The following is a 72089-nucleotide window of genomic DNA, read 5'->3' on the forward strand; positions in this document are numbered from 1 at the left end:
CCAATTCCTCAGGAATCTGAAGCCCTCCCTCCTACACCATCTCTCCAGCCACGCATTCATCTGCTCTATCTTTACATTTCTGTACTCACTAGCACGTGTCTAGTCCAGAGATTATGACCTTTGAGGTCCTGCCTTTTAACCTCTTTCATAGCTCTCTAACTCCTGCCTGCAGGACCTCATCCCTCTTCCTACCTATGTCGTTGGTACCGATATTGAACAAGTCCTCTGGCTGTTCACGCTGCCCCCTCAGAATGCCCTGCAGCCATTCAGTGACATCCTTCACCCTGAAACCAGGGAGGCAACATAACATCCTGGAGTCACGTCTGCGGCCGCAGAAACGCCTGTCTGCTCCCTTAACTATTGATGTAACTAGCAGGGTAGATACAGGGGAACCAGTGGATGTAGTATATCTGGATTTCTGAAAGGCATTCGATAAGGTGCCCTGTAAATAGTTATTGCACAAGATAAGTTCTCATGGATTTGGGGTAATATAGCAGCATGGATAGAGAATTGGTTAACAGACAGAAAACAGAGAGTAGGGAATACAGGTCTTTTTCAGGTCGGCAGGCTGCGACTCGTGTTGTACCACAAGTTTCAGTGCTGGAGCCTCTGCTATTTGCAATCTATGCTATTGCCCTAGACGAAAGGACCGAGTGTAATGTATCCAAATTTACTGATGATACCAAGCTAGGTGGGACAGTAAGCTGTGAGGAGAATGTAACGAGTTTGCAAAAGGGATATAGTTAGACTGAGTGAGTGGGCAGTAACTTGGCAGATGGAGGATAATGTAGGATAACGTGATGTTATACACTTATGTAGGAAAAATAGAAAAACATAATGGCCCAGAAATTCGGGTCGCAATGCGTGATTACGCATGGGGTACTCATGCGTGGACCCGATCGAAATGACGGTTTCTTGCATGCATGCGCGGGAAACCAGCACTTCTGATCCTCTGAACGAAGGTGTTCAGAGGTCGAACGCGTGCACGTGGGAGCCTGCGCGTGCGCTTTGAACTTACGTTTTTTTACAAGTTTTCACACGAGGTTAAGCCTGTAGGCCTGCTTTTTAAGTGGTTAATTACTTAAAATTAAAACATTTTTTCCACAGGTTTATTATTTTTAAATACTTTAAAGCAAGGTAAGTTTATTTTTAGCCCCTTTTTAAAATAAAATTATTGTTTACAAAAAATTAAGTAATTGTTTAAAATAGTTATTTAATGTAATTTATAGGTTATTTAAAAAGTGTGAATTTCTGTCAAAAGTTATGAATGGAGCATTCCCTGCTCTGATTGGCTGCCCATGGCTCACGTGATCCCAGGGGATGCATCGCACTAACTACGCCCCTGGGACACGCAAACACAGCACACCGGCCTCTGGGGCAGGCCTCGGAGAGGAAATCCATGCAGGCCCAGAGTTCAACTGCCGGCGTGCAAGGTAAGTGTAGGTCGGGGGCTTGCACCCACGGGAAGCCCCCGGCCAGAATTTCTGGGCCAATATTTTTCAAATTCTGAGAATCTTTTAAATGGTGTTCAGAGAGATTTTGATGTCCTCACGGAATTAACACAGAATGCTAGCATACAGGTACAACAATCAATAAGGACGGCAAATGGCATGTTGGCTTTTATTGCAAGGGGTTTAGAATAAAGAATAAGGTCGTCTTTCTACAATTGTGCATTGCCTTGGTGAGACCACACCTGGAGTACTGTGCACAGCCTTGTACTCCATTTCTAAGGAAGGATATATTTGCCTTGGAGGCGGTGAAACGAGAGGGTCACTAGATTGATTCCTGGGATGAGAGGGCTGTCCTATGATGAGAGATTGTGTAGAATGGGCCTATATTCTCTGGAGTTTAGAAGAATGAGAGGTGATCTCATTGAAGCATACAAGATCCAGAAGGGGATTGACAGGGTAGTGCTGAGAGGTTGTTTCCCCGGCTGGGTTGCCTAGAACGAGGGGGCATAGTCTCAGGATAAGGAGTCGGCCATTTAAGGCTAAGATGAGGAGGAATTTCTTCACTCAGAGGGTTGTGAATCTTTGGAATCCTCTGCCCCAGAGGGCTGTGGATGCCGTGCCTTTGAGTATATGCAGGGCAGAGATAGATATATTTTTTGTTCTCTAGCGGAATCAACGACCTGGAAATGGTGTGGGAAAGTGGAGTTGAGGTTGATGATCAGCCATGATCATATTGAATGGTGGAGCAGGCTCGAGGGGCCATATGGCCTACTCCTGCTCTTATTTCTCATGTTCTTATGATCTTCTGGCATTCCCAGGGAATAGTCACCTTTGCCTCGGTATGCAGATTGTACGGGGCAACGTTTTCCTACAACTATTTTCTTGGTGCGGTTCCATTGTATTTCATCCCAATCAAATCCACATGCAGGTACTGCGTATTCTACCATGGCATGAGGGCAGATGAATGTATCCCGAGCTTGAGCGTACCCGGTAAGATCTGGGGCCACACATGTGGTCCCATCCACCCGGGTCACATACTGCGGGGGTTCGTCACAACGTATTAAGTCGTCTCCCTGGCGTACTGCTTTATTCTCCACGTGGAATAGAGGATAATACCGTCCCTAATAAGGTGATGTCGTTCTTTTGGTGCAAATGGCGCTCATATTTCATGGTACACCTGTATCAACCCATTGACTTTACACCCATTTTTATCATAAAATGAGAAATGGGGATTGCCCTCAGGTGTCAATCAGTCACCCACAATGGGAGTTCCCCTCAGCAATGTTCTGCAGCTAATCACGGGCTTGTTCCACTAACATCATTTCGTGCAGCCTCACTAGAGGCATTCAGATTCTCCTTTAAAATTTGGTTTATCTTTTTTGCTTTTACAAGGCCTTTCGTCTCATTGTGCCTGTGCCAGCTCTTTAAAAGAGCTATCCGATTTGTCCCACTCTCCTGCTCTTTCTCCATAGCGCTGTAAAATTTTCCCTTTCAAGTATTTATCCAATCCCATTTTGAAAGTTACCTTTGATTCTGTTTCCACCTCCCTTTCAGGCAGTGAATTCCATATCATAACAACTCACTGTGCACAAAATGTTCTCATCTCGCTGCTGGTTCATTTGCCAATCACCTTAATTCTGTGCCCTCTGGTTATTGACCCTCCTGCTACTAGTAACAGTTTCTCTTTATTTAGTCTAACAAAACTCTTCATAATTTTAAACACCTGTACTAAATCTTGAAACCTTCTCTGCTCGAAGGAGAGCAACCTCAATGTTTCTTGTCTGCACATGTAACTGAGTTCCCACATCCCTGGTAACATTCCAGTAAATCTCTTCAGCATCCTACATCCTTTCTAAAGTGTGGTGCCCAGATTAGGACACAATACTCCAGCTGGGGCCTAAGTAGTATTTTATAAAGGGCTAGCATTACCACAAGATGCCTCTGCTAAGAAAGACCTTGATCTCATATGCTCTTTTCCCTTTTTCTCACATAATTGTTTTTGAAGTTTTGTTTGCATTTTCCCCACACCTTCCGTGTTCGTTCTTGATCACCAGGTCCCAGTGAGTGCATTTGCAAAAATTTCCTAATGAGTCTGCAACGAACATGTTGTGCTCATCTTTGCCCTCATCTTAAATTATCAGTTACCTCATGATTATCTATTTTAACTTTCACTCACGCAGCTCCAGAAAATACAAAACGTTAAAGAGCGTGTAGATAGTGGTGGTGGTGGGGCAGGGTATTTGTGAAGTGTGGGTATGTGAGAGAAATGCGGTCTACAGACAGGATCAGTGCAGAAGGATGTGAACGATGTAATATTGAATGTCAGTCAGTCAGTGAAGGTTGCTGTGTTAGAGTGCAAACATGATCCTGGCTAGCTCAATCGTTAGAGCATTTGACCTTTAATCTGAAGGCCCAGGATTCAAGTCTTTGTTCAAGCGCTGCTTTATTCAGTGAAGGCAACACATACATTTACACTAGAAAGCAGTGACATTAGAAATTACGCCACCAAAAGAATCCTACGTTTACTTGCAACGGTTTAAAATAGATTAATAAATATTAGCAAATGCCATATATTCCAAAATGTTGTGACAAATGTCCAACACATATTAAGAAGCGTTATTGACACAAGAGGGAAGAGCAGCTTGAAATGCTCCTGTTTCTTGGGACTGCATGAATGGAAGAATTGATCATCTCGAAACTACCGCTCAATGTACCTTAAATCACCGCCAATGTGACAAATTTTTCAAACACGTTAATGAGATCAGCATGAACGGTTTGTGATTCAGGGGATTGCCTGAAAGATGGAATTGAGAATTTTGCTTTAAAAGCAGCGTTCGTACAGGAATATGAACCCTGAAACCTCAGATTTAAAGCTTAATGTTTCACCGACTGAGCTATCTGGGCTCGTGCCTTTTTTTTTATAACACAGCGACTTTCAGTGGGTTTCAACTACCTTGGCAGGGAGATAGGCACCAGCATTGAGGAGCAGCATAGAGGAGTAATGTGTGTAAAAGAGTGAGTGCGTTGGAGAAGAAAGTAGAACTAGAGCCGGAAGCACTAACATATTAGACAGGTGCAGACTAAGAAAGACTACAAAACATTCAAAAATGGGTTTAGAATGCATGTATATAAACGCACAAGGTGTGAGGAATACATTTGGTGAGCTACAAGCACAATTATTCATGTGGCAATATGATGTTGTGGTGCTAATGGAGATGTGGCTTAACAGCCGCAAGGACAGGTCACTTAACATTCAAGGGTACATGGTGTTCAGAAAAGGCAGGGAAGGAAAAAAGGGAGGCGGGGTGGCAGTGCTGATTAAGGAAGACATTGTATCGGTGGAAAGGGAGGATGTTCTTGAGGCGACAAGGACAGAATCCATTTGGTTAGAGTTGAGGAGTAAAAAGGGTATGATCACGCTATTGGGAATATTCTACAGTCTTCCAAATAGTGAGAGGGAGGTAGAGGAGCAAATCTGCAGGGAAATCGCAGAGATATGCAAGAGCTATAGAGTGGTGATATTGGGCGACTATAAATAATCAAATATCGATTGGGATAATGCTAAGGTAAAGGGAAAGGTGTGGTTAGAATTTCTGAAATGTGTTCAGGATATTTTCCTTGAACTTAATATTTTTGGCCCAACTAGGGCGGAGGTATTGCTGGATCTGGTACTGTGGAATAATGTGCGCCAGGTCGACCAAGTGTTTGTGGAAGAACACTTGGGTCCAAGTGATTATCATATCATAAAATTTAGATTGGCAATGGAAAGGAGCATGGAACAATCTAGATTCGAGCTTCTAAACTGGAATAGGGCTAACTTCAATGAGATGCGAGAAGTTTTAACCAGGGTAAGACTGACAGGCAAAACTATAAGAGAACAATGGGTTAACTTTAAGGAGAAGATGTTCGAAGTACAGACTAGGTACATTCCAACAAGAGGGAAGGGTAAGGAAACAAAGTAAGGACTCCTTGGATGGCGAGGGAGATAGAGAAGATGATGAAAGAAAAAAAGAGGGTTTATTTTGCATGTCAGGTGAATTCTTCCAGGGAGAACGAGAGCAAATGCAATAAGTTGAGAGGGGAAGTGAAGATGAAATTAAGATTGGCAAAGAGTGAATAGGAGTGTAGAATGGCGGTTAAAATAAAAGGGAACCCAAAAATCTTCTACTGGCATGTAAAGAGTAAGCGGGTAGTAAGAGGCGGCGTGGGACCTAGTAGAGACAAAGAAGGTGATATATAATTAGAGGCGCAGGGCAAGGCTGCAATATTGAATGAGTATTTTGTTTCGGTGTTTACTAAGGAGGTGGATGCTGACACAATATCGGTAGAAGTGGAAAAGTTATAAGCAATGGAAGGGGTGCGAATTGATAGACAGGATGTACTAGAAAGGCTGGGTATATTGAGAGTGGAAAAGTCGCCTGGTCCAAATGGCTTGCATCCCAGGATGCTAAGGGAATTTGGGGAGGAGATAGCGGAAGGGCTTACCATAAATTTCCAATCTTCCCTAGATGCGGGGGAGGTGCCTGAGGATTGGTAGGTGGCAAATGTGACACCTTTGTTCAAGAAAGTGTGTATGGACAATTCTAGTAATTACAGGCCGGTCAGTTTAAGATCAGTGGAGGGTAAAGTTTTAGAAACAATAATCAAGGTAAAAATTAACAGGCACTTGGAAAGGTTTAAGCTAATTAAGAACAGCCAGCATTGATTTGTGAAAGGCCGATCGTGTTTGACTAATCCAATTGAATTTTTTGACGAAGCAACAGAGAGGATTGATGAAGGGATTGCAATGGATGTTGTCCACATAGATTTTCAGAAGGCGTTTGACAAAGTACCAGAATTGTTCTGGGAATGGGGGATCTTATCTACAAGGACAGGCTGGAGAAGCTGGATTTGTTTTCATTAGTGCAAGCAAGGTGCAGGGCTAATTTGATAGAGGTGTATAAGCATATGACGGGTTTGGTTAGGATAGAAACGACTATGCTCACCCGAGGAAAGCAGCAAACATCAAACACGCGGCCTAAAATGGAGGTAATGTTTTCTGATACCTGTTAATTATCGCAGAAACAATCTCGTTTTGGTCCTAACTGTAAGAAGGCCATTCTAAAACGGAACACGTTTTGCAATTAAACACTAGTTAGGATAGGAAGCTCGGGTTTGATATTCATATTTTGTTAAACAAGTTCCGAATCAATGTCCAGGGAGATTTCACTAAACACACCAGCTCTTCCCTGAATTTGGTTTGGGTCGCTGCATAAATGCAGGTGTTTGTACAGGAGCTCAAATACATGAGCATAAATCCGGTTGCAGAGGCGATGTACGCAGGAGATGTATAATCGGGTCGGTCATGAATGACCAGGGAGTTAGTTAAATAAGTAACGACAGCTGTCATCCACAACACTATAAAACTGGACGAGACACTGAACAGTAAAATGATGGATTTCCTCCGACTCGCCATCTCTGGATCGCTCTGATTCTCACTGCTGTTACCCCGGAGTCTCCTGCGTGCTCTACTGGCCACTAAAATACGTCTGACCGTCAAAAAGTTAAACAGTAATATCAAAGCAAAAGGAAAAAATGCAGTTAAAATAGTTTCGAACCAGACAAATGCTGTAGCTGCAGGCGAGGTAAAAAAGTCAATTTTCAAGCGGCAACCCCAGTGAATATTGTTAATTATTCGGTCAGATTCATATGCAAACGAATAGGGGATATTGTCTAAACAGATCAGAACAGAGACCGTTGTTAAGACGGCGGCCGCAGTTCTCACTGTGCAATATTTCGTTTTAAACTTCTCACAACTTATCGCAACATAGCGGTCAAATGTGAAGAAGATGGTAAACCACACAGACATATCGAGGGCAGCAGCATTCAAATATATAAGCAACCTACAGACAGCGGTGAAGTTGAGGAAAGAATGTGGAAAGTGATATGTAAAAACGCGGTACAGCAGCACATTGATGATCATGACCAATAGATCTGATGTTGCCATGGCCACCATGTAGACCGAGATACCTTTGGAAAGACCGCATTTTCCTCCGGAGAGAATGACGATTGTCAGTAGGTTCGCTGTAAGAAAGAGGGACAAGCGTTCAGTAACGGGCACACTCTGATAAATCTCACACCATATTTTGGGGAAATGTGCAGATGTGTCCCTGTGCAGGTGGATTTTTAATTATATAGGCGAGCGTAAATGAAGAGTAAAAAAAAACACTCAATATAGTGGGACTGAAAATCCCCCGTCCTTCCCGCAGACCTCAGGCAGACATCGCCAAATATTAAATATACTTACACAGCAGTTACTGCAAATATATGAATTCAAACGGAACATTCAGTTGCGAGATCATCATTGAATTTAGTTCGAAACTCTGCGCTTTTTCTGTGTACAATCAACCTGGGAAGGTGGGAGAGCTGCTCGGTAACAGAGTGAGAACTGGTGGAGCCGCGATGGTTCTTTGCAGCCGAGGGGAGTGGAGCAGCTCCCTGAGCGGTAACTATTGCTCAAAGTATCTTTCAAAGCCCCCTGTTGGGTGAAGGTGGCTGCAGTCCGAGCAATTATCAACGTAAAATAAACAGGTTACAAGTGTACAATTGATGTGATTACCATCCACACGAAGCAACATATCCTTTACTGATCTCGATACTGTTGGAGGAGCCGGGGGCATCTGCCTCGCCCTCCCTCAGGACAGCGAGGACAGGTGAGCGCCCAGCACCCGTGATCTACCGACCAGCCTCACCAGCCGCACGGACTGGTTGGATTCCCACTGACATTAACCAACTTTTCCCGGTGGATAAGTGACTCTGCAGTGAGTAAATTCTGGGAATCATTAAATACTCATTAACACTGAGTTAGTCAACAGCCATTAGACAACAGGATACACGGACTTACCGGGAATACCAAAGGCTGCGAGAGCTGGGTAGTAAATGATGCTGACCAGTTGAATTGTTGACAGTAACATTTAAAAAAAATAATATGTGACATCTCTCCGGCAGTATGGTTAGTATCAGAGTGTACATGCGAGCCACAAACACTGTTCTTTTATAGAAAGCTCGGTGCCCCGCTGAGAATATTAGTCACACGACAATTGGCATTAGTTACAGCAACTTAACCAACAAGGCAAGTATTCCCGCTTCAGTGTGCCTGGGACAACAAAGGGGACAGTTTGCAATTCAGTTCATGAAACTCCATCAATTCAAATGAATAAACAGGGACTCATACCAGATGGTATGTATTGTGTGCATGCATCGTTATCACTGAATGGAACAAACCACTCCGGCACAGCATTAGGTTACTGGTGCCTCAGATAATTCGTGAAAACTTAACTCATCCATTAGATAGTTAAATTCAGCTTTGTACTATGATGATAAATGGAGGTAACCCTAATCTAATCTTACTGGTGGTGACCCTACTCTAATCTTACTGGTGGTGACTCTACTCCAACATTACTGGTGGTGACTCCAATCAAACATTACTGGGGGTGACTCTATTCTAACATTACTGGAGGAGACTCCACTCCAACATTACTGGTGGTGACTGTACTCCAAACTTACTGGTGGTGTCTATACTTTAACATTACAGGTGGTGACTTTACTGAAACCTTACTGGTGATGACTCTACTCTAACATTACTGTTGGTGACTCTACTGTAACATAACTGTTGACGATTCTACTCCAACATTACTGGTTGTGAATATACTCTAACATTACTGGTGGTGAATCTACGCTAACCTTATTGGTGGTGACTGTAATCTAACCTTACTGTTGGTGATCTTACTCTTACATTAATGTTGGTGACTCTACTCTAACCTTACTTGTGGTGACCTTCCTCGAAAATTACTGGTGGTGACACGACACCAACATTACTGGTTGTGACTGTACTCTAACATTACCGTTGGTGACCGGTCTGTAACATTTCTGTTGCTGACCCTACTGTAACTTTATTGGTGGAGACCATCCTTTAACATTATTGGTTGTAACTCTGCTCTAACATTACCGGTGATGAGTCTAGTCTGACTTAACTGGTGGAGACAACACGCTAACGATGCTGGTGATGACCCTACACTAACATAATTGTTTCTGACCCTAGTTTAACATTACTGGTGATGCTCCTACTCTAACGTTACTGCTGGTGAGTCCACTCGAACAATGCTGGTGGTGACTCTACTCTAACCTTACTGGTGGTGACTCTACGCTAACGTTAATTTTGATGACACTTTTCTAACATTACTGGTGGTGACTCTACTTTTACATTACTGGTGGTGACCCTACTCTAACATTACGGTTGTTGTCGCTACTCAAACATTACTGACGATGACCCCACTCAAGCATTATTGGTGACCAGCTGGGGGTAGCCCGGCTTTGCCAGGGCTATTTTGGGCCGGGCAGTTTAAATCGAGTGCCAGGCTTTGGGGCCTCTCTGTGTCCCTCTGTGAATCTGGTGCCGGGCAACTTTTTAAATCGAGTCCCAGGCTTTTGGGCCCTGTCTGTGTCCCTTTGTGAATCTGCTGCCGGGCAACATTTCTACCTTTTAATACCTTGAAAGATGAAAGTGAAAGTACTTGTAAAACGTTTTTGGTAAATCTTATGTTATTTTTAAAAGAGATACTAACTTTTTCAAAGCTGGATGATCAAAGTAGTTTGAGCTGGAAGTTGAAGTAATGGCGGTGAAACAATGGCTGCCAGATCCCTGAGATGAAAATGATTAGTCCCGCCCACACACACACACACCGATTGGCCAACCATCAGGGTACCGTACTGTAGGTTTGGTCAATCGTGATGGCACAGGATTGGTCGAACCTTGACGTCAGTCAATCAATGCTAAGTAGCAGATGATGAGTTTAATTTTGAAGTTTTTTTGCATAATGCGCGAACAATTTTCGTCCGACCGAAAAGTAAATATGCTTACAGGTGTCCCGGAAGCGTAAGCTTTCTTCGGAGGTAACGCGCGCGTAGGTACGCTCTATAGCTTTCGAGCACATAGCCGGACAGACGCACACGTGAAGACAGACAGAAGGACAGACAGATCGACTCATTTATATATATAGATGACACTACTCTGAGATTAGTGGGCGTGACACTACATTCAAAATACTGGTGGTACTTCTACTCTAACGTTAATAGTGATGACCCTAATCTAACATTACTGGTGGTGAAATTATGCCAACATTTTCTTATACTCCTTCATTAGATGTGGGCATCACTGGCGAGGCCAGCATTTATTGCCCATCCCTAATTGCCATTGAGAATGTGTTGAGCCACCTTCTTGAACTGCTGCAGTCCGTGAGGTGGATGTAGTCCCACAGTGCTGTTAGGGAGGAAGTTCCAGGAATTTGACCCCACGATGATGAAGGAATGGCGATATATTCATAAGCCAGGTTGGTTTGTGACTTGGAGGGGAACCTGAAGGTAATGGTGTTCCCATGCGCCTGCTGCCCTTGTCCACGTAGGTGGAAGAGGTCGTGGGTTTGGGAGGTTCTGCCGAAAAAGCCTTGGCGAGTTGCTGCAGTGTACCTTGTAGATCATACACACTGCAGCCACGGTGCATCGGTGGTGGAGGAAATGAATTAATGTGTTGGATGGGCTGCCGATGAAGCGTACTGCTTTGTCTTGGAAGGTGTCGAGCTTCTTGAGTATTTTTGGAGCTGCACTTATCCAGGCAAGTGGACAGTATTCCATCACACTCCTGACTTGTGCCTTGTAGATGGTGGAACTGTTTTGGGTATTCAGGAGGTGATAGGTTAGCCGTATAATACCCAGCCTCTGACATGCTCTTGTTGTGAAAGTATTGATTTGGCTGGTCACCACCAGTGATGTTAGAATAGTGACACTACCAGTAATGTGAGAGTAGGGTCCAAGCAAGTAAGGTAGAGCAGAGTCACCACCAGTAATGTTAGAGTGGATACACAACCAGTAACGTTAGAGTAGGGATTCCACCAGTAATGTTAGAGTAGAGTCAGCACCAGTAATGTTAGAGTAGGGTCACCTCCAGTAATGTTCGTGTACAGTCGGTACCAGTAATGTTATTGTAGAGTCAACGTCAGTAATGTTAGAGTACTGTCACCACCAGTAATGTTAGAGCAGAGTCCCCACCTTTAAGGTTAGAGTAGAATCACGACCATTAATGTTAGAGTAGCGTCACTACCATTTCTGTTAGAGTAGCGTCATCACCTGTAATGTTAGATTAGGGCACCACGTGTAATGTTATTTTAGAGTCAGCACCAGTAATGTTAGAGTAGAGTCAGCACCATTAATATTAGAGTAGGCTCATCACCAGTAATGTTCGAGTAGTTTCGCCACCAGTAATGTTCGAGTAGTGTCATCAACAGTAATGTTAGACTCGGGTCACCGGCAGTAATGTTAGAATAGGGTCATCACCAGTAATGGTGTCGCATGAGCACCCCCAATATTGATAGAGATGGGTCACCAGCAGTAATGTTACCTACGCTAATATAATTGGCTGTTCGCCAATAATGTTAATGTAGCTTCATCATAATAATGTTAGAGTAGGGTCACCACCAATTATATTAGCGTAGGGCCACTACCAGTAATGTTAGAGTAGGGACTCCACCAGTAATGTTAGAGTAGTGTCTCCAACGTTAACTTTAGAGCTGAGTCACTTTCAGTAATGTTTATGTAGAGATATCACCAGTAATTTTAGAGTAGGGTCTACATCAGTTATGTGAGAGTAGAGTCGCCACCAGTAAAGTTTGAGTAGGGTCACAATCAGTACTGTTAGAGTAGCGGCACCACCAGCAATGTTACAGTGGAGGCACCAGCAGTAATGTTAGGGTATGGTTACAACCAGTAATGCTAAAATGGGGACATTACCAGTAATTTATAATCTCTCTTGGGCAGGCCCTCGGAAAAAATAATGACTAGATTCCACCCTAAATGTGAGTTCTCAGGTGACTGATGAGTCCAATGCTGGACCTGAGGTCTCTGTCACAGGTGGGTCAGACGGTGGTTGAAGGGGCGGGTGGGTGGGTTGCTTGGTTTGACGTGCGCACCTCCGCTGTTTCCGCGTGGCTTCCACTTGTTCCCAGTGAAGAGACTCAAAGTGTTTAGCAGCTTCCCGGATGCTTCTCTCCACTTTGTGCAGTCATGGGCCAGGGATTCCCAGGTGTTGGCGGTGATGTTAACATTTTTCAAGGAGGCTTTGAGGGTGTCCTTGAAGCATTTCGTCTGCCAACCTGGGGCTCATTTTCCGGGTCGGAGCTCCGAGTTGAGCGCTTGTTTTGGGAGTCTCGCATTGGACATGCGGACGATGTGACCCGTTCATCAGAGCTGATCGAGATTGGTCAAAGCTTTCATACTAGTTATGTTGGCCTGAGCTAGAACACTGGCGTTGGTGCGCCTATCCTGCCAATGGGTTTGCAGGATATTGCAGAGGCAGCATTGGTGGCACCTCTCCATTACTTTGAGGTGCCTGCTGTAAATGGTCCATGTCTCTGAGTCATACAGGAGGGCGGGTATCACTAATGATCTGTAGACCATGTGCTTGGTGCTGGGTTTGAGGTCCTGGTCTTCAAACACTCTATTCATCAAGTGACAGAATGCTGCACTGGCATACTAAAGGCGGTGTTGGACTTCGTCATGTTAGATTGGAGTCATCACCAGTAACGTTAGAGTTGGGTCATCATCAGTAATGCTACAGTAGGGTCACGATCAATAATGATAGAGTAGGGTCACCACCAGTAATATTAGAGTAGGGTCAACACCAATAATGTTAGCTTCGGGTCACCACCAGTAATATTAGAGTAGGTTCATCATCAGTAATGTTAGAGTAGGGTCACCACCAGCAATGATAGATTAGGGTCACCACCAGTAATGTTAGAGTCGAGTCAACACCAGTAATGTTAGAGTAGGGTCACCACCAGTAATGTTAGAGGAGGGTCACCACCAGTAATATTAGAGTAGGCTCATCATCAGTAATGGTAGACTCGGGTCACCACCAGTAGTGTTATATTAGGGTCACCCCCAGTAATGTTAGACTAGGATCACCAACAGTAATGTTAGAGTAGGTTCCCAATCAGTACTGTTAGATGACGGTCACCACCAGTAATGTTAGAGTAGCGTCACCACCAGTAATGTTAGATGAGGGTCACCAACAGTAATGTTAGAGTAGGTTCACCACCAGTAATGTTAGAGTAGGGTCAACACCGGTAATCTTAGATTAGTGTCAGCAACAGTAATGTTAAAGAATTTTCACCAAACTTAATGTTAGAGTAGGGTCACCACCAGTAATGTTAGAGTAGGGTCAACACCAGTAATGTTAGATTAGTATCACCAACAGTAATGTTAGAGAATTGTCACCAAAAGTAATGTTAGAGTAGGGTCACCACCAGTAATGTTAAATGTAAGAAGTCACACAACACCAGGTTATAGTCCAACAGCTTTATTTGAAATCACAAGCTTTCGGAGCGCTGCTCCTTCTTCAGGTGAAGTGGAGAAATGCATAAAGACACAGCTTATATAGTCAGAGAATCATGTCAGATGTTCACAGGTAACCTTTCCAACTGCCATTTATCACACCTCGGCAGAGAGATAGTCACAGCAGTCAAAGATGTGAATGGTGTCCAAACAGGTCAGTCAGGGAAACATTACATCAAAGAACAATGAGGTGGGGTCACAAGGGGTTAAATATTGCAGATGCTGGGGTCTGTATGAAAAACAAAAAAACAGACAAAAAACATTTTTTTTGGCTGGAAATCACAGCAGGTCCGGCCGCATCTGTGTAGAGAGAACAAGCCAATGTCGACTCGAGTCTGGATGACCCTGCATCAGGTGGGGTTACATGTAGCGTGACATGAACCCAAGATCTCGGTTGAGGCCGTCCTCATGAGTGCGGAGCTTGGCTATCAGTCTCTGCTCGACGATTTTGCGTTGTCGTGTGTCTCGAAGGCCACCTTGGAGAATGCTTACCCGAAGAGCGGAGGCTGAATGTCCTTGACTGCTGAAGTGTTCCCCGACTGGGAGGGAACACTCCTGCCTGGTGATTGTTGCGCGGTGTCCGTTCATCCGTTGTCGCAGTGTCTGCATGGTCTCACCGATGTACCATGCTCCGGGGCATCCTTTCCTGCAACGTATGAGGTAGACGACGTTGGCCGAGTCACATGAGTATGTACCATGTACCTGGTGGGTGGTGTCCTCACCTGTGATGATGGTACCTGTGTTGATGATCTGGCATGTCTTGCAGAGTTTGCTGTGGCAGGGTTGTGTGGTGTCGTGGTCGCTGTTCTCCTGAAAGCTGGGTAATTTGCTGCGAACGATGGCCTGTTTGAGGTTAGGCGGCTGGTTGAAAGCGAGTAGTGGAGGCGTGGGGATGGCCTTAGCGAGGTGTTCGTCATCATCGATGACATGTTGAAGGCTGCGAAGAACATGGCGTAGTTTCTCCGCTCCGGGGAAGTACTGGACGGCGAAGGGTACTCTGTTGGTTGTGTCCCGTGTTTGTCTTCTGAGGAGGTCTATGCGATTTTTCGCTGTGGCCCGTCGGAACTGTCGATCGACGAGTCGAGCATCATATCCCGTTCTTACAAGGGCGTCTTTCAGTGTCTGTAGGTGTCCATCGCGTTCCTCCTCGTCTGAGGAGATCCTGTGTATTCGCAGGGCTTGTCCATAGGGGATGGCTTCTTTAACGTGGTTAGGGTGGAAGCTGGAGAAGTGAAGCATCGTGAGGTTGTCCGTGGGCTTGCGGTAGAGTGAAGTGCTGAGGTGTCCGTCTTTGATGGAGATTCGTGTGTCCAAGAATGAGACTGATTCTGAGGAGTAGTCCATGGTGAGTTTGATGGTGGGATGGAACTTGTTGATGTTATCGTGTAGTCTTTTCAGTGATTCTTCGCCGTGGGTCCATAGGAAGAAAATGTCGTCGATGTATCTGGTGTATAGCGTTGGTTGGAGATCCTGTGCAGCGAAGAAGTCTTGCTCGAACTTGTGCATGAAGATGTTTGCGTATTGGGGTGCGAATTTGGTCCCCATGGCTGTTCCATGTGTTTGGGTAAAGAACTGGTTGTCGAAGGTGAAGACATTGTGGTCAAGGATGAAGCGGATGAGTTGTAGGATGGCGTCTGGAGATTGGCTGTTGTTGGTGTTGAGTACTGAGGCTGTCGCAGCGATGCCGTCATCGTGGGGGATACTGGTGTAGAGTGCCGAGACGTCCATCGTGGCGAGGAGTGTTCCTGGTTCAACTGGTCCGTGGGTGCTGAGCTTCTGTAAGAAGTCTGTAGTGTCGCGACAGAAGCTGGGGGATCCCTGTACGATGGGTTTCAGGATACCCTCGACACATCCAGAGAGGTTCTCACAGGGTTCCGCTGCCTGATGCGGTAGGACGTCCAGGTGTGTTGGCTTTGTGTATCTTTGGGAGGCAGTAGAAGTCTCCCACGCGGGGAGTACGTGGGATGAGAGCATGTAGGATGCTTTGAAGGTCTGGATCGAAGGTTTTGATCAGTCTGTTGAGTTGGCGGGTGTGTTCTTTGGTCGGATCTGCGGGTAACTGTCTGTAGTGTTCCTGGTTGTCCAGTTGTCGGTATACTTCTTTGCAATAGTCAGTTCTGTTCTGTATGACAATGGCACCTCCTTTGTCTGCTGGTTTGATGACGATGTTGCGGTTGGTCTTGAGAGCGTGGATGGCGTTGCGTTGTGCTCGGGTGACATTCTGGACAGTCTTGTGAGTGCAGCTGATGAATCTGGCGTTGATGCATCTCCTGACAGTTTGAGCATACATGTCAAGCTTAGGGCAGCGACCCTCCGGAGGGGTCCAATTTGACTCTTTCTTCTTCGGATGCTGCACTGCGGATCCCTCTGTCTGCTGTTCCGGATCATTGATTGTCTCATTGGGTTCGCTGCTGACATCTTGGGATTTGTGGAAGAATTCCCGGAGCCTCATTCTCCTGATGAATTCCTCTCTGTCTGCCGCGAGACCGATGGGGTCCATTTTGGTGGTGGGGCAGAAATTGAGCCCTCGGCTGAGAACTTCAATTTCGTCTGGTTGAAGGGTGTGGCCGGACAGGCTGACGACTCCATCGTGTCTTTATGCATTTCTCCACTTCACCTGAAGAAGGAGCAGCGCTCCGAAAGCTTATGATTTCAAATAAAGCTGTTGGACTATAACCTGCTGTTGTGTGACTTCTTACATTTGTCCACCCCAGTCCAACTCCGGCATCTCCACACCACCAGTAATGTTAGATTACAGTCACCATCAGTAATGATAGATTGGAGTCACCATTATTAATGTTAGAGTAGAGTCATCACCAGTAATGTTATAATAGGGTCGCCAACACTACAGTTGGTGTAGAGTCACCAACAGTAATGTTAGAGTAGGATCACCACCATTTATGATAGAGTAGGATCTCGACTTTTAATATTATATTAAGGTCACCAGCAGTACTTTAAGAGTTGTGTCACCACCGATCTTGTTAGAGTTAAATCATTAGCTGTCATGATAGAGTAGAGTCACCACTAGTAATATTAAAATATCATCACCACCAATAATAATGTTAGAATACAGTCACCAGCAGTAATGTTAGAGGATGCTCCTCACCAGTAATGTTAGAGTTGCCTCAATACCAGTAATGTTAGAGGAGCGTCACTACCAGTAATATTAGCGTAGGGCCACCACTAGTCAAGTTAGAATAGGGTCACCAGCAGTAATGTTAGAGTAGGGTACCCACCAGACAATTTAGAGCACGGTCACCAACAGTAATGATAGAGTAGAGTCACCACCAGTAATGTTAGATTGGATACGCCATCAGTGAAGTTAGGGTAGAGTCATCGCCAGTAACGATAGAGTAGGATTACTACCATTGATATTAAGTTATGCCCTCCACAAGTAAAGTTAGACTAGGATCACAACCAGTCATGTTAGTGTATGAACACTACCAGTAATGTTGGAGAAGGATCTTCACCAATAATCTTAGAGTAGTCATCACCAACAATGTTAGACTAAAGCCATCACCATAAATTTCAGATTATGATCTCCACCAGTAATGTTAGAGTAAGAACTCTACGGGTAATGGTAGAGTAGGGTCACCAACAGAAATTTTAGAGTAGGGACATCACCAGTAATGTTGGAATAGAGTCAGAACCAGTAATGTAACGAGAGGAGGAGGCATCATGAATATCCCCATCGTTAATACTGGGGGAGCACAGCACGTGAGTGTAAAAGACAAAGCTGAAGCGTGTACAACCATCTTCAGCCAGAAGTGCTGACTGGACGATCCATATCGGCAACCTCCTGAGGTCCCCACCATCACAGGGTGCCAGTCTTCAGCTAATTCGAATCATTCCACTTGATTTCAAGAAACGGCTGAGCGCACTGGATACATCTAAGGCAGTGTGCCCCAACAACATCCCGGCTGTCATGCTGAAGACTTATGCATCAGAACAAGCCGCTCCTCTAGCCAAGCTGTTCCAGTACAGCTATTGAACTGGCATCTATCCGAAAATGTGGTAAACTGCCCAGGTATGTCCTGTTCACAAAAAGCAGGACAAAACCAATCCAGCCATTTACTGCCTCATCAGTAAATTCTCAATCAACAGCAAAGTGATGGAATTTTTCATCTATAGTGCTATCAAGCAGCACTTACTCGCCAATACCCTGCTCACTGTTGTTCAGTTTGGGTTCCGCCAGGACCACTCAGCTCTAGATCTCATTACAGCATTGGTCCAAAAGTGGACAAAAGAGCTGAATTCCAGAGGTGAAATGAAAGTGACTGCCCTTGATATCAATGCAGCATTTGAACGAGTGTGGCATCAAAGAGTCCTTGTAAAACTGAAGTCAATGGGAATGGGGTGGGCAGGGAATCTTTCCACTGGATGGAGTCATACATTACATGGGAAGATATAAACATAGAGCATACGAGCAGGATTAGGCCATTCAACCCCTCGAGCCTGCTCCACCATTCAGTTAGATCATGGCTGATCATCCAAATTCAGTACCCTGTCCCTGCCTTCTCTCCATACCCCTTGATCCCTTTAGCCTTCAGAAATATATCTAACTCCTTCATGAATGGCCCAGAAATTCGGGTCCGGGGCTTCCCGCGGGTGCAAGCCCCCGACCTGCACTTAGCTTGCATGCCAGCAGTTGAGATCTGGGCTCCCGGGTGATTCCAATCCTGGGTCTGCTCCAGCTGCCGGCGCGCAGTGCTTGCGTATCCCAGGGGCGCAGTTAGTTCGTAGCATCCCCTGGGATCACGTGGGCCATGGGCAGCCAGTCAGAGCAGGGAATGCTCCATTCCTAAGTCTTGACAGGAAGTGCTGTCAAGACTTATAAATACTACGGCCCCAAAATAGCACAAAACCTTCAAATAATTTTTTTTTTAAATCACATTTTTTAAATAAGCTATAAATTACTTGAAATAACTATTTTAAACAATAACTTAAATTTTAAAAAATAATAATTTTATGTCCTAACGGGGCTAAAAATAAACTTACCTTGCTTTAAAGTATTTAAAAATAATAAAACTGTGCAAAAAATGCTTGAATTTTAATTAATTCACCACTTACCTTGTAAAAAGCAGGCCTTACTCCTGCTTTTTACATTTCTAAATTCTGCAGGCTAACTTTCCCGGGAAAACCTGTAAATAAAATCGAAGTTCGAGGCGCACGCGCTGCCTCCCCCGTGCACGCTTTCGACCTCTGAACCCCTGCTTTCAGAGGTGTGGAAGTGCTGGGTTCCCGCGCATGCCCAGGGCATGCAGGAAACCGGCACTCCCATTGGGCTTACGGCTGAGTACCCCGTGCGTACTCACCCATGGTGACCCGAATTGCTGGTCCAATATATTTAATGAATTGGCCTCTACTCCCTTCTGTGGTAGAGAATTCCACAGGTTCACCTCCCTCTGAGTGAAGACATTTCTCCATATCACAGTCTAATTTTCCTACCCCGTATCCTGAAACTGTGAGGCATCGTTCTAGTGCCCCCAGTCAGGGGCAACATACTCTCTGCTTCCAGACCTACAAGCCCTGTTAGAATTTTATACGTTTCATTGAAATTCCCTCTCATTCTTCTAAATTCTAATGAATAGAGGCCTAGTCGCCCCAATCCCTCCTCATACGACAGTCCTACCATCCCAGATATCAGTCTGGTGAGCCTTCGCTGCACTCCCTCAATGGCAAGTATATCCTTTCTTAGGTGAGGAGACCAAAACTGCACACAATACTCCAGGTGTGTTGTCACCAAGGCCGTGTATAACTGTAGTAAGACATTCTTGCTCCTGTGCTCAAATCATCTTACAATGAAGCCCAACATACCGTTTGCCTTCCTAACTGCTTGCCGCAACTGCATGTTTGCTTTCAGTGACTGGTGTACAAGAGCACCCAGGTCCCTTTGTACATCAACAATTCCCAATCAATCACCATTTAAATAATATCCTGCCTTTCTGTTTTTCCTACCGAAGTGGATAACTTCACACTTATCCACGTTATACTGCATCTGCCATGTATTTGCCCACTCACTCAAATTTCTAAATCGTCTTAAAGCCTCTTTGCATCCTCCTCACAGCTCATGATCCCACCTCGTCCCGTGTCATCATCAAAGTTGGAAATATTACATTTGGTTCCCTCATCCAAATCATTGATATACATTGTGAATAGCTGGGGCCCAAGCTATGATCCCTGTGGTACCCCACTATTCACCACCTGCCACCGTGAAAAAGAGCCATTTATTTCTACTATCTGCTTCCTGACTGTAAACCGATTTTCAATGCATGCCAGTATATTACCCCCAATCTCATGTGCTTTAATTTTGCACACTAACCTCTTATGTGGTAATTTATCAAAGGAATGCTGAAAATCCAAATAAACAACATTCACTGGATCTCCCTTATCTATTCTACCATTCCACATCCTCAAAAATGCCTAGTAGGTTTGTTAAACACGAAATCCAATTCAGAAATCCATGCTGACTTTGTCTAATTCCGTTGATATTTTCTAACTGTCCTGTTATCACATCCTTTATCATAGACTCCAGCGTTTTCCCTGCTACTGAAGTTAGGACATGCCAGACAATATATAGAAGAGGAGTGATAATTGATAATACACGCTTGATAGTTGATAGCACCTGCTTGATATTCGATAGGACATGTTTGATAATTGATCATACACGCTTGATAATTGATAGGACAGTCTGGATAATTGATAATACACGCTAGATAATTGAAATGTCACGCTTGATAATTGATAGTTGACGACTGATAATTGAAAATACATGCTTGATAATTGATAAAACATGCTTGATTATTGATGTGACATGCTTGATAATTGTTCATCTATGCGTGATAATTGATACAAAGGTCTAAACACAGGGGCCTGTAAGTGCAGTCTTCACTGAGTGTAGTGAGCACAGAGTGAACAAATAGTAGTTTGGTAAGTGTGGGCGTTTTAAGGGTAATCTCTTTTAAAATCACTTTTAAAATCTAGTGCAAATTGCTAGTGTCTCTTCAGTAAGATGAACTGTTCAAATTAAAATTTAAACTTTTAATTTTTAAGTTTCTTGAGGCTTAAGCAGAGACAAACAAGTAAGCTCTCCTGCTGGGAAGCTGCTGTATTTAATTAGCTAACTAGATTAAACTGGTTCATGAAACAGTAGCAGAGAGCTGCATTCTCACCTGAGTTACAAAAAGTGTAATCATCGGGGCCTGTGAGTGCTGAGTGCAGTGAGCACAATGTGATAAACTGGGAGTTTGGTAAGTGTGGGAGTTTGGCGAACTGGGGGAATGAAGTGCTTGCTTTTCCTAACTTCACCCGCAGAGCAGCGGCGGACCTGAGCGGGAGCAGAACGAGGCCCGAGAGCGGGGTTAAAAGTAGCAGGTGACCTGCAACAACAAGAGATAATGGCACTGCGATGTCACAGTAAGGCAGGTAAGTAATTGTTAGTGACTGTGGGCTAAGTGTTAAGTTAACATATAGCATAATTTTTAAAAAAAAGCTGTACATAATTGAATTAATTTAATAAACTAAACGAGGTAAATAATTTGATTAAACTCAACAAATTAATTAAGTAAGTAAAATAATGGGAGAACAGGAGATGTGTTGTTGTTGCAATACGTGGAAACTTCTGGACATTTTTTCAAGGGCGACTACATCTGCGGAAAGTGTCTGCAGCTCGAGGGACTACGGCTCTGAATTGAGGAGCTGGAGTCCGAGCTGGTGACATTGTGAGACATCAGGGAGTGTGAAACTTAACTGGACCTTTTGCTCCAGGAAGCAGCCATTGCCCTTTGATTAAATACTTTAGAATTGGCACTTGGTCAGGGACAGGAGGTTGTGACTGCGAGTGAGGCAGGAAGGGGGATCAAGGAGGTAGTATTTTAGTAGCCTCAGTCCCTGCAATTGTCCAATAGATTCGAGGTTCTTGCAAACTTTGTGGACAAGTGTGACGACTGCGGGGAGGATGAGCATACTGACCATGGCACCATGGTATATGTAGCTTTTCAAGTGGGGGGAGTGAAAAGGAATGTTGTTGTAGCAGGTGACAGTAATGTTAGGGGGAGAGACACTGTTCTCTGCAGCCAGGAGCGTGACTCTCAAGGCTATGTTGCCTACCCAGAGCCAGGGTAAAGGACATCTCCTCTGGGCTGGAGAAGAACTTGGAGTGGGAGGGGGCGGATCCAGTTGTCCTGGTCCATGTAGGTACCGGCAACATAGGTAGGACAATGCAAGAGGTTCCACTGAGAGAATTTGAGCAGCTAGGGCCTAAATTAAAAAGCAGAGCCACAAGGATCATAAACTTTTGATTATTACTTGGAGCCACGAGCAAATTGGCATAGGATTAATAGCATCAGGGTGATGAATGCGTGGCTCAAAGATTTGTGTGGGAGAAGGGGGTTACGATTCGTGGGGCACTGGCAGCAGTACTGGGGAAAGAGAGAGCTGTTCCGCTGGGACCGACTACACCTGAAACAAAATGGGATGAGAGTTCTAGCGAATCGAATAACTAGGGAGTTAGATAGGACATTTTACTAAATATGGAGGGGAAGGGGCCGGGGAGATGATCCCGGTGGAGAAAAAACTAGAATGCTAAAGAGAAAAGGCAAGGAAGCAGTGCAGGAAAGTGATTGGGGTAAGGGCAACCAGGTTGTGTCAGGAAGGGACAAAGCCTACAAACAAAGTAGTGCACTAACAAATAGGGTCCAGGGAAGAAATAATGGTGAGACAAATAGGGCCTTAGTAGAAAAATAGTTAAGATGACTAAAAATGTTAAAAGGCCAAATCTCAATGCACTGCATCTGAATGCACGAAGCATTCACAATAAGGTACACGAATTAACAACGCTAATCTGGATAAGATATAATTGCAATTATGGAGACACGGTTGCAGGGAGACCAAGGCTGGGAGCTGAATGTCCAAGGATATTCGACATTTGGGAGGGACAGGCAAAAACTAAAAGGAGGTGGGTGGCGTTGTTAGTAAAGGGTGAATTCTGAACAATAGTGAGAAAGGGTATTGGAACAGAAAATCAAAATGTAGAATTAGTCTGGGTGGAACTAAATAACACCAAGAGGCAGACAAAATTGGTGGGAGTCAACTATACGCCTTCAAACAGAAGTGGAAATTAAGGGGATGGCATCAAACTGGAAATTATAGATGCGTGTAACAAGGGTACTATAGTAACCATGGGTGAGTTTAATATACAGACAGACTGGCTGAACCAAATTAGTTATAATACTGTGGAGGATGAGTTCCTGGAGTGTGTACGAGAAGGCTTTTTAGACCAGTACGTTGAGCAGCCAACTAGGGAACAGGCTATCCTAGATTTGCATTTGTGCAATGAGAAGGGGTTATTTAATAATCTTGTTGTGTGCGCTCCTTTAGGGACGATTGATCATAACATGATAGAATTCTTCATTACGATGGAAAGTGAAGAAGTCCAATCGGAAACTAGGGTCCTAAATCTAAACAATTGAAAGTACGAAGTTATGAGGAGTGAGTTGGCTATGATAGATTGGGAAACTGCATTAAAAGGCATGATGGTGGATAGGCAATGGTTAAATTTAAAGGAACGAATGCATGAATTGCAAGAGTTATACATTCCTTTCTGGTGCAAAAGCACAAAAGGAAAAGCAGCCCAACAATGACTAACAAAAGAAATTAAGGACAGTATTAGATCCAAAGAGGAGTCACATAAAGTTGCCAAAAAAGTAGCAGGCCTGAGGATTGGGAGCAGTTTAGAGTTCAGCAAAAAATGACCAAAAGAGTGATTAAGATGCAAAAAATAGAGTATGAGTAAACTTGCAAGGAACATACAAGCGGATTGTAAAAGCTTTTACATGTATGTAAAAAGAAAAAGATTAGTGAAGACAAATGTAAATCCCTTGCAGTCAGCAATGGGATAATTTATAAAGGGGAACAAGGAAATGGCCGAGCAAGTAAACACATACTTTGTACAATAGCAAAATACTGCGGATGCTGGAAATCCGGAACAACAACAGAAAATGCTGGAAAAACTCAGCAGGCCAGGCAACATCTGTGGAGAGAGAAATAGAGTCAAAGTTACAGGTCGGAACCTTTTGTCAAGACTGAAAAAGCACAGAAAATGAAACAGATTAAAAGGCCAGATTGAGGGCTGGGAAACGGGGAAGAGAGAACAAAAGAGAATTGAAGAGACATTAACAGGTGTTCAAAACGAGACGAGATGGTGATAGGACTAATGGAGAGATATAAGACAGGTCTAGATTAGGTGCGAAATGCACTGGCAGAAATGAGACAGCTGCCAAGTAGGGGAGAAAAAAGGGGCACGGCCAAAACAACGTTGTGGATAAAAAATATATGTAAAAATGTAATAGGGGCCGAAGTTATGATCAGAAATTTTTGAACTCGATATTGAGTCCGGAAGGCTGCAAAGTGCCTAATCGGAAGATGAGGTGCTGTTCCTCGAGGTTACACTGAGATTCTGTCGAACAATGCAAGAGCCCGAGTACGGTGAGGTCCGAGTGGGAATGGGGTGTTGAATTAAAATGACATGCGACAGGAAGCTCGGGGTCACCCCTACGGACTGAACGGAGGTGTTCCACAAAAGGGTCACCCAATCTGCGTTTGGTCTCTCCAATGTAGAGGAGACCACATCCTGAGCAGCGAATACAGTATACTAGATTGCAAGAAGTACAAGTAAATCGCTGTTTAACCTGGAAGGGGTGTTTGGGGCCCTGGACAGTGGGAAGGGAGGAAGCATAAGGGCAGGTGTTGCATCGCCTTTGCTTGCACGGGAAGGTGCCAGGCGAAGGGTAAGGGGTGCTGGGGGTGAGAGCGGAGTGGACTAGGGTGTCTCAGAGGGAACGGGCCCTATGGAATGCTGAAAGGGGAGGGGAGGGGAAGTTACATTTTTTGGAGGGATCACGTTGGCGGTGGCAGAAATGGCGGAGGATGATCCATTGAATGTGAAGGCTGGTGAGGTGAAAGGTGCGGACAAGGGGAAACCTATCGTGGTTCCAGAAGGGAGGGGCATTGGTGAGGGCAGATTTGTGGGAGATAGAATGGACACGGTCGAGGGCCATGTCAACCATGGCAGAGGGGAATTCTCGATTGAGGAAAAAGGAATACATATCGGAATGACTGGTGTGGAAGCTGGCATCGTCTGAGCAGCTGCAACGGAGACGGAGAAACTGGGAGAATGAAATAGAGTCCTTACAGGAGGCGAGGTTGGAGGAAGTTTAGTCCAGCCAGCTGTGGGATTCAGTGGGCTTGTAGTGAATGTTGGTCACTAACCTATACCCAGAGATGGAGACGGAGAAGTCGAGGAAGGGATGGGAACAGTTGGAGATGGACCATGTGAAGGTGAGGGAAGGGTGGAAATTGGAGGCAAAGTGAATTAAATTGTCTAGTTCAGGGTGAGAGCAGATAATGGCACCAATACAGTCATCAATGTACCAGAAAACGGGTGAAGGAGGGGACCCGAGTAGGGCTGGAACAAAGAGCGTTCCACCTATCCCATGAAAAGGCAGGCATAGCTAAGACCTATGCGGGTATCTATAGCAATACCTTTGATTTGGAGGAAATGAGTGGAGTCGAAGGGGAAGTTATTTAATGTGAGAACAAGTTCAGCCAGGTGGAGGAGGGTGGTGGTGGATGGGGACTGGTCGGCCCTCTGCTCAAGGAAGAAGTGGAACGTCCTCAGGCCATCCTGCTGGGGGATTGAGGTGTAGAGGGATTGTACGTCCATGGTGAAAAGGAGGGGGTTGGGGCCAGGAATAGTTTGGTTCTATCTTCACAGAAGAGGACACAAATAACTTTCCAGAAATGCTAGGGAACCAAGGGTCTAGTGAAAATGACGAATTAAAGGAAATAAGTGTGAGTAAAAAAATAGTGCTCGGGAAATTAATAGGACTGAAAGCCGAAAACTCCCCAGAGCCTGATAATTTGCATCCCAGAATTCATAATATGATCGAATTCTTCATTAAGATGGAGAATGAAGTAGTTGACTCGGAGACAAGGGTCCTCAATTTAAATAAAGGAAACTACGATGGTCTGAGGAGCGAGTTGGGTAGAATTGATTGGGGAATGGCGCTCAAAGGGTTGACAGTGGATAGGCAATGGCAAACATTCAAAGACCGAATGGATGAGCTATAGAATTTGTTCATCCCAGTTTGGCATATAAATAAAACAAAAAAGGTGACTCAACCGTGGCTAACAAGGGAAATTAGGGATAGCATAAGATCCAAGGAGAGGACATATAAATTGGCTAGAAAAAGCAATAAACCTGAGGATTGGGAGCAGTTTAGGAGTCAACAAAGGAGGACAAAGGGATTAATTAAGAAAGGGAAAATAGAATATGAGATAAGATTTCGGGGAACATAAAAACTGACTGTAAAAGCTTTTATAGATATGTGAAGAGAAAAAGATTGGTGAAGTCAAGCATAGGTCACTTACAGTCAGAATCAGGGGAATTTATAATGGGAAACAAGGAAATGGCAGACCAACTAAATACATACTTTGCTTCTGTCTTCAAAAAGGAGGACACAAATAACCTCCCAGAGATGTCGGGGAACATAGGGTCTGATGAAAGGGAGGAACTGAAAGAAATCAGTATTTGTAGGGAAATGGTGTTCGGAAAATTGATGGGACTGAAGGCTGATAAATCCCCAGGGCCTGATGGTCTACATCCCAGGGTACTTAAGGAAGTGCCCCAAGAGATAGTAGATGCATTGCTGGTCATCATCCAGAACTCGATAGACTCTGGAACGGTAACCATGGATTGGAGGGTAGCTAATGTTACCCCACTATTCAAAAAAGGTGGTAGAGAAAAAGCGGGGAATTATAGACCGGTAAGCCTGACATCGGTGGTGGGGAAAATGCTGGAGTCTATTATAAAAGATGTAATAGCAGAGCACTTGGAAAGCAGTGACATGATCGGACAAAGTCAACATGGATTTACAAAATGTAAATCATGCTTGACTAATCTACTGGAATTTTTTGAGGATGTAACTGGTAAAATAGATAAGGGAGAACCAGTGGATGTGGTGAATTTAGACTTTCAGAAGGCTTTCGATAAGGGATTAGCGTGCAAAATTAAGGCACATGGGATTGGGGGCAAGGTATTGACTTGGATAGAGAACTGGTTGGCGGACAGAAAGCAAAGATTTGGAATAAACGGGTCGTTTTCTGAGTGGCAGGCAGTGACTAGTGGGGTACTGCAAGGATCGGTCCTAGGACGCCAGCTGTTCACAATATATATTAATGATCTGGACGAGGGAATTGGATGTAATATCTCCAAATTTGCAGACGACACAAAGCTGGTTGGGAGGGTAAACTGTGAGGGGGATGTTGTGAAACTCCAGTACGATTTGGACAGGTTGGGTGTTTGGGCAGAAACATGGCAAATTCACTATAATGTGGATAAATGTGAGGTTATCCACTTTGGTGGCAAAAAAGGAAGGCAGATTATTATTTGAATGGCAATAGATTGGGAGAAGGGGACGTGCAAAGAGACCTGGGTGTTATTGTGCACCAGTCGCTGAAGGTAAGCATGCAGGTGCACCAGGCGGTTAAGAAGGCACATGGTATGCTGGCCTTCGTAGCAAGAGGGTTCGAGTACAGGAACAAGGATGTCTGGCTACAGTTGTACAGTGCCTTGGTGAGACCGCACCTTGAGTATTGTCTGCAGTTTAGGTCACCTTACCTGAGGAAGGACGTTCTTGCCATGGAGGGAGTGCAGCAAAGATTCACCAGGCTGATACCTGGGATGGCAGGAATGACGTATGAGGAGAGATTGTGTCGATTGGGTTTATACCCACTGGAGTTTAGAAGATTGAGTGGGAATCTCATCGAAACCTATAAAATTCTGTCAGGCCTGGACAGGCTACATGCAGGAAGGATGTTTCGGATGGCCGGGGAGTCCAGAACGGGGGTTCATCGTCTAAGGATAAGGGGTAAGCCATTTAGGACTGAAATAAGGAGGAACTTCTTCCCCCAGAGAGTGGTGAACCTGTGGAATTCTCTGCCACAGAGGGCGGTGGGGGCCAGTTCATTAAATATATTCAAGAAAGATTTGGATATATTTCTTGAGGCTAAAGGGATCAAGGGATATGGGGAGAAGGCAGGGACAGGGTACTGAATTTGGATGATCAGCCATGATCTCATTGAATGGCGGAGCAGGCTCGAAGGGCCGAATGGCCTACTCCTGCTCCTATCTTCTATGTTTCTATGTAAAAGCGTTAACCATGGAAATAGTGGATGCATTGCTTGTCATCGTCCAAAATTCTATAGATTATGGAGCAGTTCCAGGAGATTGGTGGGAGGCAAATCTAATCCCACCATTTAAAAAAGCAGTGCGATTAAACAGGGAACAACAGACCGGTTAGCCTAATAGCAGTAGTAGGGAGAATGCTAGAGTCTATTATAAAGAATAAGATAACAGGACACTTATCAACGGGATTAGACAAAGTCAACATGGCTTTATGAAAGGTAAATCGTGTTTGACAATGCTACTGGTGTTTCTTGAGGAGGCATCTCTTAGACTAGGTAAGGGAGAACAGTGGATGTGGTGTATTTGGATTTACACAAGACCTTTGATAAAGTCCCACACAAGAATGAAGGGATAATTATTAGTCCTTGAACTTTTAGGGCTACCCCTCATCCGACGTATTTCTGATTGCTAACTGCCGCCGTGACATCGGCCATCTCCATTTCTCTGCTCCCCTCACTCACTCCAACCTACCTCCCTCTGAATTTGCAGCACTCCGATCTCACAGATCCAACCCCGACATTGTCTTTAAATCTGCTGACGAGGGCGGTGCTGTTGTTGTTTGGCGTTCCGACCTCTACCTAGTGGAAGCTGAACGCCAACACTCCAGCACCTCCTCCTACGTCCACCTGGACCATGACCCCACTACCAAACATCAAGCCACCATTTCCAAGACTGTCACTGACCTCATCACCTCTGGAGATCATCCCCCCACAGCCGCCAAACTCCTAGTCCCCCAACACTGCAAGCCCACTTCTACTTCCTTCTCAAGATCCAAAAACAGGACTGCACTGGTAGACACTTCGTTTCAGCCTGTTCTTGCCCACGGAGCTTATATCTTCATGTCTCAACTCTATTTTTTTCTCCCCTTGACCAGTCTCTTCCCACCAAAATCCGCGAATCTACTGACGCCCTCCGCCACATTAACAGTTTCCAGTTTCCTGGCCCCAACCACCTCCTTTTCACTATGGCCATACAATCCCTCTACACCTCCATCCCCCACCAGGATGGCCTGAGGGCACTCCGCTTCTTTCTTGAACAGAGGCACAAACAGTCCCCATCGAACACCACCCTCCTCCGCCTGGCTGAACTTGTTCTCACATTGAACAACTTCTCCTCTGATTCCACTCATTTCCTCCAAATCAAAGGTGTCGCTATGGGAACCCGCATGGGTCCTAGCTACGCCTGCCTATTCATGGGATAGGTGGAAAACTCTTTGTTCCAGTCCTACTCAGGCCCCCTCCCTCACCTCTTTTTCCGGTACATTATTGACTGTATCAGTTCCGTTTCCTGCTCTCGCCATGAACTAGTCCATTTCCTTCACTTTGCCTCCAATTTCTACCCATCCCTCACGTTCACATGGTCCATCTCCGAATCTTCACTTCCCTTCCTCGACATCTCCATCTCTGGGGATATGTTATTGACCAACATTCACACAAGCCCACTGACACCCACAGCTACCTGGACTACACTTCCACCCACCCTGCCTCCTGTAAGGACTCTATTCCATACTTCCAGTTTCTCCATCTCCACTGCATCTGCTCTGATGATGCCACCTTCCATACCAGTGCTTCCGACATCTCTTTCTTTTTCCTCAACTGAGGGTTCCTCTCTACCATGGTTGACACGGCCCTCTACTACATCTGTTCTATCTCCCGCACTTCTGCCCTCACCACTGCCCCTCCCTCCCGGAACCATGGTAGTGTTCCCCTTGTCCTCACCTTTTACTGCACCAGCCTCAACATTCAACACATCATCCTCCAACATTTCTGCCACCTTCAATGTGATCCCACCACCAAAGGCACCTTCGCCTCACCTCCCCTTTCAGCATTCCGTAGGGACCGCTCCCTCCAAGACACCCTAGTCCACCACTTTATCACCCCCAACACCCCTTCCCCTTCGTCCGGCAAATTCGCATGCAAGCACAGGTGATGCAACACCTGCCCTTATACCACCCCGCTTCTCACTGTCCAGGGCCCCAAACACCACTTTCAGGTGAAACAGCGATTTACTTGTACTTCTTGCAATCTAGTATACTGTATTCGCTGCTCACAACGACGTCTCCTCTACACTGGGGAGACCAAACGCAGATTGGGTGACCCTTTTACGGAACACCTCCATACAGACCATAAGGGTGAACCTGAGCTTCCGGTCGCCTGTCATTTTAATTCACCACCCCATTCCCACTCAGACCTCACCGTCTTCTGCCTCTTGCATTGTTCCATGGAAGCTCAACATAAGCTCGAGGAACACCAGCTCATCTTCCGTTTAGGCACTTTACAGCCTTCTGGACTCAATATCGCGTTCAACAATTTCATTTCATAACCTCGGTCCCTATCATATTTATATATATTTATCCACACTTTTGTTTTTGCCTTTTCTTTTATTCTCTCCCAAGTGGCAGCTGTTATTCATTCTGCTCGTGCATTTCACACTTCATCGAGAGCCATCTTTTGTCTCTTAATTTGTCCTATTACCATCTCATCTCGCCTTGAATATCTATTAATGTCTCTTTACTTCTCACAAACCTTCCCTTTTGTTCTTTCATCCCCTCCCCCATTTCCCAGCTCCAAACTTGCTTTTGCAGCTGTTTCATTTCCTAATTTTTTCTCTGTTCTGAAGAAGGGTTTTGACCTGAAACGTTAACACTGTTTCTCTCTCGACGGATGTTGCCTGGCCTGCTGAGTTTTTCCAGCTTTTTCTGCTGTTATTTCAGATTTCAAGCATCAGCAGTACTTTGCTATTGCATTTCTCAGATGTTCACTTTCAACTAAAGATTGTGGTGGCCAAAGCCTAAAGATGCGTAATTGGGTCCAAATATCCAGGCTGTCTCTCGCAAAAGGAAAGGAACCACCCAAGAATGGTACCATCATCCTGATAGTGCTTTTAATAAGTTTATCCAGACTGTAACGTTCTGGATATTGTGAGGGTCAAGAAAACTCCCTCAGAATTCCGCAACTCTTCATCAAAGAGCGTACAGAGATTGGCCCAGAAATTAGTGTCAGGGGCTTCCCGCGGGTGCAAGCCCCCGACCTGCACTTACCTTGTGTGCCGGCTGTTGAGCTGTGGGCCCCTGTGGAATTCCAATCCAGGGCTTGCTCCAGTTGCCGGCGTGCAGTGCTTGCATATCCCAGGGGTGCAGTTAGTTTGATTCGTCCCCTGGGATCACGTGGGCCATGGGGAGCCAATCGGAGCAGGGAATGCTCCATTCGTAAGTCTAACCGGAAGACCTGTCAAAACTTAGAAATACTACGGGCCCCATAAAATCATTAATCTTCAAATAAATTTAGAAAAAAAATCAATATTTTTAAATAAAATATAAATTACATTAAATAACTATTTTAAACAATAATTAAAATTTTTGAAAAAATTAATTTTATTTTCTAACGGGGCTAAAAATAAACTTACCTTTCTTTAAAGTATTTAAAAATAATAAACCTGTGGAAAAAGTGTTTTAATTTTAATTAAATCACCACTTACCTTGTCTAACCTCTGGAGACTTACCTTCCCGGGAAAACCTGTAAAAAAAAAAGGAAGTTCGATGCGCACGCGCAGCCTTCTCCATGCAAGCGTTCGACCTCTGAACTCCTGCTTTCAGGGGAATGGAAGTGCCGGTTTCCCGCGCATGCGCAGTACATGCAGGAAACCGGCACTTCCATTGGGTTTACTGGTGTGTACCCTGTGCGTACTCACCCGTGGAGACCCGAATTTCTGGGCCATTGAGTTTGTGAGTTGTTGATACAGAAGTTTTAGGTGACACAATTCTTAAAATATATTGATTTATTAAAGGACCGACCTGCAATTGACAGTTGGTGAGTCAATCAATCACAATATTAACCATTGTAAAAGGAGAAAACATACGATCTTTTTAACAGAGAATCTTACTTTGAAATATTAACTTCGCTACATGGTTACAGTTCTTCAAGTTCTTATACAGGATATCAACCAATATCAAATACCTTTGTTCCCTGATGTACAAAGAGTTGGAGACGACCGAGCTGCCTCTGAAGCTAAGATTCGCTTTTCCCAATTAAAGCGATTCTGCTCTCCCATTTGAGAGTTCAATATTTATCCCCTTTTCCAGCAGTATTTCCTTTAAGGCTTTATGCTGATGCAAGATAATTATATCTTGTCATTTTTCTGCCGACCTCTGCAATACTTACTGCCACCTCAACTTGTAGCATTACAGAATCTTGTCCCATCTCCAGGTGTTCTAAGCTTACCATATAAAAACGGTATGATGGCAGGTGTTCCTTAATTTATGTCTTCATTACGAGGGCAGGTGTTCCTTATCTTATGTGCTTCTTTACAAATGTAAATTAGAACACCTTATCCAGGGTGAACCATTGTTTCATTCCAAAAAGTTACGCTTGTTGGAGCCCTTCACCTTCTGTTTCAACAAGGTTCTTAACCCATGGTCAACAATTGTCTTATTTGAATAGCCAGAATGTTTTCATAGCTATTCCATAGTTCGGTTTCTAAATTTACAAACTCAATTTGTCATGTTTTAATAAGGTCAGAATTCTTTCAGAAGATATTTTATTTTTCTGAATAGTTTATATGGATTATTCTTTCACACCCACCACTTCACCAAAAATAAGCTCGAGCATCAGGGCATATTTGATCAATGTTACAAATAAGGTTAAAATAGTACATTGATTTCACGAGATTCACAAGAGCTCAGTCAAGTGCTGCAAGAAAATTCCTTTAAGTCTTTCCAGGACAAGTTTTGCCTTATTTGAAATAGAACACAAATTAAACGAATGATATGGACATTGTCATGCAATTAGCGAAACAGCATGTAATTAAAATGTCTAATTGACAGATGAACGTTCCGTAGAGATGAGTTATTCATACGAGTCAAGGAGACGTCATCTGGAACTGGCAGAAGCTTGACACGCTGTTCCATTGATCCAGCGTGAGGACAGATTCTTGGTTTCGTAAAGGCCTTGCCAGAAGCTCAGTTGATTCCTTCTCCATTCGCAGTGTTTTCCTCCTTCTTCGAAGTAACTTGTTGGACTTTTCTTGTTTTGGTTGTGGCTTTCTGCGAGTCCAATTATTGAGGCATTGCCAAGCATCGTGTGGAGGAGTCGGGGACACCGTCTGGATGACCATCATAATTATTTCGATGGCATCCATTTCCTGTATCGTGCTACAAGCTGGGTCTTGGAAGAATTGTATGACTGCACCTTGTATTGTTCCTCCATTTTGGTATCCCGCAGGACATCTTTTGAAATAGTCTATGGAGACAGTTTTAAGAATATGCTTGCCATTCGGCTGATTAATATATATTATAACATAAGAACATAATAAGATAAGAACTAGGAGCAGCAATAGGCCAACCTGGCCCCTCGAGCCTGCTCCACCATGCAATAAGCTCATGGCTGATCTAGGGCTCAAAGCCACTTCGACAACCACGTCCCATAACCCTTCAATCCCTTATCTTGCAAAAATTTCTCTATCTCCACTTTAAATGTATTTAATGACCCAGCCTCCACAGCTCTCTGGGGCTGATAATTCCACAAATTTATGACCCTCTGAGAGAAGAAGTTCCTCCTAATCTCTGTTCTAAAAGGGCGACCCTTTATTATGAGACTGTGTCCCCGAGTTCTAGATTTCCCCAAGAGGGGAAATATCCTCTCTCCTTCTACCCCGTCGAGCCCGCTCAGTATGTTCTATGTTTCGATCAGATCACCTCTCATTCTTCTAAATTCCAATGAGTATAATCCCAGCCTGCTCTACCTTTCCTCATATGTCAAACTCCTCGGCCTAGAAATTGAGTGGGGTTCCGCCCAATTAGCGGCGCTGGAGGGCATTGCGCTGGAATTATAGCCGTTTCTGAAATTGACTTGGGCCTTACCATCGGTGTTAGCCGGTAGCGCTGCGCCGGCACCGATGACGTCATCGGTGTGCGCAGCGTCCCGGTTGCCGTGGTAGCCCGGCCCCAAGCCCAAATTCAGTTGCGCCCGCCTCGCCCGTGGCAGGCGCAACCAAAGATTGTGGAAAGGGTTCTTACACGCCTTTGCGCCGGCGCATAAAGATGGAGCGGCGGCCGGCCACGTTCCCGGCGGCCGCCTGCCCGCACCTCCCTTCCCGGACTTCTGCATCACCCCCCCCGTGGCCCTGATGTGTGTGCTGCGAGCCCGGCATTTCCCCGAGATGCCGGGCTCAGATGTCGGGGGAATCCGCCGGTCAGTTGTCGGCTGCAGGCAGCTCCTCCTTAACAGAAGGAGGAGGCCTGCAGTTCCCCAGCCTGCCGCACCGCATCAGGTGCCGCAGCGGGGGATTAGCGCCGGAAAACCCAATTGAACGCCCGTTTTGAGGCGCTGAAACCCTCCTTTAGCGCCCGCCGCCGTCTGGGCCCGGCGCAACCGAATTGTTGTCGGGCGCTGCCGCATTAACGCTGGCGCAAAATTTCTGGCGCTGCAGCCCTGGCAAACCCACAACCCAATTTTTAGGCCCTCATCTCTGGAAGTAACCTGGTGAATCGTCTCAAACTGCCTCCAATTCAAGCATATCCTTCCTTAAATAAGGAGACCAAAACTGTACGCAGTACTCAAGCTGTGGTCTCACCAATACCTTGTACAGTTGTAGCAGTATTGCCCTGCTTTTTTACTGCAACCCCCTTGAAATAAAGGCCAAAATTGCATTTGTCCTTTTGCTTGCTGTACCTGCATGCTATCGTTTTGTGTTTCATGCACAAGGACCCCCTGGTCCCTCTGAACTCTCGCATTTTGTAATCTCTCTCCGCTTTATGATTTTTCCTGCCAAAGTGGATAACCTCTCACTTTCCCATTATACTCCATCTGCCAAATGTTTGCCCACTCACCTAACCTGTCTATATCCCTTTGCAGATTCTTTGTGTCCTCTGCACAACTTGAATTCCCACCCATCTTTGTATCATCCGCAAACGTGGCTACATTACACGCGATTCCTTCATCCATGTTATTAATGTAGATTGTAAAAATTTGGGGCCCCATCACCGACCCTGGTGGCAGCCTACTAGTTCTCGTTTGCCAACCAGAAAATGACACACTTATCCTGACTCTCTGCTTTCTGTTAATTAGCCTATTCTCTATCCATGCTAATATATTCCCCCCAACTCCACGAGCTCTTATCTTGTGCAGTAACCTTTTATGTGGCACCTTACCGAATGCCTTCTGGAAATCCAAAAAAAAACACATCCTCTGGCTCGCCCTTGTCCACCCTACTTGTTACATCCTCATAGAGCTCCAGCAATTTTGCTAAACATGAATTCCATTTCCAAAAACCATGCTGACTCTGTTTGACGACAGTATGTTTTTCTAAACGCCCTGCTATTGCTTCCTTAAGGAAGGACTCCTGCATTTTCCCCACGACAGATGTTAGGCTAACTGGTATATAATTTCCTGCTTTCTGTCTCCCTCCTTCCTTAAATAGGTGTGTTACATTAGCGGTTTTCCAATCCACTGGGACCTCTCCAGAGTCCAGCGAATTTTGATATATTGCAACCAATGCATCCACTATCTCTGCAGTCACTTCTTCTAAGACCCCGGGATGTAGGCCACCTGGTCCAGGGGACTTGTTGTCTTTTAGTCCCATTATTTTACCGAGTACTATTTCCTTAGTGATAGTGATTGTCTTTAGTTCCCTGTGGCCCCTTGATTATCCATTATTGGTATATTGTTACTGCCTTCTACAGTGAAGACAGATGCAACATATTTGTTCAGAGTCACTGCCATTTCCCCATTCCCCATTATTAATTGCCCAGTCTCATCCTCTAACGGACCGACATTTACTTTAGCTACCATCTTCCTTTTTATATACATGTAGAAGCTCTTACTATCTGTTTTAATGTTTCTTGCTAGCTTACTCTCATAATTCATCTTCTCTCTCTTTATTATTTTTTTATTCATCCTTTGCCGGTTTTTATATCTTTCCCAATCCTCTGCTCTCCCACCAATCTTGGCAAAATTGTATGCCTTCGTTTTCAATTTGATGCCATCCTTTACTTCCATGGCTGGTGCTCCCTTCTCTTAAAATCTTTCTTCTCACTGGAATATATTTTTGTTGAGAGTTATGAAATATCTCATTAAATGTCCACCACTGCATTTCAACTTTCTTAGTCTTGAATTTGATTTTCCAGTCCACCTTAGCCAGCTCTGCCCTCATGCCATTATAATTGCCTTTGTTTACGATCAGGACACTGGTTTGGGATACAACTTTCTCACCCTCCAACTGAATTTGAAATTCAACCATGCTTTCATCACTCTTTCCAAGGGGATCCTTTACTATGAGATCATTAATTAATTCTGTCTCATTACATAGCACCAGTTCCAAAATAGCCTGCTCCCTCATTGGTTCAGAAAACATCCCGGATGCACTCTATGAACTCTTCCTCCAGGCTAACATGGCTAATTTGATTTGTCCAATCAAGATCGAGATTAAAATCACCCATGATTATTACTGTACCCTTTTTACAGGCCTTCATTATTTGTTGATTTATACGCTGTCCAACAGCATTGCTACTGTTCGGGGGCAAGTGGACTAAGCCCACCAGAGACTTTTTCCCCTTATTTTTTTTATCTCCTACCAAACCAATTCTACATCTTGAACTTTTGAGCCAAAATCACTTCTTACCACTGCACTGATCTCATATTTTACCAAACAAAGCCGCCCCACCTCCCTTTCCTTCTAAACTTTCGAATGAGCATATACCCTGGAATATTCAGTTCTCAGCCCTGGTCGCCTTGCAACCACGTCTCTGTAATGGTGATCATATCATACACTTTTGTCTCTATTTGTGCCGCCAACTCATTTATCTTTTTACGAATGCTGCGTGCATTCAGGTATAGGGCATTTAACTTTGTCTTTTTACCATTTTTCCTTGTTTTGGCCTTTTTTTCTGTTACACTCTTATTTTTAAACATCCTGTCCCTTCCTGTCACACTCTGGTTATTATTTCTGCCATCTCTAGCCTGCTTTATTGCTTCCTCATTTCTCATTGACTTGTTAATTTCCCGCTCAACTGGATCCTCACCAACCACCCCCCCAACTATTTAGTTTAAAGCCCTTTCTATAGCCCTAATTATTCGATCTAGCCCGAGAATGTTTCCAGTGAAGCCTGTCCAAACGGAACAGCTCCCTCTTATCCCCGTACTGGTGCCAGTGCCCCACAAATCGAAACCCATTTCTCCCACACTCGTCGTTGAGCCACTCATTCATTTCTCTGATCTTATTTACCCTATCGAAATTCCCTCGTGGCTCAGGTAGTATTCTAGACATTATTATCTTTGTGGTTCTGCTTATAACTTTAGCCCCTAGCTGCTCATACTCTCTCAGCAGAACCTCTTTCTTTGTCCTATCTATGTCATTGGTACTTACGTGGTCTATGACAACTGGATCTTCCCCCTCCCACTCTAAGTTTCTCTCCAGCCCAGAGGAGATGTCCTTAACCCTGGCACCAGGCAGGCAACACAGCCTTCGGGACTCATGCTCTCTGCTGCAGAGAACAGTATTTATCCCCCTCATTATAATGTCCCCAATCTCTAAAAAAATTATTTTTGCTCCCTCCACTTGAATGGCTCCCTGTACCACCGTGCTGTTGTCAGTTTGCTCATCCTCCCTGCAGTCCCTGTCCTCATCCAAACAGGGAGCAAAATCTCGTACTTGTTGGACAATGCCAAGGGCTGAGGCTCCACCAGCACTACCTCCTGTGTCCCAATACATGCCTCGCTTCTAGTCACACCATCCTGTCCCTGACCATGGGCCAAATTGGAAGTAATTATTCTAGTGGATGTGACTGCCCCCTGATAGAACAGGTAACGCTCCCCCTCCCTAATGTGCCACAGTGGCTGAAGATCGGACTCCAGCTCATCAACTCTGAGCCGAAGTTCCTCGAGCAGCCAACATTTGCTGCAGATGTGGTCGCCCTGGACCTCAATGCTATCCACGAGCTCCCGCATGCAACAACAACAACACATTGCTTGGTCTCTCATATCTATTAATTAATTAATTAGTTTTAAAATTTGGAACACTTATATCTTTTAATCTACACCAGAGCACTTAAATTTAGGCGCTCAAGTTTGGAAAAAAAGCGTGTAATAGAGAAATACTCATCAACCAATCACTTACCTGCTTCTGGGCGACGTCACACTTCGATTACTTTTTACATCTTTACATTTACTGGTCCTTTGTATCTCAGCCACTCCCGCTGCTTTTGAACTCTCCCGGGTTTTGGCGCTCTCGCCCTGCTCCCGCTGCTTTAGAATCTCCCGGGTTTTGCCACTCTTGCTCTGTACCCGCTGCGTTTGAACTCTTCCCAGTTTTGGTGCTCTCACTCTGCTCCTGCTGCTTTTGAACTCTCCCGGGTTTTCTGAACTCTCCCGGGTTTTTTCCCTGTTCTGTCGTTAATCACGGAACATATTTGAACAGTTTGTTTCCCCTTAGGTCTTAAACCAGGTTTTTGCTCGATATTCTTTTCCTGTACCCATTCTCCTGCCACGCTTTGTTTGTCAATTTTTTCTGCCTATTTGTTTCCCTTAACCTCTGATCATTTCCTCTGATATATCTCCTCTGTTACTCCTTTATTAAAATCTAACTGTTACTGTTGCGTCAAGGAATCACAGAGTACATAGGCAATAAAATAAACATGGGTAAGCGGCGTATGCATCTCAGCCCCATACATTAGTTAATATGGAATTTTAGGGGACACTGTCCCTTATGAAGATGCGGGATCATTATTAAGTGATAGTTGCACCTTCGGAATGACGGTGGCTCACTTATTTCCCATGATTCTCAACAGTTTTTGCAAATAGCCATTTTAATTCCTGGTTTTTACATTCCACCAGCCCCGCTGATTGTGGATGACGTGGCATGCTGTGCTCTAACCCAATCCCCCTTTGTTCACAGAAGTCTTTGAAGACCTTGGAGATAAAGGCACCGCCTTTAATGGAGTGCAAAATTTTGGGTGCACCAGCTACAGTAATTATGTCAGTAAAAGCATTGGCGTGTGCTTTTTCTGAAACAGTTTTTGTGGTGATCAGCCAGCAGAAGGAAGTGCATCCACCTTCACAAATGAGGACATGTCTGTATCCGAAGGATAGGGGAAGTGGTCCAATAAATTCAATAAAACATTTTCCCAATGATGGTGGCTTAATTAGTGATGACTTATTAGTTAATTTGCATGGCTCACAATTTGCCACTTATGTTTTACAGGCCTTAAACATGCCTGGCCATCAATATAAGGGAGTCAATATGCAGAATGTTGTTCTGGCACCACACTGTGCTTTACCTATGCTCTCGTGAGCGTCTTTTACAATCTGTTCTGTTTGTGTCTCGGGGTTAACTCTCGGTTTCCTTTGGGCAACTTAACCAGCACAATACCATTTGCGGTTTGTGAGTAAAAGTATTTGATGGATATCCTGCTGGATTCTCCTTTGTTGTGTCTAATAGCTGAATCATTTCCTCAGCCTGATTAGCTGCCCCTTCTGCCCTAGTAATAACCCTAATATTGGCAGGCCCCTCTCGAGGGGGTGTCATGCAGACAGAGCGTTTCCTTTTGAGTGTACTGTCCCAGTGGTATGCCCATTTACATGAATCACCTGTCAATTCTGTTGCTCTATCTTCGACCGGAGAATGTCTTCCCACAATGACTTATGTTTCATGGGTTTACCCTTATGATTGGTAAAGTTTGTTTGTTCCCAGAAAATATCCTCTTTTAGGAAAGTCAAAATGTGTACAGATTAATAGGGTCTGCATTTTCGAATGCATACCTTAGTGCTGCGGCTTTAGCATTTTATGCTGTCTTATGGTCAAGGGTTATGTACAGTAACTCTATTGGGTAAAAAGAATAGGAATCTCGAAAAGTCCCCACTACTATCCCCATCCCTGCTGAGGATTGTTGGGATGTCCATTTTTTAATCGTCATTGAAGACCCATCAGTGTAAATGACTTGATCTTAGCAATCGTTTGAATTTCCTAAAAGACTTGGCCAATTCCGACAGGATTTTTCATTTCGTCAGGACGAAACCTCGATTAGGATTTAATATGAACTTTCTAAGAAATATCGATATATCAATGGGATATTGAGCGAGTTCTGATTAAGTTCTACAAGGCCTCATCAGGGACTTGTCGTCTCAAGAGACTTAAATCTGTGTCTTAGTACCACTGTTAGTAAAACACTCCTTCTAAACTTAACAATCTACGAGATCGATATAGATATAAATTTATGTATAGGGTTGTGTATCAACTCGTTAGCACACACGTTGGGCGCCAACTGAAGGGATAATTACTCGTCCTAGCACCTTTAGGGCTACCCCGGATCAGGTGTATTTTTCAGACGTTCACTTTCAACTAATGTTTGAGGTAGCCGAATACTAAAGATGCTTAATTGTGTCTAAAGGTCTGGGCTTTCTCTCCCTAAAGGAAAGGAACAACCTGAAGATGTTACCGTCTTCCAGATAGCGCTGTTAATAAGTTTAGCTGCATTGCAACGTTCTGGATATTATGAAGGTCCGGAAAACTCTCTCAGAATTCTGAATCTCCTCACCAAAGAGTGTACAGAGACTGAGTTCGCGAGTTTTGGATACAGAAGTCTTACATGAGACAATTCTAAAAATATATAGATTTATTGAAGAACCGACATGCAATTGATATTTGATGTGTCAATCGATCGCAATATTAACCGTTCTGAAAAGAGAAAACCTACAATATTTTTTAACAGAGAATCTTACCTTCAAATCTTAACTTCGCTACAGTATTACAGTTATTAAAGTTCTTATACAGAATATCCACCAATATCAAATACCTTTGATCCCGGAGGTAGAAATAGTTGGATACTACATAGCTTGCTATACTTGCTGTAGATGGAGCACAGCGAAAGTTCACCAGTCTGATTCCTGCGTTGGCAGGGCTGTCGTATGAGGAGAGATTGGGTCGACTAGAGTTTAGAAGAATGAAAGGGGATCTCATTGAAATGTATAAAATTCTGAAAAGGCCGAACAGACTGGATGCAAGGAGGATGTTTCCTCTGGCTGGGGGGTCTGCAATGAGGGATCACAGACTCAGGGTATGGGGAAGAACATTTAGGATGTAGATGAGGAGAAATTTCTTGAGTCAGAGATTGGTGAAGCTGTGGAATTCTCTTCCACAGAAGGCTGTGGAAGCCAAGTCACTGAACATATTTACGTAGGGGATAGATATATTTGTAGACACAAAAGGCATCGAGTGGTATGGGGAGAGTCTGGGAATATGGTATTGAGATAGATGTTCAGCCGTGATCAGATTGAATGGAGGAGCAGGTTCGAAGGGCCGAATGGCCTATTCCTGCTCCTATTTTTCTATGTTTCAATGTTGCTATGATAGAACATGCATAATAATTGATAATACTCGCTTAATAATTGATAGGAGCTGCATGATAACTGAAAATACACGCTTGATAATGGATGAAACATGCTGGATAATTGATAGGACACTCTTGACAATGGACAATACACGCTTGATCATTGATATTACATGCTTGATAATTGATAATACACGCTCGATAATTGATAGGACACTCTTGAGAATTGAAAATATACCCTTGAAAATGAATAATACATGATTGATAATTGGTAATACACGATTAATAATTGATAATACATGCTGGGTAATTGATAATATAGGCTTAATAATTGGTAGGACACGATTGATAATTGATAATACACGCTTGGTAATTGATAATTCACGATTGATAATTCATAGTACACACTTGACAATTGACAATATACGCTTGATAATTGATAATTCACATTTGATAATTGATAACATATGCTTGATAATTGATAGGACACGCTTGATAATTGATAATATACGCTTGGTAATTGATAATACACGATTGATAATTGGTAATAAACGATTGATAATTGATTATATATGCTTGATAGGGCACGCTTGATAATTTATAAAGCATGCTTGATAAATGATAATACATGCTTGATAATTGGTAGGACACGATTGATAATCGATAATACAAGCTCGGTAATTGATTATACACGCTTGGTAATTGATAATACATGATTGATACCTGATAATACATGCTTGATAATTCATAGGGGGGAGACAGCAGTAGCCAACTTCCTGGCAACATGGGTTGTTCTGCTGCACAGGACGGGAGGAGAAAGAGCGGGAGAGCGAAAGGAATAGGGGATTCTATTGTAAGGGGAATAGGTAGGCGTTTCTGTGGCCGTAACCGAGACTCAAAGTTGGTATTTTGCCTCCCTGGTGCAAGGGTCAAGGATATCTCGAAGCAGCTGCAGGGCATTCTGGAGGGGGAGGGTGAACAGCCAGCTGTCGTGGTGCATAAAGGTATCAACAATATAGGAGGAGTTCCTAAAAGCTGAATATAGGGAGTTAGGAGGTAAATTAAAAAATAGGACCTCAAAGGTAGTAATCTCAGCACAGTGCCACGTGCTAGTCAGAGTAGAAATAGAAGGATATTTTAGATGAATACGTGTCTCGAGGAATGATGCAAGGCGGAGGAATTCAAATTCCTGGGACATTGGAACCGGTTCTGGGGGAGAAGTGACCAGTACAAACTGGATGGTTTGCACCTGGGCAGGACCAGGACCGATGTCCTAGGGGAAGTATTTGCTAGTGATTTTCCAGAGGGTTTAAACTAAAATGGGAAGGGTTTGGGAACCTGAACCGGGAGACAGAGGAAAGGGAAGCAAGGATGGAAGCAAAAGACAGCAAGGAAAAAAGCAAAAGTGGAAGGCAGAGAAATCAAGTGTGTAAATCAAACAGGGACACAGTAAATAATAATTCTAAAAGGGCTAAGAGTTTTAAAAAAACAAGCCTGAAGGCTTTCTGTGTTAATGGGAGGAGCATTCGTAATAAGGTAGATGAATTAGCTGTGCAATTAGATGAAAACGGATATGATATTATTGGGATTACGGAGCCATGGCTCCAGGGTGACCAAGGCTGTGAATTCAACATCCAGGGGTATTCAATATTCAGGAAGGACAGGCAAAAAGGAAAATTAGATGGGGTAGCATTTCTGCTTAAAGAGGAGATTAACACAATAGTTAGGAAGGATATTAGCACTCATGATGTGGATTCTGTATTGGTAGAGCGGAGAATTACCAAGCAGCAGAAAACGTTAGTGGGAGTTGTATACAGGCACCCAAACAGTAATTCTGAGTTTGGGGATGGCATTACAATGGAAATTAGAGATGCACACGGGAAATTAGAGATGCATCCAATAAGGGCACAGCAGTTATCATGGGTGAATTTAATCTACATATAAATTGGGCTAACCAAATTTGTAGCAATACTGTGGAGGAGGAATTCCAAGAGTATATAAGGGATGATTTCCTGGACCAATATGTTGAGCAACGAACTAGAGATCAGGCCATTTTAGACTGGATATTATGCAATGAGAAAGGATTGATTAGCAATCTTGTTGTGCGAGGTCCCTTGGGGAGGAGCGAACATAATATGACATAATTCTTCATTAAAATGGAGAGTGAAGTATTTGACTCAGAGACTAGGGTCCTGAATTTAAATAAAGGAAACTACGATGGTATGAGGCGTGAGTTGCCTAGGATGGATTGCAGAACGTTAATTAAAGGCAAGACGGTGGATAGGTGATGCCAAACTTCTAAAGATCGCATGGATGAACTACAGAACTTGCTCATCCCTATCTGGCATAAAAATAAAGCAAAAAAGGTGGTGAACCGTGGATAACAAGGGAAAATAGGGATAGCATAATATCCAGGGAGAGTACATATAAATTGGCCAGAAAAAGCAGCAAAGCTGAGGATTAGGAGCAGTTTAGGATTCAGCAAAAGAAGACAAAAGGATGAATTAAGAGGGGGAAAATAGAGTATGAGAGTAAGTTTTCAGGGAACATAAAAACTGATTGTAATAGCTTCTATTGATAGATGACATCGGTAGTGGGGAAATTACTAGAGTTCAATATAAAGCATGTAATAGCAGAGCACTTGGAAAACAGAGACAGGATTGGTAAAAGTCAACATGGATTTACAAAAGGTAGTTCGTGCTTTACTAATCTACTGGAATTTTTTGAGGATGTAACTGTTAGAATACAAATGGGAGAACCAGTCGATGTGGTGTATTTGGACTTTCAAGAGGCTTTCAATAAGTTCCTGCTTAAGAGATTGGCGTGCAAAGTTAAAACTCATAGGATTGGGGGTAAGGTACTGACTTGGATAGAGAACTGCTTGGCAAAGAAGGAGCAAAGAGTTGGAATAAACAGGTCTTTTTCTGAGTGGCAGGCAATGACTAGTGGGATATCGCAGGAATCGGTGCTAGAACCTCAGCTATTCACAATATATATAAATGATCTAGAGGAGTGAACTAGCTGTAATATCTCCAAGTTTACAGAAGACACAAAGCTGGGTCGGCGTGTGTGCTGTGAGGAGGATGCCGAGAAACTCCAGTATGATTAGGACAGGTTGCGTGATTGGGTAGATGCATGGCAGATGTAGTATTCTGTGGATAAATGCGAGGTTATCCACTTTGTGGAAAAAACAGGAAGGCAGATTATTATCTGAATGGCAACAGGTTAGGAGAAAGGGAAGCACAACGAGAGCTGGGTGTCCTTGTGCACCAGTCGCTGAAGGTAAGCATGCAGGTGCAGAATGTGATTAAGACGCCAAATTGTATGTTGGACTTCATAGCGATAGCATTCGTGTACAGGAGCAAGGGTGTATTGCTGCAGTTGTACACGGCCTTGGCCAGACCACACCTTGAGTATTGTGTGCAGTTTTGTTTCCCTTATCTGAGGAAGGATGTTCTTGCCATGGAGGATGTGTAGCGAAGATTCACCTGACTGATACCTGGGATGGCAGGAATTATGTATGAGGAAAGATTGGGTCGATTGGGCTTATATTCGCTGGAGTTTAGAAGAATGAGTGGGTACCTCATTGAAAATAATAAAATTCTAACAGGACTAGACAGACTGAATGCAGGAAGGATCTTCCCAATGGCAGGAGAGTCCAGAACCAGGGGTCACAGTCTAAAGATAAGTGGTAAGCCTTTTAGGACAGGGATGTGGAGGATTTTGTTCACCCAGAGAGTGGTGAACATGTGGAATTCTCTACCACAAATGTCAGTGGAGGCCAATTCATTAAATATATTCAAGAAGGAGTTAGATATACTTCTTAAGGCTAAAGGAATCGAGGGATATGGGGAGAAATCAGGGGCAGAGTACTGAATTTCGATGATCAGCCATGATCTCATTAAATGGTGGAGCGGGCTCGAGGGGCCGAATGATCTACTCCTGCTCTTAACTTCTCTGTTACCATGTTTCTAAGTTTCTGTAGTACACACTTGATAATTGACAATACACACTTGATGATTGATAATACATGCTTGATAATTCGTAATACACACTTGATAATTATTAACATGCGCTTGGTAATTGATAATACATGATTGATAATTGGTAATACACGATTGATAATTTATAATACAATATTGATAATCGAATGTACATGATTGATAATCTATATATATAAAAGGGTACATCTGCCTGTCTGTCATTCCGTCTGTCTGTATTGAATAAACTCGAAAGTTATAGAGCGTACCTACACGTGCGTTACGTCGAAAGAAAGCTTACGATTCCAGAACCGGCATAAGCATATTTACTTTTCGGTCGGACGAAAATTGTTCGCGCGTTATGCAAAAAACCTTCAAAATTAAACTCATTATCTGCTAATTAGCATTGATTGACTGACGTCAAGGTCGACCAATCCTCTGCCATCACGATTGACCAATCCTACAGTTCAGTCGCCTGATGGTTTGCCAATCGCTGCGTCTATGGGTGGGACTAATGCTTTTCAACTCAGGCATTTGGCAGCCATTATTTCACTACTTCCAGCTCAAAATCTGCTGATCCAGCTTTGAAAAACTTAGTATCTCTTTTAAAAATAACATCACATTTACCAAAAACCTTTTATAAGTACTTTCACTTTCATCTTTGAAGCTTTTAAAAGGTAGAAATGTTGCTCGGCAGCAGATTCACACAGGCACGGACAGACAGGCCCCAAAGCCTGGGACTATGATTTAAAATGTTGCCCGGCAGCAGATTCACACAGGGACAGACAGACAGGCCCCAAAGCCTGGGACTCGATTTAAACCGCCCGGCCCAAAACAGCCCTGGCAAAGCCGGGCTCCCCCAGCTAGTTGATAATAAATGCTTGATAATTGATAATTCAAGCTTGATATTTGATAGGGCTCGCTTGATAATTGATAATATACGCTTGGTGTTTGATAATACACGATTGATAATTGGTAATACACGATTGCAAATAGAAACATAGAAACATAGAAGATAGGAGCAGGAGTAGGCCATTCGGCCCCTCGAGCCTGCTCCGTCATTCAATGCGATCATGGCTGATCATCCAAATTCAGTACCCGGTCCCTGCTTTCTCCCCATACCCCTTGATCCCTTTCGCCTTAAGAAATATATCCAACACCTTCTTGAATATATTTAACGAATTGGCCTCTACTGCCTTCTGTGGTAGAGAATTACACAGGTTCACCACTCTCTGGGTGAATAAATTCCTCCTCATTTCTGGCCTAAATGGCATTCCCCTTATCCTTAGACTGTGACCCCTGGTTCTAGACTCCCCGGCCATCGGGAACATCCTTCCTGGATCTAGTCTGTCCAGTCCTGTCACAATTTTATAAGTTTCAATGAGATCCCCTCTCATTCTTCTAAACTCCAGCGAGTACAAGCCCAATCGACCCAATCTCTCCTCATACGTCATTCCTGCCATCCCAGGTATCAGACTGGTGAATCTTCGCTGAACTCATTCCATGGAAAAAACATACTTCCTCAGATAAGGCTACCAAAACTGCACACAATACTCAATATGTTGTCTCCCCAAGGCCCTGTACAACTGCAGCAAGACATCCTTGTTCCTCTACTCAAACCCTCTCGCTACGAAGGCCAACATACCATTTGCCTTCTTAAGCGCCTGCTGCACCTGCATGCTTACCTTCAGCAACTGGTGCACAAGGTCACCCAGGCCTCGTTGCACTGCCCCATCCCCCAATCTATTGCCATTCAGATAATAATCTGCCTTACTGTTTTTGCCAGCACAGTTGATAACCTCACATTTATCCACATTATATTGCATCTGCCATGCTTCTGCCCAATCACCCAGCCTCTCCAAATCATCCTGGAGTTTCTCCGCATCCTCCTCACAGCACACACGCCGACCTAGCTTTGTGTCATCTGCAAATTTGGAGATATTACATCTGGTTCCCTTATCTAGATCATTACTATATATCTTGTGAATAGCTGGGGTCCAAGGACTGATCCCTGCAGTACCCCATTAATCACTGCCTACCACTCAGAAAAAGAGCCATTTATTCCAACTCTTTGGCTTTCTGTCTGCCAAACAGTATTTTATCCAAGTCAATACCTTGTCCCCAAGCCATGTGCCTTAACTTTACACGGTAATCTCTTATGCGGGGCCTTATCGAAAGCCTTCTGAAATTCCAAATACACCACATCCACTGGTTCTCCCTGATCTATTTTACCAGTTACATCCTCAAAAATTTCCAGTAGATTAGTCAAGCACGATTTAGCTTTTGTAGATCCATGTTGACTTTGTCCGATCCTGTCACTGTTTTCCAAGTGCTCTGCTATTACATCTTTTATAATGGACTCTAGCATTTTCCCCACTACCGATGTCAAGCTTATCAGTCTGTAATTCCCCGTTTTCTCCCTACCACCATTTTTGAATAGTGGGGTAACATTAGCTACCCTCCAATCCATGGGTACTGTTCCAGATTCCATCGAATGTTGGAAGATGATCAGCAATGCATCTACTATTTCTAGGGCCACCTCCTTAAGTACCCTAGGATATAGATTATCAGGCCCTGGGGATTTATCAGCCTTCAATCCCATCAATTTCCTTACAACATTTCCTTACAAATACTGATTTCTTTCATTTCCTCCCGTTCATCAGACCCTATGTACCCCGACATCTCTGGGAGGTTATTTGTGTCCTGCTTTGAGAAGACAGAACCAAAATATGTATTTAATTGGATGCCACTTCTTTGTTCACCAAAATAAATTCCCCTGATTCTGACTGCAAGGGTCCTACGCTTGACTTCACCAATCTTTTTCTCTTCACATATCTATAAAAGCTTTTAAAGTCAGTTTTTATGTTACCTGAAGCTTACTCTCATATTCTATTTCCCCCTTTTTAATTTATCCCTTTTTCCTCCTTTTTTGAATCCTAAACTGCTCCCAATCTTCAGGTTTACTGCTTGTTCTGGCCAATTCATATGTCCTCTCCTTGGATCTTATGCTATCCCTAATTTCCCTTGTTAGCCACGGTTGAGTCACCTTTTTCGTTTTATTTTTATGCCAAACTGGGATGAATAAATTCTGTAGTTCATCCATGCGGTCTTTAAATGCTTGCCATTGCCTATCCACCATCAACCCTTTGAGTGACATTTCCCAATCAATCCTACCCAACTCGCGCCTCAGACCATCATAGTTTCCTTTATTTAAATTCAGTCTCTGAGTCAACTACTTCATTCTCCATCTTAATGAAGAATTCTATCATATTATGCTCGCTCCGACCCAAGGGGCCTAATTTTAATTCACCATTGATAATTGATAATACACGATTGATAATTGATTATACACGCTTGATATTTGACAATACACTCTTGATAATTGATAGGATACGATTGATAATTGATTATATACGCTTGGTAATTGATAATACTCGATTGATAATTGATAATGCCCCCTTGATAATTGCTAATACACGCTTGATAATTGATAATACACGCTTGATAGTTGATAATACACGTTTTCTAATTGATAGGACAAGCCTGATAATTAATACTTCATGCTTAATAATTGATGAGACATGCTTGGCAATTAATAATTCACGCTTGATAATTGATGAATCACCCTTGATAATTGATAGGATAAACTTGATAATTGAGAGGACATTGTTGATAATTGATAAAACACCCTTGATAATTGATAATACATGCTTGATAGTTGAGAATACACGCTTTCTAACTGATAGGACCCCCTTGATAATTGATAGGCCACGATTGTAAATTAAAAGTACATGCTTGATAATTGATTGGACATGCTTGATTATTGATAATACACGCTTGATATTTGATAATACATGCTTGCTAATTGATAGGACATGCTTGATTATTGGTAATACATGCTTGATAATTGATAGGCCATGCTTGATAATTGGTAATACATACTTGCTAATTGATAGGACATGCCTGATAATTGATAAGACATGCAGGATAATTAATAATACATGCTTGACTAGTGATAGTAGATGCATGAGGGAAGAATATAGTGAGGAATGTCCAGTGTTTGAAGAATTCACATCCTCGGTCCACAGATGGAGCATTTATTTATTCGTGTAGGTTGTTTGGGCGTCGCTGCTAAGGCCAGCATTTATTGCACATCCCTATTTGACCTTGAGATGGTGGTGGTGAGCTGCCTTCTTGAACTGTTGCAGTCCGTGTCATGAAGGTACTCCAACAGTGCTGTTAGGGAGGGAGTTCGTTATTTGACCCAACGACGACGAAGGTTCTACAATATATTTTTAAGTCAGTATGGTGTGTGACTTGGAGGGGAACTTGAAGGTTGTGGTGTTCCCATGTGCCTGCAGCCCTTGTCCTTCTAGATTAAACAGGTCACGGCTTTGAGAACTGCTGGCGAAGAAGCTTTGGCGAGTTGCTGCAGTGCACCTTGTAGATGATGCATACTGCAGCCATGGTATGCCGATGGTGGATGGAGTGAATGTTTAAGGTGGTAGCTGGGGTGCCAATCAAGCGAGCTGCGTTATCCTGCTTTGTCGAGCTTCTTGAGTGTTGTTGGAACTGCACACATCCAGGCAAGTGGAGAGTATTCTATCACAATCTCTAATTGTGCCTTGTATCTGTGGAAAGGCTTTGGGGGGTCACTGGTAAGACACTCGCCGCAGAATGTCTCGCATCCGATCTGCTCTTGTTGCCACAGTATTTATGTGGCTGGTCCAGTTAAGCTTCTGGTCAATGGTGAGCCCCAGGATATTGATGGTCGGGCATTCAGTGATGGTAATACCGTTGAATGTCAAGGGAAGGTGATTTGACTCTCGTTTGTTTGAGATACTCATTGCCTGACACTTCCATGGCAAGAATGTTTCCTGCCACTTACCAGCCCAAGCCTGATTGTCGTCCAGGTCTTGTTACATGCGGGCATGGACTGCTTCATTATTTGAGGAAAGTAAAAGTAAAATACTGCAGATGCTGGTAATCTAAAATAAAAACAGAAAATGCTGGAAATACTCAGCAGGTCAGATAGCATCTGTGGAGCACACTCTTCTATCACCCCCAAAACCCCTTCCACTTCACCTGGCACTTTCACGTGGAAGCGCAGGAGATGCAAGACATGCCCTTTTACCTCCTCCTTTCCCACTCTCCAGGGACCCAAACACTCCTTGCAAGGGAAACAGCAAATTACATGTACTTCTTGCAATTCATTGTACTTTACCACTGCTCACGATGCAATCTCCTCTACATTGGGGAGACGAAATACAGAATATGTGACCGCTTTGCAGAACACCTCCATTCAGTCCGTAAGGGTGACCCCGAGCTTCGGGTCGCCTGTCACCTTAATTCACCGGTCCACTCCCTCTCTGATCTCTCCGTCTTTGGCCTCTTACACTTTTCCAATGAAGTTCAACGTGAGCTCGAGGAACAGCACGTCTTCTTTCGATTATGCACTTTAAAGCTTTCTGGACTCATCTTTGAGATCAACAACTTCAGCCCAAAAAATCTGCCCCTATCTTTTTTTCTTTTTTTTCTCTCTCTCACATGGGAGCTGTCGAACATTCAGCCATTGCCACTTGCACTTCATGTAGAGCCATCTGTTGTTTCTTAACTTGTCCTATTACCATCTCCTTTTGCCTTGCACCATCTAGCCTTTTGTCTCTTAATCTGTCCTGCCTTCCATCCTATCAGAGACCTTCCCTTTTGTTCTTTCCTCCCACTTTCCCTGGCCCTACACTGACTTAAAAACCTGTTTAGCTCTAGCTTTCTCCATTTCTGATGAAGCGTCATCGACCTGAAACGTTAACTCTGTTTTTCTCTCCACATTTGCTGCCTGATCCGGCATTTTCTGTTTATATTTTACAATATTTGTGGAGTTGTGAATGGTGTTGAGCACTGTGTGGTCATCAGCGAGCATCCCCTTTTCTAACCTAATATTGAAGAGAAGGTCATTGATGAAGCTGTTGAAGATGGTTGGGGCTGGAATATTGCCCTGATGAACTCCTGCAGCGATGTCCTGGGGCTCTGATGATTGACCTTCAATGTGCCGTTTGATAGCACTTTCGATGACACCTTCCATCACTTTGCTGATGATTGAGAGTAGACTGATGGAGTGGTAAGTGGCCGGGTTGGATTTGCCCTGCAGTTTGTGGACAGGACATTCCTGTGCAGTTTTCCACATTGTCGGCTAGATGCCAGTGTTGCAGCTGTTCTGTAACAGGTTGGCTAGAGGCGTGGCTAGTTCTGGAGCACAAATCTTCAGGATGATAGCAGGGATGTTGTCGGGGCCCATATAATTTGCTGTATCCTGTATGCTCAGCCATTTCTTGATATCACGTGGAGTGAATCAATTTGGCTGAAGACTGGCTTCTGTGATGGTGGGGTTCTCAGGAGTAGGCCGATATGGATCATCCACTCGGCACTTCTGGCTGAAGATGGTTGCAAACCCTTCAACCTTGTCTTTTGCACTCGCTTGCTGGGCTCCATCATCATTGAGGATGGGGATATGCATGGAGCAAGCTCTTCCTGTTAGTTGTTTAATGGTCCATCACCATTCACGACTGGATGTGGCAGGATAGCTGATCTTTGATCTGATTGGTTGATTCTGAAATCGCTTTGCCCTGTCTATAACCTGCTGCTTTCGCATCTGTGACAGGTAGATTGGTGAGGATGAGTTCAAGTAGATTTTTTACCTCGTGTTGGTTTTCTCATCACCTATCTCAGGCCCAGACTGGCAGCTATGCTTTCAGGACTCGGCCAGCTCGGTCAGTAGTGGTGCTACCGAGCCACTCTTGGTGATGGACATTGAAGTCCCCCACCCAGAGTACATTCTGTATGTTTGCCACTCTCAGTGCTTCTTCGAAGTGGTGTTCAATATGGAGGAGTACTGATTTACCAGCTGAGGAAGGGCAGTAGCTGCTAATCAGCAGGAAGTTTCCTTGCCCATGCTTGACCTGAATCCATGACACCTCATGGGATCCGGAGTCAATGCTGAGGACTCCCATGGCCACTCCTTCCCTATTGTATATCACAGCTTCGCCACTCTTGGTGGGTTTATACTGCCGGTGGGACAGGGCATACCTAGGATGGTGCTGCAGGAGTTTGAGAAATACGCTGAAATTTGAATGGCGCAGGAGGCTCCAGTGGCCTGATGGCCTACTCCTGCTCCTATTTGTTATGCTTTTATGCTCTTTTACCATTTTCGCACAAGATTGCTTTCCAAGCTTTGCTTGCATTTATTCTCCTGTCCATGATTAGTCTTGCTCACCCAGTTCCCAGTGCATGCATTTGGAAGAAAGTCCGAATGGCTCTGCCACTTACAATTCATGTTAACCCTAAATGCATTCTGATCATTCCTTTGCACTTACCTAAAAGTTGCAGTTATCTCAATATTACCGATATTTACTTTTACTCAGGCAGCCCCATAAAACACATAACTTTAAGGATCGTGTAATTGTTGCTGCATTGGGGAAGAGTCTTTGTGGTGTGATGCCTGGTGGAGGCAGAGAGCGTGGTTGTGTGAGAGAAATGCGCTGCACAGACGGGATTACTGCAGAAGGAAAGGCAGAATGTGAATCATGTAATGTCAGCTAGGGAAATTCGCGGTTGATATTAAACATGTGAGCCCGGATAGCTTAGTCAGATGGAGGGTCCAGGGTTCAAGATCCTGCTCTGGCATTGGGTTAAAATCTGAATTCGCAATGCCATTTCGTGCAGCCCCATGTCAGTGCTTTAAGACCCACTGAGTGGTATTTCCAAGAGGATGAATTCTAACTTTCGTGCAGTCTTGTGAAACACGAGTATTTCATGCTGATCTTTCCTGCTGACTCAACAACATTTATTAACATGTGTTAAACGTTCTGCAGTTCATCGGATTTTTCAAATATATTTCTATGTTTAAATTATTTTCTTAATACATTTCCAAAGTTTGCAAATAAGCCTCATTTGGTTGATAGGTTATGTTGTAATGGTACTGCTTTCAAGTGTAATTTGAAGTTTTATTATTGGCTTTATTCGATATTAAACAGCTCTGCAGCATTCTGATCATTCCTTTGCACCATGCAATCATTCCTTTACTAGTTGTAGCTGCACAAATTAAAGTCACCATGAAAGACGTTAACAACATTGTTTTTAATCTGTGATAATATATTATCTTTCACCATTTATTAGATTCAGAAATTAAAGTTCATTATGTCACACATGACCTATGTTATTCTATGAAACTTCAAAAACTATTCAAGAAATACAATCCTTAAATTCTTGCACGAATACTAAATCCACAAATACCCTTCATAAGATAATAGAATCATAGAAATCTACAGCACAGAAGGAGGCCAATCAGCCCATCGTGCTTGTGCTGGCTCTCAGAAAGAGCATTCGTGCTTGGTCCCATAAGAACATAAGAACTTAAAAAATAGGAGCAGGAGTAGGACATTCGGCCCCTCGAGCCTCCTCCACCATTCTATAAGATCATGGCTGACCTTCTACCTCATCTCCACTTTCATGCACTATCCCCATATCCCTTGATTCCCATAACATTCAAAAATCTATCGATCACTGTCTTGACTATAATCAACGACTAAGCCTCCACAGACTGTGGGGTAGGTAATTCCAAAGATTTACCAACGTCTGAGTGAAGAAATTTCTCCTCTTCTCAGTCCTAAATGGCCATCTGAGATTGTGACAGCTCATTTTAGAATCCCCAGCCAGGGGAACATCCTCCCTGAATGTATCCTGTCAAGTGCTGTAAGGATTGTGTTGGTTTCAATGAGTTGACCTCTCATTCTTCTAAACTCTGGAGAATATAGGCATAGTTTACTTAATCTCTCCTCATAGGACAATCCCGCTTTCCCAGGAATCAGTCTGGTGAACCTTTGCATCACTCCCTCTATGACAAGTATGTCCTACCTTAGGTAAGGTGAACATAAATATTCCATTTGCCATGTTCTGGCCCAGTCACTTAGGCTGGCTATATCCCCTTGAAGCCTCCTTGCATCCTACTCACAACTTACATTCCCACCCAGCATTGGATCATCAGCATAAGAGATTAGCATGTAAAGTTAACGCACATGGGATTGGGGGCAAGTAATTGACTTGGATAGAGAACTGGTGACAGAAAGCAAAGAGTTGGAATAAACGGGTCCTTTTCCGAGTGGCAGGCAATGACTAGTGGGGTACCACAGGGATTGGTCCTTGGACCCCAGCTATTCACAATATATATTAATGGTCTAGACAAGGGAACTCGATGTAATATCTTCCAATTTGCAGACGACACAAAGCTGGGTGAGCGTGTGTGCTGTGAGGGGGATGTCGAGGAACTCCAGGATGATTTGGACATGTTGGGTGATTGGGAAGAAACATGGCAGATGCAATATAACGTGGATAACTGTGAGGTTGTCCACTTTGGTGGCAAAAACAGGAAGGCAGATTATTATCTAAATGGCAATAGATTGAGAGAAGGGGAAGTGCAACGAGACCTGGGTGTCCTTGTGCACCAGTCGCCGAAGGTAAGCATGCAGGTGCAGCAGGTGGTTAAGAAGGCAAATGGTATGTTGGCCTTCGTTGCGAGAGGGTTTGAGTAAAGGAACAAAGATATCTTGCTGCAGTTGTACAGGGTCTTGGTGAGACCACATCTTGAGTATTGTGTGCAGTTTTGGTCGCCTTATCTGAGGAAGGATGTTCTTGCCATGGAAAGAGTTCAGCGAAGATTCACCAGGCTGATACCTGGGATGGCAGTAATGACTTATGAGGAGAGATTGGGTCGATTGGGCTTGTACTCGCTGGAGTTTAGAAGAATGAGAGATGATCTCATTGAAAGTTAGAAAATTCTGACAGGAAGGATGTTCCCGATGGTCGGGGAGTCCAGAACCAGGGGACACGGTCTAAGGATAATGGGTAGGCCATTTAGGACAGAAATGAGGAGGAATTTCTTCAACCAGAGAGTGGTGAATCTGTGGAACTCTCTACCACAGAAGGCGGTGGAGGCCAGTTCATTAAATATATTCAAGATGGAGTTGAATATATTTCTTAAGGCTAAAGGGATCAAGGGTTATGTGGAGAAAGCAGGGACAGGGTACCGAATTTGAATGATCAGCCATGATTGCATTGAATGGTGGAGCAGGCTCGAGGGGCCGAATGGCCTTCCCCTGCTCCTATCTTCTATGTTTCTATGTTTCTATGTTTCAAACATGAATATATTATATTTGATCCTCTCATCCACGTCAATGGTATAGATTGTGAATAGCTAAGAACCAAGCACTAATCCTTGGGGTACCCCACTAGTTACAGCTTGCCAACCCGAAAATGACACGTTTATTCCTACTCTCTGTTTACTGTCCGTTAGCCAATCCTCAATCCATGCTAGTATATAACCACGAATCCCATGCACCCTAATTGTGTTTAATATCCTCTTGTGTGGCACCTTATCGAATGTCTTCTGAGCATACAAATATAAAAGATCTACTGGTTCTCCCTTATCTATTCTGCTATATACAAACTCAAAACATTCTAAACAGACTCGTCAAACACGATTTCCCTTTCATAAACCGGTGTTCCCTACTCCTAATGGCACATATTAATCTATTGAACTTCAAGAACAGGTCAGAAATGCCATCCTGAAAACTTCAGTCGGTAGATCATCAGAACTTTAATCTGAGTGTCGGGGGTTCTTTCCAGCTGTCTCAAAAGAACTCATTATTATGAGTTAAACGTTTGCCACAACACCTGATTTTTTCAAATGTAATGGGGCTGCATGGAAGATGGAATTTAGCATTTTGATTTAAAAGCAACGCCTGTATAGGGACTTGGATCCTGGACCATCAGATTAAAACTCTTATGCTCTTGTCTCTGTTCAATATTGGCCATTCAGTTCCCAATGGAATGACTCGCAATAACTGCTGACATTGAACATGACTTTGGTCGCATCCTGCATTTCCTACTTTTTTATTCGTTCATGAGCTGTGGTCGTCGCTGTCATGCTGACATGAATGATTTGCTAATGGGTCTACTGCTTTCATTTTGTGCACATCCTTGCAGTTACATCAGCTTGTCCGTATTGCCTGATCTATAATCATATTAAAAGATCCCTTCCCAATAATAATATTTGTCTATTAATACATTGAATATCTTACATATAGGTGCACTTCCTGTCTACAAATCCTCAATATACCCTTTCAAGTTTCTTTCACTCTTTTGTGTCGAATATTTCACACATTATAACCTGTCTTGCCCACATTTAGCACTGAAACGGCCCCTGTAAACCTGCCACACTGTAATTGCGCACGATCACCAGTAGTGACGCTGTAGAGTCTCAATTTCGCATCTTCCTTCGGTGTCAGAAGGAGCTGAATCCCAATGCAGGACTTCTTCAGGAATATGGGCTGAGACTTCAGTGTAGGACAAGAGAGTGCAGCATTGTTGAGACACTGTGCGTTGAACGAAAATTTAATAGCGGGACCTATCTGCCCACTGACAGTGCCTGTGTGGGAGAAATGTGAGCCAGTGAAAGCTGTTGCACAGAATTGAATGCATGGTCACACATAGTTCAGTCAGAGAACTACGAGACTTTTAAGCTAATGTATCCAGCGTTCAAGTCCTTGTACAGGTGCTGCTTTTTAACAGGGCGCCATTCTATTGGATCAGGAGACAATGGGGGGAGGAATTGATGAGGAGGCCAGCGCCTGCAACATTCACACCAAGATTGCAGAATTACAGATAACCACCATTACAAAACCCTTCATTGTTTCTACACTAAAGTTATGATGAACATTTATAAAACACTGGATCAGCCTCAAATGGAGCATTGTTTCCAATTCTGGCCTCCACACTTTAGGAAGGATGTTAAAGCTTTAGGGATGGTTCAGGACAGACTGACATGAATGGTTCCAGGGATGAGCGACTTCAGTTACGTGGATAGACTGCAGAAGCTAGGGCTGCTCTCCTTAAAGCAGAGAAGGTTGAGAGGATGTTTGATAGAGGGGTTCAAAATCATGAGGTATCTAGCCAGAGTTGATAGAGATAAACTCTTCCCATTGGCAGAATGGTCCAAAGCAGAGGGCACAGATTTAAGGTGATGGGCAGAAGAATCGAAGACGGCATGAGGAAATACCTTTTTTTACACTGCGAGTGGTTAGGATCTGGAATGCACTTCTTGAGGGAGTGGTGGAGGCAGATTTAATCGTGGCTTTCAAAACGGAACTGATTAAGTACCTGGAGGAAAAACATTGTAGGGTTATGTGGGATAGGCGGGGGAATGGGATTAGCTGAAGAGCTGTTGCAGGTAGCCGGCACGGGCCTCCTATTGTGCTTTAATTAGCCTCCAAACACATATCCGCAGCATAACAAAGACCGCCTATTTCCACCTCCATAACATCGCTCATCTCCGCCCTTGCCTCAGTTCATCTGCTGCTAAACAGTCGTCCATGCTTTTGTTACATCTAGACTTGATTATTCCAACGCACTCCTGGTTGGCAACACACATTCAACCGTACATAAAACTGATGTCATTCAAAACTCTGCTGCCTGTGTCCTAACTCACACCAATCCCGTTCCCCCACCACTCCTGTGCTCACTGACCTACACTGGCTCCAGTTTAAGCAATGCCTCATTCTCAATATTCCAATCCTTGTTTTCAATTCCCTCCAAGGCCTCGCCCCTTCCTATCTCTGTAATCTCGTTCAGCCCCACAATCACCACAGATATCTGTGCTAATCTAATTCTGCCCTTTTGAGCATCCCTGATTATAATCGCTCAACCATTGGTGGCTGTGCCATCTGTTGCCTTGGCCCTAAACTCTGAAATTCCCTGCCTAAACCTCTCTGCCTCACAACCACTCTTTCCTCCTTCAAGACGCTCCTGAAAACATAACTCGTTGATCAAGCTTTTGGTCACCTGCCCTAATTGCTCCTCATGTGGCTGGTTTCCAATTTTTTTGTCTTATAATACTACTGTGCAGCGCTTTGAGCCGATTCACGACGTTAAAGGCGCTATATAAATGCACGTTGTTGTTATTGTTGTTGTAACCATGCCATGATTCTATGATATAGGCAACTTTATAGGTTATTTAAGATGAGGCGTCTCATTCCAGTACCAGAAGTGTAAGGCAGTTAAAGCTGATGCCCACATGTTCTACTTTGACCAGTATGTTGTTGGCCCAACTAGGTCGGAGGCATTGCTGTAACTGGTGCTGGGGGATGAGGTGGGTCAGATCCACCAAGTGTCTGTTGGAGAACACTTCGATACGAGTGATCATCGTAGCATAAGGTTTAGATTAGCGATGGAGAAGTGCTAGGACTAATCTAGTGTGGAACTCCTAAACTGGAATAGGGCGAATTTCAACGGGATGTGAAAGGGTCTACCCAGCGTTAAAGGGAACGAAAAGCTTACAGCAAAATACTGTAACTGAACAATAGGTGATCTTTAAGGAGGAGATGTTCCAATTACAGGCTAGGTACATTCCAACAAGAGGAAAGGGTACAGGATCCAAAGCAAGGGCTCCTTGGATGACAAGGGAGATAGAGAAGATGGTGAAACAAAAAATGGGTGTATGATGCAAGTCAGTTGAATTCATCAAGGGAAAATCAGACCAAATACAATAAGTTGAGATGGGAAGTGAAGATGAGAAAAAGATTGGGAAAGAGAAACTATGAGAGTAGAATGGCGGTTAACATAAAAGGGAACCCAAAAATTTTCTACTAGCATGTAAGCATTAAGTGGGTAGTAAGAGGCAGGGTGGGGTTTATTAGGGACAAAGAAGGTGATATATGCTTAAAGGCGCAAGACAAGGGTAGAATACTCAATGAATACTTTATGTCAGTGTTTACTAAGGAGGTGGATGCTGACAAGATATTGGCAGATGTTGTACAGTTAGAAGCAATGGAAGGGGAGAAAATTGATAGACAGGAGTTACTGGAAAGGCTGGGTATGCTTAGAGCAGATAACTCGCCTAATCCAGATGGTTTGAATCCCAGCATGCTGAGGGAATTGGAGGAGGAGGTAGCAGAAGATCTTGCCTAAATTCCCAATCTTCCCTAGATGCGGGGGTGGTGCCTCAGGATTGGACAGTGACAAATATGTCAGCATTGTTCAAGAAGGGGTATAAGTATACTCCTATTAACTACAGGCTGGTCAGTTTAACATCAGTGCTGGGTAAAGCTTTAGAAACAATAATCAAGGAAAATGTTAAGGTGCACTTGGAGAGGTTTAAGCTAACTAAGGAGAGTGAACACGGATTTGTAAAAGGCAGACCGTGCTTGACTCATCTGATTGAATATTTTGATGAAGTAACAGGGAGGATTGATGAAGGGAATTCAATGGATGTTGTCGACATGGATTTACGGAAGGCATTTGAAAAGTACCACATATGAGGCTGGTTAACAAAATTGAGCCTCATGGAATAGTTAGGTCTTTGGCAGCTTGGATAAGGAATTGGCTTAAGGTTGGAAAACTGTGGGTTGTGGTAAATTGCTATTTTTCAGACTGGAGGACAGTAGACATTGGAGTTACCAAAGGGTCAGTGCTGGGGCCGGTGCTTTTTTGATATATATAATTGACTTGGATATTGAAATACAGAGTTGAATTTCTAAATTTGCCGACGATACCAAACTTGGGGGTATGGCAAACAGTGAGGAAGATAGCAATCGACTGCAGCAGTAAATAGCTTTGCTTGCAGAATTGGCAGACAAGTGACAGATGGAATTTAACACAGAGAAGTGTGAGGTGATGAATTTAGGCCGCAGGAACAGGGAGAAGCAATATATACATCCAGGGGTATTCAATATTCAGGATGGACAGGCATAAACGAAAAGGAGGTGGGGTAGCATTGCAGGTTATAGAGGTAATTAACCCTGGGGGGGGGGAGCGAACATAATATGATAGAATTCTTCATTAAGATGGTTTTTGAATTAGTTGACTCAGAGACTAGAGTCCTGATTTTAAATAAAGGAAACAAGGATGGTATGAGGCGCGAGTTGGCTAGGGTGGATTGGGGAATATTACTTAAAGGGTTGACGGTGGATAGGCATTGGCAAACATTTATAGATCGCATGAATGAACTACAGAATTTGTTCACCCCTGTTTGGCATAGAAATGAAACCGAAAAGGTGACTCAACCGTGGCTAACAAGGGAAAATAGCGATAGCATACGATCCAAGGAGAGGACATATAAATTGATCAGAAAAAGCAGCAAACCTGAGTATTGGCAGAAGTTTAGAATTTAGCAAATGAGGACAAAGGGATTAATTAAGAGGGGTCATTAGAGTATGAGAGTAAGCTTTCAGGGACCGTAAAAACTGACTGTAAAAGCTTTGATAGATATGTGAAGAGAAAAAGATTGGTGAAGTCACGCATAGGTCCCTTGCATTCAGAATCAGGGGAAATTATAATGGGGAACAAATAAATGGTAGAACAATTAAATACACACTTTCGTGCTGTCTCCACAAAGGAGGACACAAATAACTTCCCAGAGATGTCAGGGGACATAGGTTCTAATGAGAGGGAGGAACTGAATGAAATCAGTATTTGTAGGGAAATGGTGTTAAGGAAATTGACTGATTTGAAGGCCAATAAATCCCCAGGGCCTGATACTCTACTTCGTAGGTTACTTAAGGAAGTGCCCCTAGTAATAGTAGGTGTATTGCTGGTCATCTTCCAAAATTCTATAGACTCTGGAACAGTTCCCATGGATTAGAAGGTAGCTAATGTAACCCAACAATTGACAATAAAAGCTTGATAATTGATAATAGAGTCATAGAGTGATAGAGTTATACAGCACCGAAAGAGGCCCTGTGGTCCATCGTGTCCACGCCGGCCATCAAGCCCTGTATATTCTAATCCCATTTTCAAGCACTTGGTCCGTAGCCTTGTATTCTATGACGTTTCAAGTGCTCATCTAAAGGCTTCTTGATTGTTGTGAGGGTTCCTGCCTCTACCACCCTTTCAGGCAGTGAGTTCCAGATTCCAACCACCCTCTGGGTGAAAAAATATTTCCTCAAATCCCCTCTAATCCTCCGACCCCTTACTTTGAATCCAAGCCGCCTGGTTATTGACCCCTCCACTAGGGGGAAAAGTTCATTTCTATCTACCCCATCTATGCCCCTCATAATTTTGTACACCTCAATCAGGTCCCACCTCAGCCTTCTCTGCTTTAAAGAAAACAAGCCCAGCCTGTCCAGTCTCTCTTCATAGTTGAAGCAATCCAGCCCAGGTAACAACCTGGTGAATCCCCTCTGCACGCTCTCCAATGCAATCACCTTCCTATAGTGTGATGACCATAACTGCACACAGTATTCCAGCTGTGGCGTAACTAGCGTTTTGTATAGTTCCATCATAACCTCGCTGCTCTTATATTCTATGCCTCGGCCAATGAAGGCAAGTATCCCATATGCCTTCTCAACCAACTTATCTACCTGTCCTGCTGCATTCAGGGATTTAAGTACATGCTCACCAAGTTCCCTCTGATCCTATGTCCTCCCTAGGGTCCTACCATTCATTGTGTATTCCCTTGACTTGTTAGCCCTCCCAAAATGCATCACCTCACATTTTTCAGGGTTAAATTCCATTTGCCACTGTTCTGTCCATCTAACCAACCCATCTAGATGGTCGTGTAACCTGAGGCTTCCCTCCTCTCTATTTACCACCACATCAATTTTCGTGTCATCTGCAAACTTACTGATCATACCTCCGACATTCATATCTAAATTATTAATGTACACTACAAACAGCAAAGGGCCCAGCACCGATCCCTGCGGTACACCACTGGACACAGGCTTCCAGTCACAAAAACAACCTTCGACCATCACATTCTGCCTCCTGCCAAAACGCCAATTTTGGATCCAATGTGCCACGTTGCCCTGGATCCCATGAGCTCTTGCCTTCTTGACCATTCTCCCATGCGAGACTTTGTCAAAAGCCTTACTGAAGTCCATGTAGACCACATCAACTGCAGTACCCTCTTCCACACACTTAGTCACCCCCTCGAAAGATTCAATCACATTTGTCAGACATGATCTCCCCCTCAAAAAGCCATGCTGACTATCCTTGATTAATCCTTGCCTCTCCAAGTTGAGACTAATTCTGTCCCTCAGAAATGTTTCCGATAATTTCCCTACCACTGACGTTAGGCTCACTGGCCTGTAATTCCCTCGTTTAGCCCTACTGCCCTTATTGAATAATGGTACTATGTCAGCTGTTCTCCAGTCCTCTGGCACCTCCCCTGTGGCAAGAGAGGTTCTGAAAATTTGTGTCAGAGCCCCTGCAATCTCCTCTCTTGCCTCACACAGCAGCCTGGGATACATCTTGTCTGGGCCTGGGGATATATCCACTTCAAAGCCCGTTAAAACCGCTAGTAGCTCCTCCCTCTCAGTATATATTTGTTCAATTATATCACAATCCCCCTGCCTGATTCGATGCCTACATCGTCCTTCTCCATAGTGAACACAGATGCAAATTATTCATTTAAAACCTCACCTACGTCTTCTGGCTCTACTCACAGATTGCCACTTTGGTATCTAATGCGCCATACCTTTTCCCTCGTTATCCTCTTGCCCTTAATATACGTATAAAACACCTTGGGATTTTCGCTTATTTTGCCTTCCACTGTTTTTTCATGCCCCCTCTTCGCTCTACTAATTTCTATTTAATTAACCCCCTGCACTTTCTATACTCCTCTAGGGCTTGTACTCTTTTTAGTCATTTGCATTTGCCAAACGCCTCCCTTTTTTCCCGAATCAATTCTCGTATATCCCTTGACATCCAGGGTTCCCTGGGCTTGTTGGTCCCATTCATGACATTTACAGGAACATGTTGATGTTGTACTCTCTCTATTTCCTTTCTGAAAGACTCCCACTGCTCTGATGTGGATTTTCTACAAGTAGCTCATCCCAGTCCACTTTGGACAGATCCTGCCTTATCATATTAAAATCGGCCTTCCCCCAAATTAGAACATTTATTACCGGTCCATCTTTTTCCTTTTCCATGATTATTTTAAATCTCACCGAATTATGGTCACTGTCAACAAAAAGCTCTCCTACTAACACTTCTACCACTTGCCTGGCTACATTCCCTAGAATTAGGTCCAGTACCGACCCCTCTCTTGTAGGACTTTCTACATGCTGGCTCAAAAAGCTCTCCTGGATGCACTTTAAGGATTCTGCACCCTCGAAGCCTTTCACACGCTGACTATCCCAGTTAATATTGGGGAATTAGAAATCCCCTACCATTATTACCCTATTATTTATACACTTCTCTGAGATCTGCCTACATATCTGTTCCTCTATCTCCCACTGACTATTTGGGGGCCTATAGTATAATCACAGCAAAACGAGTGCCCCCTTTCTGTTTTTAAGTTCTACCTTATGGCCTCATTTGAGGAAACTGCTACTGTATCATCCCTCCTTACAGCAGTAATTGATTCCTTGATTAATATTGCAACACCTCCATCTGTCTCGCCTGAAGATTCTGTAACCCGGAATATTGAGCTGCCAGTCCAGCCCCTCCCTCAACCATATCTCTGTGATAGCAACAATATCATTCTCGCATGTGTTCATCAACACCTTTAATTCATCTACCTTAGTCGCAAGACGCTTTGCATTAAAATAAATGCCATCCAGCCTTGTCATACTCCCATATGCCATTACATATTTGCTCTGCCTTCCAGGCTGACTTGTTTTTTCCTTTATATTTGGCTGTGCCTCACCCCCTACTATAGCTCCACTCAGTACCCCATCCCCCTGCCAAGTTATTTTTAACCCCCCCACAACAGTACTATCAAACCTACGCGCAAGGATTTTGGTCCCATTCCGGTTCAGGGGCCATCCGCCCGACATGTACAGGTCCCACCTTCCCCAGAAGCAGACAGAATGATCCAGGAAGCGAAAGTCCTCCCTCCTGCACCAACTCTTTAGCCACGCATCCATCTGCTTTATCCTATTCCTATACTCACTAGCACGTGGCAGCGGGAGTAATCCAGAGATTACAACCTTTAAGGTCCTGCTTTTTAATCTGCTACCTAGCTCCCTAAATTATTGTTGCAGGACCGCATCTCTCTTTCTACCCATGTCGTTGGTACCAATGTAAACCACGACCTCTGACTTTTCGCTCTGCCCCTTCAGAATGCCCTGCAGCTGTTCAGTGACATCCTTGACGCTGGCACCAGGGAGGCAACAGAACATCCAGGAGTCACGTCTGTGGCCACAGAAACGTCTATCTGTTGCCCTTACGATAGAATCCCCAGTCGCTATTGCTCTCCCACGCGTTTTCCTCCCCTCCTGTGCAGCTGGGCCACTCGTAGTGCCAAGGACTTGGTTCTTGTTGCATTACCTTGAGAAACCATCTCCCCCATCACTATCCAAAACGGAAAATCTGTCGGAGAGGGAGATGGACCCAGGGGACTTCTGCACTAGCTTCCTGCTTCTTTTACTCTGTCTGGCGATCACCCGTTCACTGTCTGCCTATAAGTTTGATAATTGATAGCTCTCGCTTGATCATTTATAATACACGCTTGATAATTGATAATAAATGCTTGATAATTGATATGACACGATTGATAATTGATAATACACGCTTGATAGTTGATAATACACGCTTTCTAATTGATAGGACACGCCTGATAATTGATAGGACACGCCAGATAGTTGAAAAAACAAGATTGATAATTGATAATACAGGCTTGTTAATTGGTTGGACATGATTGGTAATTGATTGGACATGCTTAATAATTGATAATACGCGATTTGTAATTCATAATACACGCTTGATAATTGATAGGACAGGTTTGATACTTGATTAGACATGCAGGATATTTAATAATACACGCTTAATAACTGAAAGGACTTGCATGACAATTGATAATACAAGCTTGATAATTGATAGTACATGCATGGGGGAAGAATATATCAAAGAATGTCCAGTGTTTGATGAATTCACACACTCGTTCCAAAGATAGAGCATTTTTTTATTTGTTTATGTTATGTGGGCGTCGCTGGAAAGGCCAACACTTATTTCCCATCCCTGTTTGCACTTGAGAAAGTGTCGGTGAGCCGCCTTCATGAACCACTGCAGTCCATGTGGTGAAGGTACTCCCACAGTGCTGTTAGGGAGTGAGATCCAGTTATTTGATCAAGCAACGATGAAGTATCGATGATACATTTCTAAGTCAGGGTGGTGTGTGACTTGGAGGGGAACTTGGAGGTGGTGGTGTTCCCATGCACCTGCTGCCCTTGTCCTTCTAGGTGGAACAGGTCGCGGGTTTGGGAGCTGCTGCTGAAGAAGCTTTGGCGAGTTGCTGCAGTGCATCTTGTAGATGGTAAACACTGCAGCCACGGTACACCAGTGCTGCAGGGAGTGAATATTTTAATTGGTGGATGGGGTGCCAATCAAGCAGGCTGCTTTGTCCTGGATGGCGTCGAGCTTCTTGAGTGTTGTTGGAGCTGCCCTCATCCAGGCAAGTGTAGAGTATTCTATCACACTCTTTACTCTTGCCTTGTAGATGTGGAAAGGCATTGGGGAGTCAGGAGATGAGACACTCGCCGCAGAATACCTAGCATCTGACCTGCTCTTGTTGCCACAGTATTTATGTGGCTGGTTCAGTTAAGTTTCTGGTGAATGGTGAGCCCCAGGTTATTGATGGTGGGGGATTCGGCGATATTAATACCATTGAAAGCTCGTTAGACTCTCGTTTGTTGGAGATAGTCATTGCCAGGCACTACTGTGGCATGAATGTTACCTGCCACTTAACAGCCCAAGCCTGATTGTCATCCAGGTTTTGTTGCATGTGGGCATTGGCTGCTTTATTATTTGAGGAAATTAAAAGCAATATACTGCTGATGCTGGAAATCTAAAATAAAAAACTGGAAATACTCAGCATATCAAGCAGCATCTGTGGAGGTCAGTCCTCTATCACCCCCAACACCCCCTTCCATTTCACCCGGCACCTTCACGTGCAAGTGCAGGAGATGCAACACATGCCCCTTTACCTCCTCCCTTCCCACTGTCCAGGGCCACAAACACTCCTCCCAAGTGAAACAGCGATTTACTTGTACTTCTTGCAGTTTAGTATACTGTATTCGCTGCTCAGGTGTGGTCTCCTCTACATTGGGGAGACAAAATGCAGAATGGGTGCCCACTTTGCAGAACCCCTCCATTCAGTCCGTTTGGGTGACCCTGAGCTTCCGGTCACCAGTCACTTTAAATCGCCGCTCCAATCCCACTCTGATCTCTCCGTCTTCGACCTCTTAGACTGTTCCAATGAAGCTCAATGTAAGCTCGAGGAACAGCACCTTAGCTTTCGATTATGCACTTTAAAGCCTTCTGGACTCCACTTCGAGTTCAACAATTATAGAACATATCCACTGCCACTGTTCTTTTTCCATCTTTTTTCTCTCTCTCACATGGCAGCTGCCGGACATTCAGCAATTGCCATTTACAATTCATCTAGATCCATCTATTGTTTCCTAACTTGTCCCATTAGCATCTCCTTTTGCTTTGCACCATTATCCCTTCTGTCTCTTAATCTCTCCTGTCATCCATCCTATCAAAGACCTTCCCTTTTTTCATTTTCTCCCATCCCCACTTTCCCCGCCCCTACACTTGCATAAATACCTGTTTAGTTCCAAGCTTTTCCAATTATGACGAAGGGTCATCGGCCTGAAACTTTAACTCTGTTTCTCTCTCCACATTTGCTGCCTGACCCGCTGCATAATTCCAGGATTTTCTATTTCTATTTTACATTATTTGAGGAGTCGTGAATGGTACTGAACTCCATGCAGTCATCAGCGAACGTCCCCATTTCTGAACTTATGTTGGAGGGAATGTCATTGATGACAGAGTTGAAGATGGTTGACCTGTAGCACTGCCCTGGGAAACTCCTGCAGTGATGTGCTGGGGCTGTGATGATTGATCTTCAACCACCACAACCATCTTCCTTTGTGCTAGGTATGACTCCAGCCAGTGGAGCATTATACCCCCGATTCCCATTGACTTCTGTTTTACTAGGGCTCCTTGGTGCCACACTCGGTCAAATGCTGCCTTAATGTCAAATGCAGTCACTCTCACCTCACCTCTGGAATTCTGCTCCTTTGTCCATGTTTGGAACAAAGCTGTAATGAGGTCGGGAGCCGAGTCGTCTTGGCGGAACACAAACTGGGCATCAGTGAGCAGGTTATTGCTGAGGAAGAGTCGTGTGATACCACATACGATGCCACCTTCCATCACTTTGCTGATGATTGAGAGTAGACTGATGGAGTGTTAATTGGCCGTGTTGGATTTGTCCTGCTTTTTGTGGACTTACCTGGGCAGTTTTCTACATTGTCTGCTAGATGCCAGTATTGCAGCTGTCCTGTAACATCTTGATTAATGGCGCGACTAGTTCTGGAGCACAAGTTTTTAGCATGATAGCCGGGGGGTTGTCGGGGCCTTTTGCCCTTGTTGTACAGCGTGCGCTCAGCCATTTCTTGATATCACATGGAGTGAATCCAATTGGCGGAAGTCTAGCTTCTGTGATGTTGGAGACCTCAGGAGTAAGCCATTATGGATCATTCACATGGCACTTCTGGATGAGGATGGTTGCAAACGCTTCATTCTTGTCTTTTGCACTCACATGCTGGGCTCCACCATCATTGAGGCTGGGAATATTCATGGAGCTTCCTCCTCCCGTCAGTTGTTTAATGGTGCACCACCATTCACGACTGAATGTGGCAGGACAGCAGATCTTTGATCTGATCTGTTGATTATGGGATCTCTTAGCCCTCTCTATAGCCTGCTGCTTTCGCATCTGTGACAGGTAAATTGGTGAGGATGAGGTCAAGTATATTATTCCCTCATGTTGGTTTTCTCACCACCTGTCGCAAGGCCAGACTGGCAGCTATGTCCTTCAGGACCCGGCCAGCTCGGTCAGTAGTGGTGCTACCAAGCCACTCTTGGTGAAGGATATTGAAGTCCACCAACTAGAGCACATTGTGTGGCTTGGCTGCTCTCAGTGCTTCTTCAAAGTGGTGTTCAACTTGGAGGAGTGCTGATTTATCAGTTGTGGAAGGGCAGTAGGTAATAATCAGCAGGAGGTTTCCTTGCCCATGCTTGACCTGAATCCATGAGACTTTATGGGGTCCAGAGTAAATGTTGAGGACGCCTAGAGCCACGCCTTCCTGACTATATATCACTTTGCCGCCACCCCTGATGTGTCTACACTTCCGATGGGACAGGGTACACCCAGGATGGTGATGGAGGATCTTGAGACATTGGCTGAAATTTGAATGGCACAGCAGGCTCGTGTGACCGTGCAGCCTACTCCTGCTCCTGTTTCTTACCTTTTTATGCTCGTGTCCCATTTTAGCACAGCATTGCTTTGGAAGCTTTGCTTGCATTTATTCACCTGTCCATGTTAAGTCTTGCTCACCCAGTTCCCAGTGCACGCATTTGGAAGGACATCCAAATGGCTCTGCCACTTACATGTTATGTTAACTGTAAATGCATTCTCATCCTTCCTTTGCACTTAACTTCAAGTTGCAGTTATCTCAATGGCCGGCCCCTTATGCTGAGAATGTGACCCTGGTTCTATGCTCCCAGCCAGGGAAAATATCCTCCCTGTATCTACCCTGTCAAGCCATGTAAAAATGCTGCATGTTTCAATGAGATGACCTCTCATTCTTTTGAACTCTAGAGAATATAGGCCTTGTCTACTGAATCACTCCTCATAGGAGAATCCCCCCATCCCAGGAATTAAACTGGTGAACCTTTGCAGCATTCCCCCTTTGACATGTATATCCCTCCTTAGGTAAGGAGACCAAACTATTCCATTTGCCATGTTATTGACCTCTCACTAAGCCTGTCTATATCCCCTTGAAGCCTCCTTGCATCCTCCTCACAACTTACATTCCCACCCAGCTTTGTATCATCAGCAAACTTGGATATATTATATTTGGTCCCCTCATCCAAGTCATTGATATAGATTGTGAATATCTGTGGCCCAATCATAGATCCTTGCTGTACCTCACTAGTTATAGCCTGCCAACCCGAAATTGACCCGTTTATTCCTACTCTCTGTTTTGTGTCCATTTAGAAATCCTCAACCCAGAATCCCATGCATCCTAATTTTGTTTAACAGACTCTTGTGTGGCACCTTATCGAATGCCTTCTGAAAATCCAAATATACCACATCCACTGGTGCTACATTAGCTATTCTGCCAGTTACAATCTCAAAACATTCTAACGGACTCGTCAAACAACAGCCCAGAATTTCGGGTCTCCACGGCTGTGTAAGCACGGGGTATTCACCCGTAAGCCCAATGGAAGTGCCGGTTTCGTGCATGCACTGTGCATGCGTGGGAAACCGGCACTTCCGTTCCCCTGAAAGAAGGGGTTCTGAAGTCGAATGCGGGTGCAGGAGAGGCTGCGCGTGCGCATCGAACTTACATTTTTTTTGCAGGGTTTCCCAGGAGGGTAAGTCTCCAGAAGTTAGACATGTAAAAAGCAGTCTCAAGTGGTGAATTAATTAAAATTAAAACATTTTTTTCACAGGTTTATTATTTTTAAATACTTTAAAGAAAGGTAAGTTTATTTTTTGCCCTGTTAGAAAATGTAATTAATTTTTTCAAAAATTTAAATTATTGTTTAAAATAGTTATTTCATGTAATTTATAGTTTATTTTAAAAATGTGGTGTTTTTTTTAATTTATTTGAAGATTTAGTGATGTTTTGGGGCTTAAACTATTTATAGGTTTTACAGTTCTTCCTGTCCTATAGGGAGTTGCACCCTGGAACCTCAGATTAAAACTCTGATGCCCCCATCCCTGTTTCATATTGATCAATCAGTTCTCAATGGAAGGACTCGCTTTACCTGCTGACATTGAACATGACTTTGGTTGCCTCCTGCATTTTTTACTTTATTATTCGTTCAAGGGCTGTGGGCATCGCTGTCATGCTGCCACGAACGATTTCCTAATGGGCCTGCTGCTTACATGTTGAGCACATCTTTGCAGTTAAATCAGCTTGTCATTATTGCCTGATCTATACTCATGTTAAAAGATCCTTTCCTTATAATATGTCTATTAATAAATTGAATAACTTACATATATGTGCACTTCCTTTCTACAAAATCTCAACATACCGTTTCAAGTTTCTTTCACAGTTATGTGTCGAATATTTCGCCCATTATAAAATGTGTGGCCCACATTTAGGACTGAAACGGCTCCTGTAAACTGGTCATGCTGTAATTGTGCTCTTTCGCCAGTGGTGACGCTGTAGAGTCTCTGCTTCACATCTTCCTTCAGAGTTAGAAGCGCTGAACCTCAATGCAGGACTTCATCCGAAATATGGGCTGAGAATTCAGTGCAGGACAGAGAGCGTGCAGCATTGTTAGAGACGCTGACCTTTGAAAGAAACTTTAAAAGCCGGACCTATCTGCCCACTGACAGTGTCTGTGGGAGAAATGTGAGCCGCTCAAAGCTGTTGCACAGAATTGAATGCATGAACACACAAAGCTCAGTCGGAAAACTGTGAGACTTTTAATATGATGGATCCAGATTTCAAGTCCTTGTACAGGTGCTGCTTTTTAACAGGGCCCCGTTCTATTGGGTCAGGAGACAATGGGAATTGATGGGGAGACCAGTGGCTGCAACATTCACACCAAGATTACAGAAGAATTACAGATAACCACCATTATAAAACCCTTCATTGTTTCTACACTAAAGTTATGATGAACATTTATAAAACACTGGATCGGCCTCAATTGGAGCATTGTTTCCAATTCTGGCCACCGCACTTTCAGAAGGATGTTAAAGCCTCAGAGAGGGTTCATTAAAGATTGGCATGAATGGTTGCAGGGATGAGCGACTTCAGTTACGTGGATAGACTGAAGAAGCTAGGGTTGTTCTACTTACAGCAGAGAAGGTTGAGAGGATATTTGATAGAGGGGTTCAAAACCATGAGGTGTCTAGACATAGTAGATAGAGAGAAACTGTTCGCATTGGCAGAAGGGTCCAGAGCCAGAGGGCACAGATTTAATGTGATTGGCAGAACCAAAGTTGATGGGAGGAAATAACTTTTTTTACACAGCAAGTGGTTAGGATCTGGAATGCACTGCCTGAGGGAGTGGAGGAGGCAGATTGAATCGTGGCTTTCAAAACGAAATCGAATAAGTACCTGTAGGAAAAAAAATGTTGGGCTATGGGGAAAGGGCGTGGCGGTGGGACTACCGGAAGTGCTATTGCAGGGAGCCAGCACGGGCCTCCTTCTGTGTTGTAATGAGCCTCCGATCACATATGCGCAGCAGAACAAAGACCGCCTATTTGCACCTCTGTAACATCGCTCGTCTCTGCCCTTGCCTCAGCTCATCTGATGCTACAAACTTATCCATGCCTTTGTTACATCTAAACTTGATTATTCCAATGCAGTCCTGGCTGGCCTCTCACATTCTACCCTACATAAATTTGAGCTCATTCAAAACTCTGATTCGCGCATCCTAAATCGCACCCAGTTCCATTCCCCCATTACTCCAGTGCTCACTGACCTACTCTGGATTAAAAAGCAGACCCTCAGAGGTTGTAATCTCTGGATTACTCCCAGTGACACTTGCTAGTGAGTATAGGAATAGCAGGATAGTGCAGATGAATGCGTGGCTAAAGAGTTGGTGCCGGAGGGACGACTTTAGTTTCCTGAATCACTGCATCAGCTTCTGGGGAA

General features: G+C 44.0%; 1 long non-coding RNA gene across 1 annotated transcript; it reads left to right on the forward strand.

Moving 5' to 3' along the window:
* Positions 1 to 20742: 20742 nt before the first annotated feature.
* Positions 20743 to 34042, forward strand: LOC147092533 (uncharacterized). The gene is made up of 3 exons (XR_015075017.1): positions 20743 to 20804; positions 21189 to 21299; positions 32942 to 34042. It is a non-coding gene; the product is annotated as an uncharacterized LOC147092533 (long non-coding RNA).
* The last annotated feature ends 38047 nt before the right edge of the window (positions 34043 to 72089 follow it).

This window comes from Somniosus microcephalus, unplaced genomic scaffold (genome assembly GCF_052327205.1).
Source record: "Somniosus microcephalus isolate GS21.2 unplaced genomic scaffold, FLI_Smic_1.0 unresolved_chr2, whole genome shotgun sequence".
Lineage (NCBI taxonomy): Eukaryota > Metazoa > Chordata > Chondrichthyes > Squaliformes > Somniosidae > Somniosus > Somniosus microcephalus.